At 33.2% G+C, this 60948-nt stretch overlaps 7 protein-coding genes across 7 annotated transcripts; 6 read left to right on the top strand and 1 right to left on the bottom strand.

Moving 5' to 3' along the window:
* The first annotated feature begins 1549 nt into the window (after window positions 1-1549).
* On the top strand, window positions 1550-4663 carry LOC107955020 (putative calcium-transporting ATPase 13, plasma membrane-type). The gene is made up of 2 exons (XM_016890722.2): window positions 1550-2057; window positions 2194-4663. The coding sequence occupies exons 1-2, from the start codon at window positions 1609-1611 to the stop codon at window positions 4526-4528; spliced, it is 2784 nt and encodes a 927-aa protein (XP_016746211.2). The 5' UTR covers window positions 1550-1608; the 3' UTR covers window positions 4529-4663.
* A 1636-nt stretch (window positions 4664-6299) lies between these two features.
* On the top strand, window positions 6300-7709 carry LOC107955021 (chlorophyll a-b binding protein 151, chloroplastic). Its single transcript, XM_041097816.1, has 2 exons — window positions 6300-6816; window positions 6907-7709. Exons 1-2 carry the CDS (start codon window positions 6671-6673, stop codon window positions 7556-7558), a joined length of 798 nt encoding a protein of 265 aa, XP_040953750.1. The 5' UTR covers window positions 6300-6670; the 3' UTR covers window positions 7559-7709.
* A 1479-nt stretch (window positions 7710-9188) lies between these two features.
* Window positions 9189-9781, top strand: LOC121219530 (uncharacterized). Its single transcript, XM_041097815.1, has one exon. The coding sequence runs from the start codon at window positions 9301-9303 to the stop codon at window positions 9658-9660; it is 360 nt and encodes a 119-aa protein (XP_040953749.1). The 5' UTR covers window positions 9189-9300; the 3' UTR covers window positions 9661-9781.
* A 13273-nt stretch (window positions 9782-23054) lies between these two features.
* On the top strand, window positions 23055-28596 carry LOC107956257 (heat shock protein 90-6, mitochondrial). Its single transcript, XM_041097814.1, has 20 exons — window positions 23055-23371; window positions 23712-23906; window positions 23998-24071; window positions 24508-24633; window positions 24713-24806; window positions 24888-24971; window positions 25054-25197; window positions 25289-25402; window positions 25493-25552; window positions 25653-25727; window positions 25815-25919; window positions 26137-26277; window positions 26372-26464; window positions 26569-26646; window positions 26855-27109; window positions 27201-27303; window positions 27434-27608; window positions 27692-27797; window positions 27877-27966; window positions 28212-28596. Exons 1-20 carry the CDS (start codon window positions 23258-23260, stop codon window positions 28377-28379), a joined length of 2394 nt encoding a protein of 797 aa, XP_040953748.1. The 5' UTR covers window positions 23055-23257; the 3' UTR covers window positions 28380-28596.
* A 5618-nt stretch (window positions 28597-34214) lies between these two features.
* LOC107956258 (OBERON-like protein) lies at window positions 34215-38770 on the top strand. Its single transcript, XM_041097813.1, has 3 exons — window positions 34215-34505; window positions 34925-36081; window positions 37950-38770. The coding sequence occupies exons 2-3, from the start codon at window positions 34944-34946 to the stop codon at window positions 38567-38569; spliced, it is 1758 nt and encodes a 585-aa protein (XP_040953747.1). The 5' UTR covers window positions 34215-34505; window positions 34925-34943; the 3' UTR covers window positions 38570-38770.
* An 11727-nt stretch (window positions 38771-50497) lies between these two features.
* On the top strand, window positions 50498-52880 carry LOC107955022 (BTB/POZ domain-containing protein At5g48130). Its single transcript, XM_016890724.2, has 3 exons — window positions 50498-50856; window positions 50950-52098; window positions 52176-52880. Exons 1-3 carry the CDS (start codon window positions 50734-50736, stop codon window positions 52854-52856), a joined length of 1953 nt encoding a protein of 650 aa, XP_016746213.1. The 5' UTR covers window positions 50498-50733; the 3' UTR covers window positions 52857-52880.
* A 2654-nt stretch (window positions 52881-55534) lies between these two features.
* On the bottom strand, window positions 55535-57479 carry LOC107955024 (cytochrome b561 and DOMON domain-containing protein At5g35735). The gene is made up of 3 exons (XM_016890725.2): window positions 56699-57479; window positions 56349-56603; window positions 55535-56060 (listed from the first exon to the last, which is right to left on the bottom strand). Exons 1-3 carry the CDS (start codon window positions 57311-57313, stop codon window positions 55761-55763), a joined length of 1170 nt encoding a protein of 389 aa, XP_016746214.1. The 5' UTR covers window positions 57314-57479; the 3' UTR covers window positions 55535-55760.
* Window positions 57480-60948: the final 3469 nt, after the last annotated feature.

Raw genomic sequence — 60948 nt, 5'->3', positions numbered from 1 at the left:
AGGATGTTAATTATTTAGACCAACTAATATCATTGAAAAAGTAGACGATTAAATTATGCCAAATTAATATGTGGACTAAATCCCAAGCTTTAGCAAAGTAAATGAATCAATACTAAAATTTTACCATTATCTTATAAGGCAAAAAAATGAAAAAGGGCACTTGTGGTGACAAAATCACTTAGAAACTTTTATATAAATAACTAATAAAATTATAGACATTGAGGTAACAAATTATGAAAAAAAATAAGTATGAAGACTGACTATTAAATTCAAGCATGGTATAGGGACTAATATTAAAATTTGGCCATTTTTTTACCTAATAAATAGAAGAGAGCTGAATTGAAATTAACCATTTATATTTAAATGAAAAGAAGAAGAAGAAAGAATAGCATTGGATCAAAGAAGAAAAGCCTTCCTTTTATATAATAACTAAGTTGGTGCCCACCACGCTTTGGTCAATTAATTTTTATGTTAAATTATAGACTAAATATTTAAATATTAAAATATATTTCAACTCTTTTTCTGTTTCAAATTTGACTTTCATATTTTTGTTAGTCTTTCTATTTTTTAGATTTAAAAATTTAAACCCAAGTATTAACACCATTCAATTCTTTTGTTAAATTGCTGGCGTAATATTTTGAAATTTAAAAAAAAAACTTAGTAGTCATTTAACAAATAATTTTAACAGTATTTACAACTCTTGAAAGTTACATAAACATTTTAACCAAAATAAAGAAGTTGGACTAGGACATTGTAAAAATTTGAGGTACTAAATTATATGATCTTAAATTTGAGCAAAACATAGGGACAAAAACTAAAATTTTAGCATTTTAATGCAAAAAGGAAAGAAAAGAAAAAAGGTAACTCGAGGGTTTTATATAGGTATATTAACATAAGGACCAAAATTGAAATATTACCCTTTTCCTATTAAATGCAAAAGAAAAAAGAAGGGAAATTGAAGACCCACATGTCAACGAGGAAGGACTTTTAGTTGTAGTATTCTTATATTTAGAATTTAGAATTTAATTTTTATATTTTTATTTTTAGGATTTTAGTTTATTTATTTTTTGAATTTAAAATTTTAAGTTTATTTATTAACACTGTAAGAATGTTTTTGAGTTGGTGTGAAATTTTAAAAGATAAAAAGAAAAACTTAATATCCATATAAGAAAAAAAACATTATGACATTTGAATTTAATAAAAAATTTTATTGATGCTAACAATTCTTAGAATTTTACAATATCATATTTATTTGAATAAAGTATTTAGATTAATCAATGACATTATAAAAATTAAAAAATTAAATTATGTCAAAATTAAAATATATAAATTAAATCTCAAATTTGAACAAATTATAAGTACCGAATTAAAATTTAACCATTTATATAATCTAAAAAAGTAGAGGAATCAGAATTGAAGTTACTTCTTACGTCAAAAAAGAGGGAAAAAAAATTAGAAATTGGAATGTTCGTACATTCTTCCTTTTGTATAACGCGTCGTAACCGTGGGATGTGAAGGAAGTTTCTTTGGTTCAAGGAGTGACCGTAGAAATCAGCCTGCTATTATTTAAGCGGTGAAATTCCTAGTTGTTGTTCAGCTTGATAAAACATGTCTGCTGGAGCAAGCAACATTGGAGGTTGTAATGAGCATCGTGATGAAGACACTCTTTCTGTCAGCTTGCTCAACACCACCGCCAATTCATCTCGGAAGAATTGGACTCGATTGTACAATTTGTTTTTAGTTGTTGGAAGTCGTATTAAACCCGAAAGGGAAGAGGTTTCCATTGAAGAAGATGGATCTGTTCCCAAATCGTCTTCAAATTCTGGCTCAGCTGACTGCTGTACGATTGATATGGTTCCAACCGAAATAGAGGAGTTTTTCATTGAAGAAGATGGATCTGTTCCCAAGTCGTCGTCAACCTCTGGCTCAGCTGACTGCAGTACGAATGATATGTTTGCACCCAAAATAGAGGTTTTCCCTAAAGAAGATGGATCTGTTCCCAGGTCAGCTGACGATATTAGAATTAACATTCCGGAAGGCGTCGATGGTAATGCAAAGTGAGTAACCACATTGGTTGAAAAAAAAATTATTAAGAGGGTTTAAATATTTTACTTTTATTGAGTAAATTGGGGTTAAACGTGCCATCACCCGATCCATGTCCGTGTTAACACGTATTTCATGTTGGTTTTGCAGTATTATATTTCTAAGAAAGGCTGCTCAAATTGTGAGAGACAAAGACTTGACCTCCCTGGAGGAAGAAGGTGGAGTAAGACGAGTTAAATCACGCCTTCAATCTATCTTGGCACAAGAAATTGATCGCAGCTTTGAAGAGCAAGCAACGGCCGTGATAGTTACAAGCACCACTTTTGACGCAAAGGTCTTTGTTGTTTCCTTCGTGGAAGCTTCCAAAACTCCTACTATTTTTCTTCTCTTGGTCTTCGCTGCCTTGTCCTTTACCATTGAGATGATGGAGGCCGAACCCAAACATGGGTGGCATGATGGGGTTGCAATACTTGTTGCTGTCTTTATGCTTCTCATATTTCGGTCAGTGGCTAATTATCGCCGAGCAAGACGGTTGCAGAAGAGGAACAAATTCCATGTTAGTGTTTTAAAAGATGGACAACCCAAAACCATCACCATATCTACCCTCGCGGTTGGTCACATCTTATGTCTGCAGAAGGGGGATTTTGTCCCTGCTGATGGTTTGTTTGTTAGCGAAAATGATTTGAAGTTGGATGACATATTGAATCCTAATATCAATCGTGATGACAACCCATTTCTCTTAGCTGGTTCAAAGATTATGGAGGGGGAAGGTCACATGCTTGTAACATCTGTGGGTGACAATACAGTTTTGGCTATAGTTGATCCCGATGAGAAGTCATTGATGGAAGGTCAGATTGATAAGACCAATGCTTGTATGGAATATGTTGGACTCTCTATATCTCTATTAGTATCTGCTTTGGTGCTAATTAACCTAGTAGTGAGGAAGATGGACAAAAACAGTAATACAATGCCAGAAATAAAGGGGGACGTTTCAGCTTACAGGGTGATAAAAATCTTTGCAAGGGTTTTCTTGAATCCTAGAGGAAAAGTTCAAATATTGACCGGTGTTCTTACTGTTATGGTAACTTCATTACAACATGGAATTCCGGTTGTGATTACGATTTCCCTTTGGTACTGGAAGAAGAAGATGTCATCAGGGGACGCAAATGTACAAAATTTATCATCTTGTGGCACGATTGGCATTGTTTCAGTTATGTGCTTCGATGAGAACACAGTGGTTGCATGTAAAGAAGTGATGGAATCCATAGTAGGAACTCTTAAAGAGGAAGAAGTAGGGTGCAAGCTGATGTCAAAGGATGAGCTCCCAACAGCGCAAGCGATGGCACGTGAAATAGGAATCCAGAATCCTGATTTACGTGATATGGCAATTGAAAACAAGGATCTTCATGAACTTGCTGCTACTGCAGAAGGAATGAATAAGATTGCTGTGATAGGAAGCTGCAAACTCGAGGACAAAATTCGTATTTTACAGCGTCTGAAACAGGAAGGTCATGTAGTGGCTTTCATTGGGGGAATGGCAACAAACGATGATCTAGCCTTGAAGGCAGCTGATGTAGGGATCACAATCTGTGAGTGTAGCACTAAAATGGCCAGAGAGAACTCTGAAATTGTAATTTCGTCAAGGAATTCGCTAAGGTCACTAATTCGCTGCTTAAAGATGGGCAAATGTGCTTATGGTAATGTTCAGACTTTCAACCAAATCCAACTGACTGCTATCCTTGCCAGCTTGCTTGTAACCCTTGTCACAACATCTATATTAGATGAATCCCCTATAACAGGAATCCATATGTTGTGGGTGAATTCCATTATTTGTATCTTAGGTGGCCTAATGATGGTGATGGAGTCATATGGCCACCAGGAACTGATGAACAATCAGACGGTGAGACGGATGAAGTCACTGCTAACCAAGACCATGTGGAGAAACGTTGCAATCCGAGCTGCATCAGATGCTTGTCATTTGTTGCTCTTACAGTTTATTGGTCAAGCTATACTCCAAATCAACAAAGATGTTGTTAAAACCATGGTGTTCAATGGTTTCGTACTATGCCAAGTCTTGGATTTATTTATCAGTACCATAATTATTTTTGCAAGGAATGAAGAAGTATCAGTATCAGTAGTGAGATTCATGTGCAGTAGACATTGGTTTCTTATGGCTTCGGGAGGTGTTATGGCTATGCAGGTTGTAGTGGTCGAGTTGTTGCAAAGTTTAGCAGAGTACGAGAGGCTAAATGTGATGCAATGGGGCTTCTGCTTCATTTACGCTGCTTGGATGTGCGGGACCGGTCTCACCGTAAAACTCATTGCAGATTCAGCTTCGGAAGTGTTATGGAGCTCGAGGTCATCTGGTTCTCAGTTTGGGTATCTGAGGCTAAGAAGGTCTAACATAAGGTTGTTTGTCATTCCATTTTCAGCGTGTGTTGTTGCTTCTTTTTCATATTATTATGTCAACCCTGACAATGCCTGAAGAGCCTATTAACTTCGTTTATTTTTTTCCTTTTTAGGAATTGTTTGTGTTAGCATTAACAAGTAGTGTCGTTGATCAGTTAAATTGTTAATCTAAATTAATCTTAATATCAATGTCAATTAAATTAAAATTTAATTATGTTAATCTATGAATTCCTTACAGTTATTAATTTATTTAGCAAATGTATCCTCTTCGTTGCATTACTCAGCAAAATTTAAAGTAATTGTTCATGTAAAATTTCTATTAACATTTTCCGTATCTTCAATTTAGATTAAGCTGGAGGTGAACTAATTAAGCTGAAGGTGAAATAAATGGTTAGAATTTTATTTTTCTAAACAATGAATCTATGGAAGTTGTTTCTTCTTTCTCTCTATTTACAACTTATATTTTTACAAATATTTAGAATTTCTCAAGGCGCGATTCATTCTAGTTACAATTAAAAGGGATTCCCAAATGGTTATCTATATGACATGATATTTTATCAATTATTCATTAAGAAAATAATAAACTATAATAGTAGTCACTTAATTATGATTTTTTTGTTGTTACAAAATTAAATGACTACTAATATAATTTACCCAAAAGAGTCCCCAATCTTAGACAATCCTTGAGCTTGGTTTTTTTTTTTTTTTTACAGAATTTTTAAATTTTAAATGACATATTTATAAATTATTCAATCAAGATGATTTCTTTAATATTCCTTTTTCGCAATGTTTGGAATTGAACTGTCTCATAGAATGTTGAATTCTCTACTTCCATGGGAATACTATTTCGGTGATAATATGGGGACTATGGAAGTGTCGAAATGATCATGTTTTTAAGGGAGAGGGTGATGTGCCGACGCAAGTTCTGGAATATGCGAGTGTTTCTGTAAATGAAATTAATTGAGCTTATCTGACTTTAGCCGCACAGATCCATCGTGGACCACGTTGGGTTTCATGGCGCAATATCCTCCGACAGATTGTTATATTTTGAACACAGATGGGGCGCTGCGGTCTCGTTCGAGCATGGTGACGACTGGTTGTTTGCTGCGTAATTTGGCGGATGATGAATCGGAAGAACGGACAGCTTGCAAGCGGAACTATGGGGGCTTAGAGAGGGATTGCGGATTGCTAAAGAGTTGAGGGTGTCTCATTTGATGGTTGAATTAGATGTATTGTGAATAATTCAGTTGTTGTCTTGACCATCCATTAAATATTTATATTGTTAACTGTTTATGCTTGATACGTGAAGGCTAGGTAATGGAGGTTCGCCATATCTTCTGTGAAGACGATGGTTGTACGAATTATTTAGCAAATTTAGCGTAGGATGGCACGGATGGACTAATCCGTTTACATAACCCGCCAAATAGTATTCTCCCTTTGCTGCAAGCTGATGTTCTTGGGCACCGGAGAACAAGATTTTAGATTTATTTTTTTATTCTCTTCTTTTTGTAAATATATATATATTCACTTGGCCATTTGAAAAATCTAGACTTTTTTAAATGTTTAATTTTTTAACAGTAAATATCTTTATTTTTAAATTATGTAATTAAAAAGTTGACTGTTGGAAACATTGATTCAAATTTTTTTTAAATTATTATATTATTTTTAAATAATATATTTAAAATAATTTCTGCTAAATAAATTTTTTTTATAAATTTATTTTTTATTGTTTAATTTAAAATTATTTATTATTAACTAATTAAAAAATAAAAAATAAAACCCGAAACGAAAGATGGGGAATTGATTTAGATATCCATCAAAAGAATCTTGGTAGCCTCATATCTGTTGAAAGAAAATCTAACATGGGGGAATCCACATCCAATAGATTGCTGCTGACATGTACATTTCCTGATTCACATAAATCGCCACAACGATCGGCAAACAAAACCAAGTCTAATCTAAAAGCTCTCAGGCATCACCATGGCCAGGGATTTAAATTGCGGTCGCGGTCGCGTTTTCGGTCGCATTGCGTTTATCGCGGTTGCGGGCATAACGGATGCTATTGCGATTATTGCGGGTATCGCGGTCGTGAATTTTACACTACTTATTGTGTATTGCGGGTATAGCGGGTTTCGACAGTAACGGTTTCGGACGGTGCCGCTACCGCTATATTAATGGCCGCTATTTCGATAACGGACCGCTATTTAAATCCCTGACCATGGCAACCTCTGCTATCCAACAATCTGCTTTCGCTGGCCAAACAGCTTTGAAGCAGTCCAATGAGCTCGTCTGCAAGGTCGGTGCCGTCGGTGGTGGTCGCGTTTCCATGCGTAGAACCGTCAAAAGTGCTCCAACCAGCATCTGGTACGTTACATTTTGTTGCATGCATTATTCTAATTTATGAGCAAAAAACATGAGAGTGAGGGAAATATTGTTCTGATTACTTATAAACAGGTATGGCCCTGACCGCCCAAAGTACTTGGGTCCATTCTCCGACCAAATCCCATCATACCTGACCGGTGAATTCCCTGGGGACTACGGGTGGGACACTGCTGGATTATCAGCTGACCCTGAGACATTTGCCAAGAACCGTGAGCTTGAGGTGATCCACTGTAGGTGGGCTATGCTTGGTGCCCTCGGCTGTGTTTTCCCTGAAATTCTTTCAAAGAATGGTGTCAAGTTCGGAGAGGCGGTTTGGTTCAAGGCTGGTTCCCAAATCTTCTCCGAGGGTGGCCTTGACTATCTTGGCAACCCAAACCTCATCCATGCTCAGAGTATTCTTGCTATCTGGGCTTGCCAAGTTGTGCTCATGGGATTTGTTGAAGGGTACAGAGTTGGTGGTGGACCACTCGGTGAAGGACTCGACCCAATTTACCCAGGTGGTGCTTTTGACCCGCTTGGATTGGCTGATGACCCTGATGCCTTCGCGGAATTGAAGGTTAAAGAGATCAAGAACGGCCGCCTGGCAATGTTCTCCATGTTTGGGTTCTTCGTCCAGGCTATTGTCACTGGAAAGGGTCCCATCGAGAACCTTTTCGATCACCTTGCTGATCCGGTGGCCAACAATGCTTGGGCTTATGCCACAAACTTTGTCCCCGGAAAATGAACAACTTAGATGGAGTCATAGTCATAGATGTTTCTTTGAAAGCTGTAATGTTAATCAGTGTTCACTATGATGTGGTTTCACTGCTTATCTTTGGAGCTTTTGTATCATTAATGCTTTGATCTTTTGTAATTGAAATAATATTTTCTTGATATCACTAAAACATCTGTGGCACATATCTATATTAATCATTTAATTTCCAAAAAAAATAAAATCCTAGTCATTTACCTTAACACACTGAAGTTATTACGAGGATCTAATTCTTACAGTTGGAACCAAGAGCTGAGGCAATTCATTTTTGAAATGAAGAAAGCAGCTATTATCTCTTGTAGAAATTTTCACGACCATAGATTCTAGAAAGCAGTTTAGTTTAATCCAATGCTTAACTCATGTTGGTTCATATACAATCACCTCCAATTTTACACCACCATTGTCATTGTTTTGGCAGATAAGTAGCATCGGCAGTATCTAAGGTTTAAAGTTTAACAGATGGTTCCACCAAAGATGAACCATCTACTTAGCAATGAAAGCTAATCTGGAATAGCCAGTGCTAGTAGGAAGCATAGATTGAATTTAAAATATCTCCTTGTATCGAGGCGGGACTTGAACTTAAATGAAAATCTAAATTAAAAATTTATATACAATATAGCTTAAATTTAAATACTCAAAAACTTCGATTTTTATTATCATTACCAAATTCTTGTTAACTATATTTGTTTATAAATTAGAACCTAAGTTTAGCCTTGAACTAATCATTCACCCCCGTTTTACCAATTGAACTAAACTCAGGATATAATTTATACCACAAGTTATATTGTATGGCACGGCATGCCGAAGGGATGTCGAAACAAAAGAGATCATAATACCATGAATTTGTCTTGACCCCTTTGTTTTCAATTGCGGGGTCTCCGGAGAAAGTGGTTCATCCTATGATAAAATGAATGGACATATGCATAGGACAATGTTTTATTATCCATACTTTTTGTGTTTTCATCATTGATTTTGGAAATGAAGTTCAATGTTTCTATTGCCCTTTACATATGGCAACATCAGATTTATTATTTACATTATCAATACGATCAGAGTCTGATTACATGATTACCATTAGACTTATGAAATTAAATGAAGTCTTTGATATAATTCCATAAATAAAAAGAAACTAAAGGACATAAAAAAAACTCCGAAATTTATTATTTTCCGATGCTCTGCCTTTTGCCCCTAAAATATAAATGAAATAAAACAAAGGTGTAAGTTGAAATCAAATAAAAAGAAACAATATGCATCCAAAACGTGCCAGTGAATGCACCGTCTTCTTCGAAGCTAACTTGGATTTTTCAAAGACAAGCCAACACTTGATTACCTAACCATTTATTCCCCAACAAAGCTTGCTTCCAAATACTACTCTCCAAACCCATTTGGACTCTCATCTCTCACGCTTTATCCTCCCTTAAACAAACTACATTTGCCTACATCCGTCAATCCACCCCTACCTACACTAGCCTCTTTACTTTTCTTCTTGTATTTTGCTGCACAGCAGTCGATTCTCCTTTAATATTACATCACCCACAATCATTTGGGATGCCAACAAATTAGTATACATTAATGCAGGGACTTAAATGCTGCCGTAGACCCATTTTCGGTTGTATCGTATCTATTATATTACAGAATGATCAACCATCTCCTATAAATACATCTATATACTCAAATGTGTTTGAGCCACAAAGGAAAAGATTTTTTTTCATATAATGGGTAGGCAAAGTGGGGATCCTACTATGGCTAGTTCCTCGATTGCACTTTTACAAGAAAGGTTTAGGCAGCTGCAGAAGGTTAGACAAAAGAGAGAAGCTAAAGAGCTTCTGAAACTATTCTCTGAACCCGATCGTGCTGGCTCGACCAAAAGCTACGAACCCGAGGTGCATTTACCATACAGGCACCCCCAGCAAGACTCGCTCACTCTTGGACTGAACTCACTGAGCAGGCAAACCGATTTCAGAGCCATGGGAATCCCTGCATCAACGAGCTTATGGACTAATAGTGCACCAACTTCAAGCAGTACTTCAAAATATTTGGAGAACTCTGATGTTGATACTTCTCTTCATCTGTAGATCGGAAAGCCTTAATATGTGTCATAATATCTTTGTTAACTTATCTACTCTCTCTTTCCTCTTGTGTTTTTTTGGTCTGTAAGATTGAAAGAGTAATATAACCATATATATTTACTGATAATATACATTGCTGGGTATATGTCTTCAATTTTTCTTTAAATTTTCCATCACATTTAGGGTTTCTGATCATCGAACCTCGGCATTCATCATAACTTAAAGTGAATTAGTGCCAAAATCATTCAGTATAAAGTATTGCTAAACCCAATCTGAAAAAAGGAACAACCAAAAAAAAAAGAACTGCAAATACAAGCAGATTCCTTTTCCTTATTTCTTTTCATAGGAAAGATGATTGGGTTGTTCAATAATATGGAGCTTGCTTGTACTGTAGTGGCATTGTTTATAACAGATATAGTTTGGTTATTCACTTACATTGTAAAGTTGGGTTGATGCGGTTTGTTGTGACTTTTATGTAATGAGATGCCACCGATCTTTGTATATGTTGCTTTCCCTTTTCTTGTTTGACTGTGTTTCTTCATTTGTCTTTGTTTTTTTTTTACATTGGAACTTGTATGTCTATTTGATCCATAGGTCGTCCGTGGTATAAAGTTGAAGTTGTTTTAGGGTGAGTTTGGATGGGCGGTGCGTTTACCTGCGGTTAGTGTAAAAATAGCGGTGGCGGTGAGATTAGATATTATAGCGTGAGACAAAAAGTAAACTAAACGCAACGCACCGCACCCAATCGCCCATCCAAACCCACCCTTAATCGCTGAAACATTTGCATTTGGAAACAAATAACATTTTGACCTTTCTACTCCACTTTTATATCTTTCCTACCACTATTATACAACCAGACCGGTCCATTGAATTAATGATTTGATTATTTTTCGGAAGTCCCTATAATACTATATAAAGTTCATTTTAGTCTTTAAATTAAAATTGTTCCGAATTAGATCTTGTAAATTTTATTCAAACCATGATACTATTACAATTTTTCAATAATTGCTGATTGTTGACACCATTTTTTTTTTGAATAAAACAGGGTCGACTTGGGTTTTGAAAAATGAAATCGGATGTGGGAGTCGCCACCAATCTTTTTTTAATGAGGTGTGATCGAGTCACCTCGTAAAAGTGGTTATTTTTAATAAACGATTTGATTTTATTAAAACAACGATTTTGGCCCACGAAATTCAAAAAAACGGGTTCGGGAGTCAGCTACGTACAAGGAAGGATTAGCACCCTTATAACGCCCAAAATTAGTACCTAGTTGATTAGTTAATGTCTTAATGTTGAAAATTGAAAATTTTGAAGAATTTTTAAAAATACGATCCTTAATTTTTTAAAAGAAAACTTATATAAATCAAATTACTCGTTAAGACTCTCTCATTTCAGAAAAAGAAAATGTCACACCCAATGCGTTAGGGCACGATATTTTACCTCTTCAGAAATGAGCTTGTCTAAAAACTTGCATAATAAAGTTTAAAAGGGTGTTCGATTGTTTAAGTCATGTGAAAAAATTGCAACCCAATACGTTAGGGTACAATTTCTTTAAATGTTAAACATTGAATATTGCATTTATTTTGGAAAATCTTCATCTCGAGAAATCAACGTGTCATATCCAATGCATTAGGACACAACGTATTGAATTCTCGATAATGAGCTTTTAATTGTGTTTTTGTTTTAAAGAGCACTCTCGGTTACTTAGATTCAAAGAAGAAAATTGGAACCCAATACGTTAGGGTTCAATTCTCTCGAAGATTCCAAATATCGAAAATTGCTTTTATTGTGAAATTTTAGTTTTTGATAAATCCGAGTAAAAATGGATGCAAAATAATGATAATGATGATAACGTAAGTAAAATAACATGAGCAAAACAAAATATAAATAAATAATAAGACTAATATAAAAACAATCGCACAGGCACTATAACAAATAATAAACAGATAAAAACTAAAGCAAGAAAAATAACAATAACAGACATATAAATAAATAAGTGAATAAAATTAATAAAATTATAAAAATATAAAGGATATATATATGCATATATATATAATTATGAAAATACGAAAGATCTATGTACGTAAATATATGTATGTGTACATTTATGTATATATATAAAGTTATGAGAAAATAAAAAAAAATAAAAAAGATAGGTATATGTATACTTAAAAAAAATAAAAAAAAATCGTATGTAGATATATATATTATGTGCATGTATGCATTGGAAAACATATAAAAACATATGTACACATGAATTATAAACTATAGAAAACACATAAGAAAATATAGATTTTTAAAATATAAGAGTATGTAAGTACGTATATACAAAAATTTAAGATGCAAATATAAATACATACATGTGTATAAATTATAAAATATAAAAAAGCGTATATATGCATGTAAATATTAAATATGTACATGTGAGTATATACATATAGAAGTAATTATATTAATATAATAATAGCAATAATAATAATAATGATAATAATAATAATAATAACATTAAAAAAATTAACTAAATAATAAAAGTGCTAAAACACGGACTAAATCGAAATAAAAATGAAATACTGGGTGAATTCAAAATAAAAAGGATTAAATTGCAACACGCGCCAAAAGGGGAGGGACCAAAACAGTAAATAAACCCAAGCCCCAAAACGCAGCGCTACAACGGACTAAAATGAAACAAAAATAAAACTATGTGGCTAAATTAAAAATAAAAGAAAATAACAAAAAAGGGACAAATTGCAACGCGTCGCAAAGGCGGAGGGACTGCGCGCACAAATATCCCATTAAAAAAACACGCGGATCCTCCTCCCAAGGTCGGGTCACCGTGCGGGTCAGGGCCAAAGCGGCGTCGTTTTGGCTCCTGACCCTTAATGGCAAAACAGCGCCGTTTCAATCAAGGTATTTAAACCCAATTTTCCCAAAAAAAAACTCATTTCAGATACCATTTTAAAATTTTTTTTCAAAAAACCCTTCCTTTTTCTCTCCACCATCCGGCCTTTGGGGTTCTAAGGCCCCTATCGCGCCGCCTCTTTTCTCGCCGCACCGCCACCATATCCGACGACCGACGAGGCGCCAGAACGGGCGTTCGAAGCCCTGTCCCGGTGAGTTTTTCCCCTTTTCTTCTTTATATTATATGCATATGCAAATAAATATACAAAAAAAAATAAAAAAAGGTTAAAATATCTAAAACAAACGAAATAAAAAGAACACCAGAAATCACCTTGAATCTGTGCTTTTTTTGTTTTTATTTCTTTCTGTTGATATCTATTTTTTGTTACAAAAATCCCTAGCCGAGATCCAAGTTACATTTTCGTTGGCTTTTATAGTCGATTTTGCTACTGTTTGTGTCATTTGCTTGCTTGTTTTCTTCTTTGCAGGTGACGGTGCAAGTGGCCGATGTGACAAAGGCGGCGGCGGCGGTGGCAGAAGACCAAAAGTCTTCAAATGCGGCGCTAGGGCTAAGGGGCAGAAGGCTGCGGCGCTAGGGTTTCAGAAAAGCTAAAACCCTAGTTTGACTTGGTTTGGGATTGGGCCTTGGTTTGGGTTAGGTTAGTTGGGCCTCGTTTTGGGCTCTGGGTTTAGGCCTGTTGGGTTGTTTTGTAATTGGGTTTGGTTGTTGGGCCTGAAATTTTGGGTAGTGGGCCCAGACAAATTGAGCTTGTACATTGATAATTTAGACAAAATATATCATATCTAACTGATTTACTCATGACCTGACTCAACCCATAGGAAAACACTTTTTTTTCAGTCACACGATAGTTCAAAATTACATGGATTTTTTTTTAGGAATAGTTGGGTTTTTTTATTAATCGAGTCAAGCAAATCAATTGTGTATGATATATTTTTGTCCAAATTATCAGTAACTTAACAAAAAAATTGTATCAGTGTCATGATTTGAATAAATTTGCAATGTATAAGGACTAATCTAGAGTAATTTTTAGTAGAGAGACTACAATGAACTTTACATGTAATTTTTAGCTACATGATAGTTAAAAGTACATGGCTCCAAAGTTAAATTAAAGAAAAAAAATTAAAGAAACATATTCGAGGTTTGCAATTGCCCTTCTCAATAATAGTGGCTCCAAAGTTCGAACATTATTTCTTCATTAAGAGTGCGATGTATCTTACCACTACACTCAATACTTGTTAGTAATTAAAACTAAAACTAAAATATTATATTATATTATATTATATTATATTATATTATATTATATTTAAAATATTATATTATATATTTAAAGTATATATTTGATGAACCCTTATCATATGATTATTTTGGGCTATATCTTACTTACATTTTCTTAGTTTCTTGAGTATTTTTATATATTTTAGATTCATTTTAGTTGATTTGACTTTTTTATGTTTGTATTGTAAATATTGTGTGTTTTTAGTATTTTTCACATATTTAGTTTCAATAAAATCTTCTATGTGGAAATTGCAAGTAAAATAGGTTTGGGAAAGAGAAGTCAATATATGGAACCATGAGATTAAATGCACTAAGTCTAAAGTTGATCCAAGATGATGAGTGAGTTGGATCTGGTGCCTTGAGTGTAGTATATTCTTTTGTAAACTTGTAACTTTTTCGAATAGATTTGTTACTAAAACAAATTCATTAATTACATTAATATACTTTGTATAATTGTCCTCGTGTGGTTTTTGCACGCAAAGTAAAATAGAAGCAAATGTTGCTCACTAGTTGTCTATTGTTTAAACTAATACTAAGTGGTATTACATGATTGGATCGTAATACAGAAAGACAACTTATATTAGTAGACAAACCTAAACATGCCCTTAGTATAAGTGAAAATGAGCAAACCGGTTGAAAGACTAATATGTCGTCTATAGTCCAATTGGGAAGATTTTTTGTCTTGGGTATTGGAGCGGATGACTTCCAAAAGATAATGTCACACCCTTATCACGTGCAGCTTTAATGTTTTTTACTAAGATAATATCTATTTTTTAGTGAGAAAAGAAATATGTCTGATAGTTCAAGGGAAGCAATAGGTGAAGAGATGGAAAGTCATGTTCCCACCTAGGAACAGGCTACAACTGCCAACAACAACAATGCTAAGATGCAGGAAATGCATTTAGAAACATGTTTTTCACTATGATAACCCAACTATTTGACCAGTTTATGAGGAATGAACAAGAACCCCAACCACAACAGCCTCAACACCCTCCTTAACCACAGCTTAAAGTGGTTCTCTTGGTTCAGCCCGCACCACCTACACTTGTGACGGCTCCTCCTAAAGTTGATCATGTTCGAGAGATTAGGAAAAGAGGCACCAAGGAAATCCTTAGTGATAGGGGAGATGACCCCATGTGGCTGGGTAGTGGTTGTCTCATCTGCGTAGGGTTATTAAGGAATTAAAGTGTAATCAAGAAGATAAACTTAGATGCGCCGTGTCCTTACTAGAAGGAGAAGCATACCAATGGTGGGAAACCTTGGTTAGTGTTACCCCTGAACACATCGTTGACTAGGAATTCTTCTTGGAAAAGTTCAAAGAGTGGTATATCAATTATATGTTTGTCGAACAAATAAATAAAGACTTTTTGTATTTGAAACAAGGCAGGATGTTCATTTTGGAGTACAAGCATGAATTCCTCCAACTCAGTAGATATGCCAAGAATATGTTTCCAACAGAGAATGAGATGTGTGACAAGTTCAAATGAGGACTCAGAGATGAAATTCATGCTTTTGTGGCAGTCTATGAATGCAAGACTTTGGTAGAGCAAACGGCCAAAGCTCATAAGATGGAATCCATTATTAAGGATAGGAGTAAGAACTTTGAAAAAGAAAGAATGAAAAGAGGCAGATCAAGTCCTCCACCTCTATTTGGTTTCAAGAGACCAAAAGACTAAAATTTTTCAGCTTTAAGGAAAGGCTCACAGTTCATTGGCTACAAATGTAAAGGATTCAGCAAGCTAACAACGTCTATGGCAAGTTATTGGGGTCCCAGAATGGAAAAAAGGAGAATGTAACTATTGTGGAAGTAGTCACGATGGTGAATGCAAAAAGAAATTAAGGGCTTTCTTCGGTTGTAGATCTAGAGACCACCTGCTTAAAGACTACCCATCTAAGCCTGATTTTAGTACAAAGCAATTTGTTAGAAGCCCACAAAAGTTCCAAAATGAGAGCAAATCAGATATGGCAACCAAGTCCAACTCAGTGCAAAGATCACAAAGAAAGAACTATACTCGCACCTATATGATGAAGGTCAAGGAGGAGGCAAACCTACCTGAGGTCATAACTGGTAATTTTCTTTCATTGGTAATAATTTTGATGCATTGTAAACCATCTATTTGATTAATAAAGTACATTCTCTATTGCTTTCATATTTTCTTTGTTTTTTATTCTCCTCATCTCTCTTTATTTTATAACATGTTATCAGCACGATAATTCTTTTTTTTTCTTTTAAAATCTTTCAAATTCGTCCCCCAAATCCAATTCCTCTTTCATCTTAAACTTTTACCCTTACAACTTCATCTCTAGGACGCTAAAAGATTCAATCTCATAATGGATCTTGGTGATGACGATGATGTTAAAGATCTTCAAGTATATTTTACTATCTTTTATTTATTACATCATGTTTATTATAATTAGAGACTAATCATGACAACATGAATGTGTTTTTTACTAAAATAATCCAAAAGAAATAAAAATATACCAAAATATACCCCAAAAAATTATTTACCAAAATATACCAAAAAAAAGAGGGCTGAAGATGGTGCCAATGAGAATGGCGGCACAGGACTAAAATGTAACTGTCTGCAGTTTCAAGGACCTGACATGCAAATTTACCATTTTGAATTTTAAAAGTGAATTGGTGGGTGTGTCAGCGCCAAAGCTGAAACTTGGCTAATTGCCTTCTAAGCCCTCCTTATTTATTATTTTCTTTTTATTCCCCTTCAACTCACTTTTTTATTTAATAAACAAGCCCTCAACCTATTTTTGTAGTTAAATAAGCTCTTAATCTATGATTTTTACTCATAAAAGCCCTTTATTTTATTATTGAAGTAAATATATTTTACCTAAAGTAAAGCTACTTAAAAAAGTATAAACTAATTCTCATTTTATGTATTATTTTGGTAATTTGATGAGGATAGTTTATTAAATAAAAAATTACTAAATTAGTTTATACTTTTTTATTAAATAAAAAAAGTATAATTTTTTTATTTAATAAACTATCCTCATCAAATTACCAAAATAATACATAAAATGAGAATTAGTTTATACTTTTTTAAGTAGCTTTACTTTAGGTAAAATATATTTACTTTAATAATAAAATAAAGGGCTTTTATGAGTAAAAATCATAGATTAAGAGCTTATTTAACTACAAAAATAGGTTGAGGGCTTGTTTATTAAATAAAAAAGTGAGTTGAGGGGGAATAAAAAGAAAATAATAAATAATGAGGGCTTAGAAGGCAATTAGCCAAGTTTCAGCTTTGGCGCTGACACACCCACCAATTCACTTTCAAATTCAAAATGGTAAATTTGCATGTCAGGTCCTTGAAACTACAAACAGTTACATTTTAGTCCTGTGCCGCCATTCTCATTGGCACCACTGGTGCCGCCATTCTCATTGGCACCACCTTCAGCCCTTTTTTTTTGGTATATTTTGGTAAATAATTTTTTGGGGGTATATTTTGGTATATTTTTATTTCTTTTGGATTGTTTTAGTAAAAAACCCCAACATGAATAGATAGATTTTAATTTAAAATTCACGCATGTTTGTGATGGTGATTATGAAATAAAGAATCTATTGGGACGTTTATAAATTCGTCCAAGTAAATTTATTGCATTCTCCAAAGTGAATGTAAACATAAAAATAAAATAAAAGATATACTCATGGACCACTAAAAGTGGAACGTAGTAATAAATAAGAGAATAATGAAAGTTCTCAAGATAAATTTTCAAAGGGTAAAGATAACTTTTGTTATCAATGTAATATGAAAAGATTATTAGCCACATATGTAAAGGAAAAACCGAAGATTTCACATAGTGCTTTTGATTGAAAAATCACTCTGATTTATTTCGTACCCCTTGCTCAATGAGAAAATGGGTCAGATTCTATAAGATCAAACCTATGGGACTTAGGGAATGATGGAAGGGAATAAAATAAAATAAAAAAGAAATCAAAAAAAGAGGGGAAAAATAATCAAAATAATAAATAAGTAAATAAAAATGAAGTAGAAGAACCCAGATTCCAAATGAACAAATTCAAACTTGAAAGGGATCTTTCTGATTCTCGAAGAATGAAGGGCAAAGGGATTGATCGAGAAAGATCTCTTGTTCTTATTATAAGATCGTGTGATTGGATCCGTAGATGTTTGGTAAAAAAAATCTTCTCTTTTGAGAATAATAAAAAATGGAAAGTGTTCAATTGGAACATGAGAACGTGACTTCTATCATTAGTATGCCCAAATATTCTTTGAGGAGTATGCCCAAATATTTTATTTCTGTTAATATTCTTTGAGGAAGATATGAAAATGTAGTAATGAATTCTATCATTACAGATATAAAATATTTAACTTATTTGGTACTGAAACAAACAAATATTATTCTAATATTTGATAGTACAAAATTAGTTGAAAGCTCTAAAAGAGCTAATATATCACTATCTAAAAAGCACAAAATTTGTGATGGTTAATGCATTACTTTTAAAATTTATTTGTAATGGATCTCAAATTAAGATTGTGAAAGAGGAAAATATTATATTTCATAATGAATAAAAAAAGGGGGATTGAGTTATTAATTTATATTTATTTTATAATCTTTGTGATATTCTTTTGTCATCATTCCTATTAAAGGGTTGAAAGCAAAATATTTAACTGTGAAAGATCTACTTATGAGCGATAGAATATGATAATTCTATCTAAAGCTTATTATGGTTGAATGCACCTAAAGTTGCAAGTTTTTTTAAAAACCGTGAGTATAACTCTACAGTATTCAGAATAAGTTCTCAATTAAAATTACGTGGTAAAATATTACTGATGAGAACTTGCAAGAGAGAAAACTTATGTATGAAAAGTCATTGGTTATGTTGTACACCTGGAAAATAAGATCCACTCTCAAAGTTTGCTATTAATAGATTTTTGGGCATTTGAAGATTTTGGCATATTTCCTAAAGTGAATATTGCATATAATTATTTGGAAATTATATTTATTGACTTGGTGGCATTATAGACTTCACATTGATTTAGATATTTCTAGTAGTAAATGTCACAATAGTACTTATATGTGGATACAAATTAAAAGGAATGATAATAAAATTATCAATTTGTTACAATTTAGTACAATTGAAACACATGTTAAAGTAAACCAGAAGTTTACTAATACAAATGTGTTTGCTACTTGGCGTGACCAGTTAGACCATCGTAGATCGTATATGATGCGAAAATTAATTGAGAATTCATATGGACATCCATTAAAGAACCAAAAGATTCTTTAATTTAAAAGAATTTTCATATGTTGCTTGTTCTCAATGAAAATTGATTATTAGAAACTCACTAGCTAAAGTTGAGATTTAATGTCTTGCATGTCTGAAACAAATATGGGTCCATTCATCCACCATGTAGATAGTTTTGATATTATATAATTTTGGTAGATGCATCCACAAAATAATCACATATGTGTTATCAATTTGCAACCTATCGTTTGCAAGATTGCTTGTTTAAATGATTAATTTCAAATTATGCAATTAAAACAATTCATCTTGCTAATGTTGATGAGTTTACATCCCAAGCTTTCAATGATTATTGCATGTCAATTGGGATAAAAGTTGAACATCATATAGCTCATGTTCACACACAAAATGATTTAGTTGAATTGTTTATCAAATGCCTCCAACTAATAGCTAAATCATTACTTATGAGAACTAAACTTTCTATTTCAACATGAGATTATGTTGATTTATATGTTGTACGCATCAAGCCAATAAGTTATAAATACTTCCATTACAATTGGTTTTTGATCAAGAGATAAATATTTCTCATCTTTGAATTTTTGTAAGTGTGTATATGTTCCAATTGCTCCACCACAACGCGCAAAGATAAGTGAATCCTCAAAGAAAGTTGGGAATATATATTAATTACAAGTTTCTTTATATTATTAGATGTTTTGAATGTATTCGAGATTCAATTATGACATGATATGTGATTACAATTTTGATTTGATAGTTTTCTTGACATTAGAGGGAGAGAAATGATAACTTGTAATGAGTTACGGGGAGAATAATTTGAACCAGAAGTTCAATAAGGATAACTCATTACAAGTTAACTGTTAGATGTATTTACAAACTTAATGAGAATAACCAATTGTTATATATCATCTAATATTTTAATTTGAATCAAAGTCCCAGAGGACAATCAGTTAGAATAAATAATAGATTGATCGGTTCCAAAGATTAAAATTCTTCTAGATGGTCATGTACTGGAGGCGGGTGCTCCAGAAGAGACCCAAGACATAACTAATAAATAAAACTTTAGAAGAGATTCAGGTACCTGAAACTGAATTTTAAAATAATAAAAACAAGAAATCTCGATAAGTTATGTCAATTCGAGAAAATATAGAACCGAATAATAAAAGTGGTCGACAATGATTTTGCATGCAATATTATTATTGAAATAATGAAATAAAAGGAGGATCTTGAATAAATCTATTGAGAAATATAAATATGGAATAAATTGATCAAAATAAAAATATGCAACTCAAGTATAATTAAATTCGTGAAATTTTTGGACCAGTAGTCCAAATATCTAAAGGCATAAAGCCAGTGAAGGTGCAATTGAAGTAGTTTTGCAAAAGCGAAATATGAAGCTTTTCAATAAGTCCTGGTATTAATTATGAAAAGATATAATATTTTTTTATGGTGGATGCAATAACCTTTAGATGTATTATTAAACTGACAATTAATAAAATATTTTACTTGCGTCTAATGGTTATTGTTACAAACTTTTATGAATCACTATAGAGTAAAGTTTATATTAAAATCCTTGAAGGATTTAGAATGCTAGAAGCATATTGAAATCCTTGAGAAATTATTCATTTATATGAATTGAAATAATTTTAACATATGTGGTAAATTTAACTTAGCGAATAGTAGTTGAAGGAAGATTATAAAGTGATTCAAAATGCCTATTTCTGTTTTTATAAAAGAATTGTGATTAAAGTTTGTTATGATTATTGTTGAATCTCCTAAAGATATCAAAATATATTTCTTCAAATTTCCCTCAGTCGTGACTTTTAAAAGAATGATAATATAAATGTTTAGCAAATACATTCAAATAGTCATTTGAAAAACTAGTTTTTAAGATTGAATACATAGAATATAAGAAAATGTGTGATGTTTTCATAAGGGAGAGTAAATACGCATTGCACTCTTTTTCCCTTAATCGAGGTTTTGTCCTATTGGATTTTCCTGGTAAGGTTTTTAATGAGGCAGTATTACGTATTATAGATTGTGTACTCTTTTTCTTTCATTAGGTTTTTATCCCACAGGGTTTTTCCTTATAAAGTTTTAACGAGACACATTATCTACCAATGGACATCCAATGGGGAGTGTTATGAATATCTTGTTAAGTGGATGTCCATCATGATTAAAATAAAGTGTTGGTGTACTTTAAATTCTAATAGTTATTAGAATTAGATCTCAACTTCTTTTATACTTCTTATGCTTATAAATAGAGACTCTGATGAAATATTGTAAATCATCCCTTTGGTTAATAAAGTACATGCTCTATTGCTTTCATATTTGCTTTGTTATTTATTCTCCTTATCTCTCTTTATTTTATAACAATCAGTAAGATTTATAGTTATTATTAAGAAAATAAAAAGTTACTCGCCGACATAATTATTTACATTTTTTATTATCTTATTAATAATTATTAATATATTTTTTTAAAATGGCATTGATTAAATATTTTTATATTATTTTTTACTCATATATGAATATACCATAAGGTTATTATTTAATATATATTATATATTAAAAAATAATAAATTATTTATATCAGTCGAATCGATTATAAATTTTAGTAAATGATAATCTATTGACTTAATCATTCTAACTCAACTCTTAACTTATTTAATTAATACAACTAATTAAATCAAAATTGATAAAATCGAACATGGCTCCGGTCCATCTAATGATATTGGCGTGAGCTTTAAGCTGCTTGCTAAACAATCATTATCAAACATATTTCATTCATGTTACAAGTTTCCAAATTAATCATGCAACAAAAGACCACAAGTATTTTTAATTGATTAACACTCATCTATAAACAAATCTAATATGTAAGATGTAACAAAACGAGAGATTAAAATGGGTAATTATTTGATATATTGTTTGTGGAGTTTTTAAAATTTTATAAGTGAGTTAAGTGTGTGATAAGTGTCACATTTATTTATGTAATTAATTTTTTTTTATTTTTCTCTTACATCTTATAACACACTTGTTAAACCCTTAATTCGTTCATAGAGTCTAAAAAATTTCACTGACGGTGTATCAAATAAATTTTTGATTAAAATTTCAATTTTCGTTTACGAGATCTGACCACTTTATGAACTTGGATAAAATGTTTTTTTTTTAAATTAAAATTTGGGTAACTACACCATTAGTCACTAAACTATGGATAAGTTTTCGTTTTGATCACTTAACTAAAAAAGTTACAATTTGATTACTGAACTATTCAAAAGTTTTCATTTAAGTCATTTGACTATTCAAAAGTTTTTATTTAAGTTATTGAGCTATTGAGTATTTTTTTTAAGCAAAGTTCCACTCTAGAGCTCCAAGCAACGATTCAACGATCAATACTGTGGATCAATATCTATTAGCGAGTAGAAGAACATACCTTAAATCCAAGTCAATTTGACGATCAATTTCGGAGATTAGAGAAAAAAGTAATTTGAATTTTGGTTCACAAATTCTTGACGTTCAAAGTTATTTTATGAAAAAAAACTAAATTGTAGTAAGGAAGGTGAAAGAGAGCTTTCGATTAGTGCAGTCAGTACAAATAAAAAATTTATACAGTAACAATTTTAACAATTCAATAACTTAAATGAAAATTTTTGACTAATTCAAAAATAAAATTATAATATTTTTAATTAAATAACCAAAATGAAAATTTACCCATAATTTGATATTGACGTAATGTTAAATGGCCGTGTATAGGCTTTGTAAGTGGAGAAGCATGGGCTTGGTTTATGGATATAAGGTTTGGGTTTTCTGTTTGTTTCCGCTTAAAAGGTTCAGTGCTTCTGATTGGGCCTTTTATTTTATGTGATAAATATTCAACATATAATCTATTTTTGATAATTTTTCTTAAAATTGATGACGTGGCATAACGAGAGCCGGATTTGTATAAACGACGCCCAGCGTAGACCCTAACGTACCGAATTTCCACCCTCAATCTAAAGTCCTAAGTTATTAACTCCAGAAGCTTCCGAAAGGGGAAAAACCCTACTAAAACCTTCGCCCTATAATATATTAATTTTACTTCTCCCCTAATCGCACCCAAAGGAACCAAACTCACTGAGTTACCATTTCTCAACTTTCCTGAAACTCGCTCGCTTGCATCTCTTCTCCATTACTCAATGATGCATCGCCTCTCCCGGCGCTCGGTATCCGCCGCCCTTCGCGCCCCCGCTACTCGTTACCGGATCGCTGCGGCTGCTCCAATCTCCTTCTCCACTCCCATCCCTGTCTCGGTACTCTCTTTCTCATTTCTCAGCATTTAAATCTTGCTTTCGTTTCACTGAAACTTAGGAAAAGTCTTTATTTTGTTTTATTCTAAATAATTATATTTTTGTGCTTAGTTTGTAAGAGAGAATTAATGAGAACTAATGGAGAAGGTTTTTTTTTTTTTTTACTTTAGTAATCTTTTCTTTTTTTCATTTCATATCTGCATCTTCTTTCTTGATAATGATTAACGAAAAGGATTTATGAAATCACTTCGATTATGACACTTTTCAATCGGTTATTCTATTGTAGTATGATTTGCGATTTTATTAGTTTTAGTTAATTAATACTTTGTTTCACTGTGACCAGGCAGTGGAGAGTGATAATAGTACCAGGTGGTACTCAGCAATAACTGGAGGGAAATGTAACACGACCAGACATTCCTCTCAATTGAACTTGAAAAATGATTTGTTTTTGGGAAGCCGATACGAGTCAACCGCGGCAGCATCTGATTCAGGAAATCCACCTCCACCTCCAGCTGAGAAATATGAGTATCAAGCTGAGGTATGTTAAGGCCCCGACGTGTATAAAAGTTCTTATGCTACTGCTTTCCTGAGTTTTATTTATAATGCTACTGTTTCATACATGTTGGCAGGTTAGTCGTCTCATGGATCTTATTGTCAATAGCTTGTACAGCAACAAAGAGGTGTTCCTTCGGGAGCTTATCAGGCATGTTTCGAGAATTCGTTCTTCCATCCCTGGATTATTAAAATATAATGATTTTTACAATAAAAACAAGCTCGCCAATTATGTTTTAATATTATTGTTAGGTTGTTTAGGCATAACGAACAATTTGAAGTTTTAACCTTTTCCATTCTAGTTGGGTCAATTTGTTCATGCTCTTAGCATTTAACGATCTCTGCTTTCTGCATGAAATACAATAGAACTATGTATGGTTATTTTATTTCCTCTCTGATCTGGTATAATATTTGTGGTGATGTCATTTTTTTTATTTTGTAATTTGAAAAGATGTCAGTAATGCTTAGATACAACAGAGTACAGACTACAGAGTTGTCTTTTCAATAATTGATCTTTAATCTAAAGTTATATAAGGGCCTGCGTAATTGGTATCATTAAATCTAACTTTTTTTTTTTGTTTCAACAGCAATGCAAGTGATGCCTTGGACAAGTTACGGTATCTAAGTGTTACTGATCCTCAGCTTTCGAAGGATGCTGTTAATCTTGACATTCGTATTCAAACTGACAAAGACAATGGAATAATAACAATTACGTAAGAATATGAGCTGTAAGATGCTTTGGTTGTGGATTTGCTTTTAGCAATACTTATATTCTTACTTTGCTTGCTACAGGGACTCAGGCATTGGTATGACACGACAAGAACTTGTAGATTGTCTTGGAACAATTGCACAGAGTGGAACTGCAAAGTTCTTGAAGGCTGTGAAGGTCTAATAATGAAGATAACATTTTCTTTCCTGATTCCAGGTTTACATGTTATGTGCTTTAATAAAATGTACAATTTTGCAGGAAAGCAAAGATGCTGGTACTGACAACAACTTGATCGGTCAGTTTGGTGTTGGCTTCTATTCGGCATTTCTGGTTTCTGATAAGGTAAGAAGTACTTGTCATTTTAGCACGTGAATTCAGAAGTTCTTGTGGTGGCAGTTGCTAATGTATTTTATTGTAATTGTAGGTAGTTGTTTCAACAAAAAGTCCAAAATCTGATAAACAATATGTATGGGAAGGAGAGGCAAATGCTAGCTCCTATACTATTTGGGAGGAGACAAACCCAGAGAATCTCATTCCACGAGGAACACGCCTTACATTGTATCTTAAGGTCTCTTAAATAATGAAGAATATTTTAGTACCTTCATTTATTATAGTATCTTGAACTAATCTCTTGTTTCATTTTGTCTGTGTGCTTTCAGCGTGATGACAAAGGTTTTGCCCATCCAGAACGGGTTCAAAAGCTTGTGAAGAATTATTCACAGTTTGTTTCTTTCCCGATTTACACATGGCAGGAGAAGGGAATCACTAAAGAGGTGCTTTCAACATGATATCAACATTTGCATTTTTCTTGACAAAAGTCATCAACTAGTATTAGGGATAACTAACCTGTTGGCTTATCACAGGTTGAAGTTGATGAGGACCCAGCTGAAGCCAAAGAGGCTGATCAAGATGAAAAGATTGAGGTGGTTACCTTGTTTTATTTATGTAGTTTTATCATCATCTACAGGCTCATTAGCAACATGCAATTGATTATTTTTCGACTTTTCGACTTTGATGTAACAGAAGAAGAAGAAAACAAAGAAAGTTGTTGAGAGGTATTGGGATTGGGAGCTTACAAATGAGACTCAGCCAATTTGGGTGAGGTTTTAGGTCTCAGTTTAGAATTGCTCAAGTTTTAATTTTGTATTTCTAAAATGTTTTATGTAACTAATTTTATCTTTACAGCTCCGTAATCCTAAGGAGGTGACAACAGAGGAATACAACGAGTTCTACAAAAAAACTTTTAATGAGTACTCAGATCCGTTAGCATCATCTCACTTCACAACTGAGGTAATTACATTGTTTAGTGGGAAGCTATTCTGAATTAGCTTTGAAAAGTTTGTGGGGGTCTCTTTGGATTCAATTATCTTGAATTAATAGAAGCGGGCTGTCGCTTTAATGTCCTAAGATAATATTGTTGAAATTTTATGCAATTTTAACATGGCTAGAGCGTCACTCCTCCAATGTTTCTTATTTCATTTTTAAGTTATAAGCATTGGTTTTGCAGGGTGAGGTGGAGTTCCGTTCTGTACTCTATGTCCCAGCCGCTTCTCCTATGGGAAGGGATGACATAACCAATCCCAAAACGAAGAATATAAGACTCTATGTTAAAAGAGTTTTCATTTCGGATGATTTTGATGGCGAATTGGTAATAAAATGTCTTTCCTTTATTCATGAGAGGAATATGATTGATTCAAATGTAGTCTGACTTGTGCTCGCTTCGTATTCTTTTGGTTGTATAGTTCCCTCGATATCTAAGCTTTGTCAAGGGTGTTGTGGACTCAAATGACCTTCCGCTCAATGTCTCACGTGAGATTCTTCAAGAAAGTCGCATTGTACAGCCTAAATCTTTTTCCAGAGTTCTTGTTAGATACTGAAAAAGTGACTTACTTTTCTTATTTAACATTCTTCTAACTATAAGTTTGTGCTTTTCTTGAAGGTACGAATCATGAGGAAACGTTTGGTTCGAAAAACCTTCGACATGATTCTTGGAATATCCATGAGTGAAAATAAAGGAGTATGCATTATATTTTCTCCTTTCTCCTATCTTCTGCCTCTGTTTTCCCTTCCAACTCTTATGTGACTTTGTAAATATATTTACTGTAAAAAAAAAACTTAAACAAAGCTTGGCTAATGGTGTAATTCTTACTTTTGTGCGCTAATAAGAATTGATCAGTATCTTCTGCCATTTTGCTTTTGTATGCTAACATGTGGTTACATTGTAGGACTATGAGACATTTTGGGAGAATTTTGGAAAACATTTGAAATTGGGATGCATAGAAGATCGTGAAAATCACAAGCGTCTTGCATCGTTGCTTAGATTCTTCTCTTCCCAGAGTGAGGATGAGATGATAAGTTTGGATGAGTATGTTGAAAACATGAAAGCTGAACAGAAGGATATCTATTACCTTGCTGCTGACAGTGTGAGCAGTGCTCGGAATACACCTTTCCTAGAGAGACTTCTTGAGAAGGATCTTGAAGTATGTCTCTTTCTTCATTATATATTGAAATATATACCGATTATTTATTGTGCATCACCTTGAATGAATTTTTTTGGTTCCAATCTCCTAGGTGCTCTATTTGGTAGATCCCATTGATGAGGTTGCCATTCAAAGTCTGAAATCTTACAAGGAGAAGAACTTTGTAGACATTAGCAAAGAAGATTTGGATTTAGGTTAGTCTGTGTGTTCTTGTTCTGGCCTGTACCAGCTTATTCTTGTGAGTTAGTAGTTAGATCAACAATTAGGTTAATGCTAGTCATGGTTTACACATTTTTAATATTTTTTATGGTCTCAATTCTGTAGGTGATAAGAATGAGGAGAAGGAAAAAGTAACAAAAGAAGAATTTAGCAGAACTTGTGATTGGATTAAGAAACGATTGGGTGAAAAAGTTGCCAATGTTCAAATCTCAAATCGTCTGAGTTCATCACCCTGTGTTTTGGTATCTGGGAAGTTTGGTTGGTCTGCCAACATGGAGAGGTGAATATCCTCTTGTTTGATCTGCTGCCTTTTATAGAAAATTTCTTTAGCATCAGTTTTTAACATGATTGATTCTTTTGCAGACTCATGAAGGCACAAACTGTCGGTGATACCTCTACTTTGGAGTTTATGAAAGGGAGAAGGGTGTTTGAGATCAACCCTGAGCATCCAATTATTAGAGAATTAAACGTACGATGACGAACATTAAACTTAATCTCTACCTTCATTCTTTATCACTTTATGGAACTTATTATACTTGTCTCTGCAGGCTGCATTCAAGAGTAACCCAGATGATGAAGATGCCTTGAGAGCAATAGATCTTTTGTATGATGCAGCACTTGTTTCTAGTGGTTACACTGTAAGTTCTTTCTCATTATTTTCTCTGAGAAGAATACATACCTTAGAATATAGTTTTTTATTTTCATGTTGCACCTATCTTATGATACTTCATATCGTATACTGAGGTTTACCTTGCGATTTGAGCTTTGTAGAATTGATGTTAAATATCCGAAAAGTGTTTGAAGTCATTGATTGTTGACAACATGCCGCTCATAATGTGTAAGTGTTGATTCTCATACGTGTTACTTGATGTCAATTATGCAGCCTGACAATCCAGCACAGCTGAGTGGTAAGATATATGAGATGATGGGAATGGCTATTTCGGGTAAATGGTCAACGTTTGACAGTCAGCAGTCAGCATCACAGCCTCCCCAAACAGAGACATTGGAAGCTGAGGTAGTTGAGCCAGTTGAAGCTGGTAGCCAGAAATGAAAAGTGCATGGTTGGTTTTGAAGTAGGTTCCGTTTGCACATACCTTATATATTCAGCAAATTCTGAAATGGGTTCCTTAGCAAGTGGCGGATGCATGTTGGATGTAATGCTAGGGTTTCTCGTTTAGATATACAAATGTAGTGATAAAGTTGAATGCCATTGAGAGTTGAGAGTATAACTGGTTGGACAAATTGCGAATCATTATTCTCTTTTGGTACTTTACAGCTGCTCAACTTTACCTTTTATTATCATATCGCAAAACAAAAGGTATTTTGAAATCACTCAGAACTGCGATAATGACAGTGGACTTTACTCATTTATCAGTAACGTCATACACCAGCAGTCTTCCCATGGCTCCACGATAATAAACTGGAAGAGCATGAAGTCCTTAAACAAAGTCAACATCAAGCTTAAATATACTTCTTCTAATAGAATGAAAAGAAAACAAAAATGAAAGGTTGTTAGCAAGTAAGAACGCCTTTGCAAGCCTTCCAAAAATGATTAAAAAGAACAAAGTAGAGAAAGTCGGCACCTAGAGGTGCTGCTGACTTCCATGAAAGTCGGTTCAACTTGAAAATCGATTTCACTGTACTGTAGAATTTGATATAGTTTGCTACATAATTTTGAAGTCTATCTATTTTCATAAAATTTGTTTATATTTGGTCAATACAAAAAAAAAAAAAAAACCCACCAAACCAAATATTCATCATCAATTAAATTGTGTTCGAGCTTAATTTATATATTTTTATAAATAAGAGTTGTATATGTCTTGGTATATTAATTTATTTGTTTATTTATTTTTATATAATTTTTAGGGTAATTATTTGATATCTGTAGAGTTTTTAGACTCTTAAGAGTGTAACAAATGTCATATTTATTTATATATTTAATATTTTTATTTTTATTACATCTTATAATATACTTGTTAATCTCTTAATTCCAAAAAAAACATGTATAGAGCAATTTTCTTATTTCATATTGTATTAGAGAATTTTAAATGTAAAATAGATAAGAAATTTTTAAAAGTTGCCCAAAATAATGAATGTAAACTTGACGGTATCATTTAATTTTCAATAAAAAAAGTTCCATAATTAAGAAACTAAAACGCCACATGTTACTCGACATAACTTGCTGTTTACTTTAAAATATGTTTTACAATTATAATCTATATATAATATAAAATAGAGAGCCTTCTGAATAAATAGAGTTAAAATGGTCTTTTTAATACATTTCTTTTAAAATAAGGTTGTTATAGTCCTTTTTAATATACTTTTATTTAGATTAATAGAGTTAAATTAGTGATTACCATTAGCATTAATTAAGAATATTAAAACAGTAATTTCTATTTCTATCTGGATAAATTTCCAATTCTTTATTATCTTCTATATATTTCTAAGTAATGGTTAGACCTGTACCCAGCCTGAAGGTTCGTTCGAAAAGTGAGAGCGTTTGGATAAAAATAAGGCTCGAAAAATTAATTTGGGTAAAAATTAAAGCCCGTTTAAAAAATAAGTTAAGCCTCGAGTAAGATTTTTTTTGCTCGGCTTGAATTTGCAAAAAAAGAAAAACAAAAATCTTATAGTTTTGCTATTATTTTATGATTATTCCATATTCACACGTTTTACTATTCCTAACGTTTTAAGTATTTTTTTTAGTTAAATCCGCAGCAACACCTCACAAATTCTTTTGTATTTTAGGTGTGGGCATCCAACCTAAGATTTTTGATCTACCTATGAATCCTGTTAAGTTGTATTTATGTTTTTTTTTATTTTGATAAAATGGATCACATAAATTTGATGCAATTACATTATATCGGAGATATATATTTTTTAAATGTACTAAAATCATATTTAGGTTTTTATGTTTCAATTTATATAATTTCTCAAGCTTTTGAATTTCTACCAAAGGCAAATGTTTTAGTATGATACAATAAAATAAGGGTCAAAAATCAAGATATTTAAGTATGGACCAAGTATCATGGGCATCCATGACAATCCTAAGTGCACCAAAGATATTCTATTTATAAATGTTTATATAAAAAAATTTTAAATTTCTATAAATATTTGGCAATATATATAAATGTTTTGCTATATTATATTATTAGTCAGCATGTCATTGTTGTTGGAGATTGACCCGTATAAACGATAAGTTAGTAAAAGTGGAAAGGAACGAACACAAATATTTTACGTGAAAAACCCTCAAAGAAGAAAAAATCATAGACAAATGAGGCTTCGATTTTTCACAAAATGAGTAAACAAACAAGAGTACAATGTGGAGAAAATAAACCTAAAAGTACTAAATGTGCAATACCCAAAACCTCGAATACAAAGCTCAAAATTCCAAAGAGCAAATTGGTAAACAAAACCTTAAATCTTATAGGGCACTCACAAAAGAGGTATAAAATACTCTCTATCATTACCACGAAGCTCCCACTAAAACTCATATGTGACTATATTTTGTCGCCTTCAAGAAAAAGCCCTTAGTGATTGACATATCAAAACAATGATACAATGCCCCTTTAAATAGATTAAGATTAGAGTTCTAATCATACTAAAATATCCGTAGAATGATCAAAATCTAACTGGGAGAAGAAGTCCTACTTGAAGTCTAAAATCAAATAGGAGAACACGTCGTGACGTCGCAATGTCCCATTCGCCTCGTCACAATGTCGTTCATCGCATCGTTTCGATGAGCCGGTGCTCCTCATCCCGACGTCAGGCCTATTTTGGCCCTTTTTTGGTTGCTTGTTAATTCTTTTCTAAGATGCTTGCAACATGTCCAATAAATACGAGGCACACCCCACAATTATCAATTTCACTAATTTGTTTTTATCCTTATTTACATCTGATTGTAGTATTTATGGGAAAGTATTCATACTTTTTCTATTTTCTCTCACTAATTCTTTATAAATTACATTAATTTTTTGGAAAAGTTTGTTTTATTATACAAAAACAATTTACATTGTCTTACAAAATTGAAAATTCTTTTGTAATACATACTTTCTATTACCAAAACTTTTTCAAGAATCATTTGTAATTTGTTGCATATTTTATGAGATTGATCTAAACCTTGCATAATCTATTAATAAATATGCAACTAAAATTTACCATCCGACCCTTATAAAGGAGGATGACAAAATGTGTTTAAGTGCACTAACATCTATTCGAACTCATATTTTATTTTTGAAATTTTAAATCAACTTTAATGTATCATTTATCATTATTGAGATTTTATTCTATGGAAATTAATTAATTATATCCATTATGAGTGATTTGGTAATTTTACATATATATCTTTTTTAGTTCTAAAAGTACTTCAAATCGTGAGGTGGTTTAATTTTTTTTTAGTATAATCATGAACCCTGAATAACAATCCGCAATTGATGTATTAATTTAAATAACAAAAATTCATTTGATATTTTTTTAGTAGCAAACGTAATAAAAAATAAAATCATGCTCACACTTGCTATTCTCTATTTTTAATTTGGATAAATTACTATTTTACTCCTTGCCTTTGTTTAATTTTTTTCTTTATAATTTTTATATGTTTTGATTTTAAATAAATTTTTTATTTTAAGATTTTACTTACTTAAATTAGGTTTTCTTGTTATAATAGCTTAACATATTTATAAAATTATATTTATATTTTTTAAATATAATAAAATTTAATTACATTCATTGATTAAAATAAAGTAAAGATAAATATAATTTTTTTAAAAAAAAAATCAAATTTGAACAATTTTAACATTAAAATAAGTTAACTTAACAATATATATAATAAATAACCTATAAAAAATTACTAATAATATTATTTAAATTATAATATATTAATATTCAAATAAAATATTGATTTTTAATGTTAAAATATACATGATGTCTTGATACAATTAAAGTGTTAACTAAATTCCAACAATTTGAGTTTTATCAATCATTTTTTTATATTTACATATTTATATAAGCTAATAAAAATTAATCTTGAAAAAGAAATTGAATTTTATCAATCATTTTTATTTTCTTAAATTCATTTAGATAATTGAATTTGATAATTTTTGTTGAGATAACCAATTTTTATATTATATTAAAACTCTAAATTTTATGAAATTGTTACTTTTAATAATATTATTTTTTTAATTTAACTATACACACGTGTATATATTTAGATAAATTAAATCATTTTTATATAAAAATGTAACATGTTGTATACAATTCAGCTTTTAATGACTTTTCTTTTTTTTTTTTTTATATAATCAACTTACCTTCCATGGTACATAATAATAATATAATCACTTTAATTTTTATATTATTTGAAAACTTTTAATCTATAATTTTAAATTTCAAAATTTTATGAAAAAATAAAATCAATAAAAAATAAATTTATTTTTAAATATTAAAAAATCAATCCCACCATGCGAGATCATATTCCTAATTTAATTTAAAAATAGAGTGAGAATCTTATCACTTCTACCTTTTAAATAATAAATTCCTTTTTAACTTCTTCACAAACTCTTTTCAAATTCTCTAAACAAAATATTTATTTTCAAAAACCAAAATCTAATATTTATTATTCTTGATATATTCTGACTATATTGAGACTCCTGCATTTATTATACGAGGCAAGTTTTATCTCTTAACTTTGTCAAAAAATTTAATGGTTTTATAAAATAAATACATTTCGGAGAGCTTGGACAAATAAAACCATTACAATTTGAAGAGTGTATGGTAGGACTTGTTTCTGTAGCCTATAGCACATATGTCATTTATGAGAGAGGATGCTACTATAGGTTACAGAAACAAGTCCTACCATACACTCTTCAAATTGTAATGGTTTTATTTGTCCAAGTCTCACCGTGTACAAACTCTTCAACTTGTCAAGGGTTTTATATATTCAAGCACTCTAAGATGTTCTCTCTTTGAATTAACCAGGTCTCTCGACAGAGTTGGAAGACAACCCTGACCGAAAACAATACTTAACTTTTGTGATGTACTCCTTGACCTTACGTCAACAAAAAAAAAAAAGTTACCCTCAACATCTTTGATATTATTTTTGGTCAAGTGTAAGTCATTTAGAATGATTAGATATGGAAAACCCAGAATGTACATTTTAAAATTCGACTTTTATTATTACATATATGGAAAATAAGTTGAATTTGTCACTATTTTACATGTTTTACCTGTTAAAAAAAATAAAATTTCGGCTAAATACAATATAGAGGTGCTCATGGGCCGGGCGGCCCGGCCCGGCCCGACGGCCCACCCGAAATATGGGAGGGTTTGGGTAAAAATATAGGCCCGAAATATGGGCTTGGGCAAAAAAAGAGGCCCGATTAAAAAACGGGCCGGGCCTTGGGCACCACTTTTTTGGCCCGGGCCCGGCCCGGGCCGGCCCGAATACAATAATTTTTTATTTTTTTTTATTTTTATAAATTTTAAAATACTTTTAAAATACTTTTTTTAAATTTTTTTAATTTTAAAAATATTTTTAAAATACTTTTAATTTTTTTTAATTTTAAAATATTTTTAAAATAAATTTTTTTATTTTTGTTTTAATTTTTAAAATAAATTTTTGGTATTTATTTAAAAAAGGGGCTGGGCCGGGCCCGGGCTTATGATTTTTTTTCGGGTCGGGCTTGGGCAAAATTCTAGGCCCATATTTCGGGCCAGGCCAGGCCGGGGCCTAGGACCCGGGCCGAAATTTTTTCCGGGTCCGGCCCAGCCCGAACCCGCCCCTCCCCGGCCCATGAGCACCTCTAATACAATATCCAACATGTGGAATATATTTAAGAAAAAAAAGAAGAAATTATGTTGGCACTTTCTTTTTAGTATACTTTTTTCTTTTAATTTTATTTTGACCCTTTCTTTCTATTATCAGAAAAAGTAAAGGTTTTTCATTCAAAAAAAGAAAAGGTAGAAGAGGCAGCCAGAACTTTTAAAAATTACATTTTTATCCCAAAACGGCATCACCGTTGCGTATCCTGGAAACAATGTGAGCCTTCGGATTAAAAAGCTATATAATTTAAAGAAAAAAAGCATCCCCATTTTCTCGAGCGGCTTTCTGACTCCGGTCATTGGTCAATCCCTTCTTCTCCCAGTCTCCGTTCTGACCGTTTCGATCCAATCTTCGTTAAAGGTATTTTCTTTTCTTTTACTTATAGTTTATCAAATTTAGGGTTTTCTCTCTTGATTTTCTTTTCATTTTGAGTTTTGGACCTCGTTCGATTAGCAAAATGTGCTACTTTCTGGTTTTAGGGTTTCTCGCTTTATAAAAGATTTCTTACTTGGTTGAATTTCGATTTGGGGGAGTTTCATTGCTGGGTTTCGAACTGGGGGACTTCACGAGATCTGAAGAATTATTGTTTGAAAGGAACGAATTTAAGGATAATGATTTGGTTCTTACCATTTGCTTCTAATTTTAAGCAACTTTTATGAAGGAAAAATGAAAATCGCAAAAATCAAGCATGAACTTCAATATAAAGAGCTTTAAATTTATGTTGTTTTGTATTCTATGTTGTGCTAGACCATGACTCTTTGAATTGCTTTTATTTGCAGAGTAATCAAGATTTTATTTATGGGAACATCATCTGGTTCTAATATTAACCACCAGCATTCATCGAAGATGTTGCCCCCACGGCAACAACCACGACCAGGGAGCTTACAAACTTCGTTGTCCTTAGTCTCCTCTGAACATCGCTTGTCGCCTGATGCTCAAGAACCTAGATCGAACTCAGATAACGTTCACGAATCCCCAACTGAGAGTGCTAGCTCACAAGAGACTTGGCCTACTGCTGATGCTGTCACAGCAAAGAAGATGGAAAATGGGAAAATAGAAAATGACTGCCCTGAGCAATCTGTCATTCGTCGTGTTTCTAGTGCTGATAAGATAACTCTTAGAGACATCGCAAGAGAAAGAGTTGATGTGATCTCTGAAAAGATGCATCGCCTACCTGATGAACTTCTAGATGAGCTAAAGAATCAACTCAAGGCTATTCTGGAAGGCAATGGAGGGTCACAAAACAGGGAAGAGTTTTTGATTCTGCAGAAGCTTGTTCAAAGTAGATCTGATTTGACAGCAAAGACATTGATTAGAGCACAACGGGCACAGCTCGAAATCCTCGTTGCAATAAATACAGGAATTCAGGCATTCCTGCATCCAAACATCAGTTTATCCCAAACTTCCCTCATTGAGGTTTTTGTGTACAAAAGATGCAGAAACATTGCATGTCAAAACCAGCTACCTGCAGATGACTGCACCTGTGAACTGTGCGCCAATAGGAATGGTTTTTGCAATCTATGCATGTGTGTCATCTGCAACAAGTTTGATTTTGAAGTAAATACCTGCCGCTGGATTGGTTGTGATTTATGCTCCCATTGGACTCATACTGATTGTGCTATTCGTGATGGGCAAATTTGTATGGGCCCTTCTGTTAAAAGTGGATCAGGTCCTACTGAAATGCTTTTTCGCTGCCGTGCTTGCAATCGAACGTCTGAGCTGTTTGGTTGGGTCAAAGATGTCTTCCAACATTGTGCTCCAGCCTGGGATAGGGAGGCTCTTATGAGGGAACTTGATTTTGTTAGTAGGATTTTTCGCGGAAGTGATGACCCTAGAGGGAAGAAACTCTTCTGGAAGTGTGAGGATCTTTTGGAAAAAATGAGGGGTGGACAAGCAGAATCCACTGCTTGCAGATCGATATTAATATTTTTCCAAGGTACAATGTGACTGATTTTTTAATTATCTTTTGAAATATCATGTGGAATTTTGTTTGTTATGCAGTGAAAATGTATTGGGGGGTGAAAAATATAGCTCAGTTATGTAGGTGTTCTTCTTTCAATTTATTCAACTTTCTGATGATCCTTCCCAACAGGTGAATCATGTCATGCGGTATAATTGCCATCCTGCTTTGGTTACAACACAAATTTTATCTGGTGCTTGTTGTTTGGGATCTTAAGGCTCCCTTTTTCATTTTTCTTGGAAAATAAAAAATACTGAAGAAAATGTGTTTGGGTTGAAAGTGATAAAAATGATTTTTGGAAATAAAAATGAAATAAAATAAAAAATTAGAGAACAATCAAAAGTTGTTTTCTTTGTTTTTACTAAAAAAATGGGTTTAACCACAGTGGTTCAAACCCCCATATAAACACAAAATTATTATTATTTCTAATAAATTTTAAACATCATATCTGTTATCCTAGTTCAAATCTTAAAATTGTTTCTATTATAGGGAAGTAGATAATGTTTTCATGTTTTCATTATTGAAAACAAATTTTTGCTTCTATTTACCAATGAGTTTTCATGTTTCTATTTTAGAAAAATAGGTACCTAACATGTTTTCATTATTGAAAAGAAATTATTCTTTCTATTTACTAAACATGTTTTTCAATTTTTAGAAAATAGAAAATGAAAACTATTGTCAAGAAATGAAAATAAAAAATGATTTCAGAAACCAAACAGAGCCTAAACTTTTTAGGACATGAAGTTATTTGGAACGTTTGATTTATAAATATTAACTTAATATTGCATGTGGCTTTTCTGGTTTTGTGTTGCCTATCAGTTTCAATTTGTTTTTTTTTTAGATTCAACGTGTAAGTTGACTGATGTTTTGATATGTGTGATAGTCTTGCTGAAATTCTCCATGCCCTTTTGGAGAAATCTGCATTACTGTTTGTGACTCAAACTGCTACTCAGTTTCTGATTGAGACAATTTTTTGACTCTAGCATTGACATAACAAGGGTGGGGTGGGGGTATACAGTAGAAGTTGATCATGAGCTAGGTGTTGTGGTTTTTGGACTTGGATTAGAAACTAGAAATTGGGATTTAGGGTTTGTTTTTTTGGATTGGAAAAGATTCAATCTTGATAGCTGCAAGCAAATGGAAAGGAACAAACCTGTTCACTGCTCTGGTTGTGAATGGTCTGTGTCAAAAGTAACTTGTGGTTGGGTTGCAATGGTGATGTTAATTTTGTTGTGGTTCATGTCTACTTGAGAGTTACAAGTTTGTTTTAGGACTGCTTATTATGTTTGGCTGATGTGGCTATCTGCATGACCATTTCAAGGAAGATTTACGAGTGCTTATTAGGCTTGGCTGATGTGGATATATGCTTGAGAGTTTCAAGTAAGATTTAGGACTGCTTATTGGTTTGGCTGACCTTGGTATCTGCTGGGTGTTTCAAATAAGATTTAAGATGGCCTATTTTAGGAAAACACTGGAAATCGGTGAAAAAAGAAAGTAAAGATCAAAACTTCAATTCAGACGGCACAAAGAGCGAATCCCCAAGAATTGTTAGACTTGGAATAAGAAAAGACTCGCATTGGACAATTCTAGGAAAATCTGCTTTGATTGAGGGGGCTTTTCTCGTGTTAAAATACCTGCCACGAGAATAACCTACAATCAAGAAGAGTTCCTAACCTTGGACTAGTTATAAAATAGTCTTAAACAGGGGTCCTTGATGGGTTATATTAAAGAAATATCATGAATTCAGCTATTCCTGACATTTCATCTCGCATCTAAAACCTTTTTGTTCTCTGAATAGTAAGATTTTATTGCTTGAATTTAAATAATTGTTATTCCTTGTATAGAGCTTGATATGGATTCTCCGACAAGTCTGGAAAATGGGGAAGGTGGACGTCTGATAGCACCACAAGAGGCGTGCAATCGAATTGCAGATGTAGTCCAGGAGGCCATAAGAAAGATGGAAATGGTGGCTGATGAGAAGATGAGGATGTTCAAGAAAGCTCGCTTGGCTCTTGATGCTTGTGATCGGGAGCTTGAGGATAAGGCCAAGGAAGTAGCAGAACTGAAGCTGGAGAGACAAAAAAAGAAGCTGCAAGTAGAAGAGCTGGAGAGGATTGTCAGGCTTAAACAGGCAGAGGCTGATATGTTCCAGCTTAAGGCCAATGAGGCAAAACGAGAGGCTGAGAGGCTTCAAAGGATTGCACTTGCAAAATCTGATAAATCGGAAGAAGAGTATGCTAGCAGTTACCTGAAACTACGGTTGAGTGAGGCAGAGGCTGAGAAGCAATATTTGTTTGAAAAACTAAAGCTGCAGGAGTCCTCACGGGCATCGCAGAGTAGTAGTGGAGGTGACCCTTCACTTATGTATTCCAAAATCCGTGATCTGCTCCATGGGTACAATATCATCCCCGCTAAAACAGAGTCTCAGCCAAATGAGCGCCATGGTTTTAGAGCAAATCCCTGACTGTCTGATGTGCGAGTTAGAATATGTTGCTTTGTTGGTAAATTAGTGTGTTAAGGTTTGCTGTTTCATTTTAATGTATGAAACCTTCAATGAATTGTCAGTTAATAGTTTATTATTTGTCGTATGATATGTTGTCTTCATGTACGAACTTCCATTCTGTGGCTTCGAATGTGCAATGAGAAATCTCCAATATCATGTAAATGTGTTTTTAGCAGGAACTACGTTTTATTACTCATCTGGAGTGTACTTTGTGAAGAACATATTAGGATCTTATTTTATATTTTTTCGTAACACTTCAAAAATCAAATACTTAATCAGTATGCCCTACTTCTAGTATGAATTTAGACGCGATAAAAGTGAGTTAAATTCCAAAGCTTACTTCAGTTAGTTCATCAATTAATTTTGAAGTAGAATGTAGCAGACATTTTCGTGGCATGATCAGGAGTCATGTGAGTGGTGAAGAATGGTTGAATGTTCATACCATGATGTCTAAATTCTCGACCCCAATTTCAACTTTTTGTTGTTTTTAAGTAGTCGACTCGGGGTCCTTTTTGAGAATGCAAGGCTAAGGCTCAATTTGGTTTCAGAAAGTTTTTCAAACTTAAAATTGAAAAAAGATTGAAAATAAAGGTTTAAATGAATTGGTCGTAATTTAAACTATATGAAAGAAAAAAGAATATATTATTGGTATTCAAGTTTGACATTTGTTTTAATGTGGTACTCGAGTTATAGTTATATATTTTAGTATCTAAAAATAACAATATTAATTTTTTTAGTGTTTAATTTGGTTTTGAGTTTGATTTGATGAAAATTAATATCATTATTGTAAGAACCCTAGTTTGTTCCTCTATTCAATTCAATGTTCAGATAATGTGTTTAGACATCATTGTTCAAACAGATGTTTGAATATAAATTCAAACAGAAATAGGCAATAAGCAAAAAAGAAAAGGAGGGAAGTAAACACGAGATTTGTTAACGCAGTTCGATTTCACCAATATTATGAAGCCTCGCTCAGTAAATGATTTTATTCAATAATTGATCTAGTAGCCTATAGGCTAAAACCCTATCTACCCTTATATAAAGAAATAATCACAACTTCAATAAATAACTCCAACTTGTTACAGATCACGCACCAAAAACCTCACAATACAACCATTAAAACTCTCTAATAAAGCCTAAGAAACAGGTGCATAATCCAAGTAAAAGTCGACAACAAGTAAACTAGCAAAAAAAAAAAAAAAGCACTCTTCAAAAAATGCATCTTCACATTCGAAATAGCTACCTATTTATAGGTCAAATGAGGATGCATATCAAATCAATTTTTTTAGAGATAATATTTTAATTTTGTGCATAATAATCTAGAATAGAAGCCTCAAAAAATTATCCCAAAATATAACCTTATTATCCAATTAAATACACACCATAAATCACCAAATAAATAGCTTAAAGGATAAGGATGAACCTTATGTGATAATGCATGTTGATCTCCAACTTCCTTAAGCAACCATACCTGATCACCAAGTTGTAAGATGAAAAGAAATAAACCCTGGAGTCCATATGCTTTTGGTAAAAACATATATGTAGGCCCAAGTCAAATTGCCGACATCTCATGGTACTTGGGCTATCCTAAAGGTATTGTCTGAAGAAGTGTTTAAACAAGTTGTGTTCAAGAGTCGAGTTATTAGTCTTGGGCAACTTTAGTCCTAACAGTTATCTTCATGTATTAAAATGCATAAATTTTGTCAAATACAAGTACCATATTAGACCTAAAAAACACAAATACCATGTCAAATTTATGTACCAAACTAAGTATTAAGCCTTTTTCGTCAGCAATTTTTCATATATTAAATCAGATATACATGTTCAAATTCATATAATTTATTTTAATTTATTTCTTATGTTTCTATTATATAAAAATAATAATTACCAAACATGTTTTCATTATTGAAGACAAATTTTTATTTATATTTATCAAACATGTTTTTCAATTTTCAAAAAATAAAAAAATAAAACTATTTTCTAGAATTAAAAAATAAAAATAAAATATATTTTCAAAAACTAAATGGAACCTAAGATTATATGTAACATAAGTTTTTGTAACATTGTCGTTCATGTCTTGATTGCATCATGCACGTTCAGTGAAAGAAATCTACTCATTCAGTATCTAAAGTTTTATTCTTTACTAAAGAGAAATATGATAATTATATTATTATTAATATGAATTAAGAGGATTATAGATTGAACAAGAGAGAAGAATTAAAAAAAAATCAACTTTCACTTAGAATACAATAAGCTTACATATGCCCTCAATTTATAGGGCTTCAAGTACCATAAGTTACAAAGCAACATTAATGACCAATATTAAGGTATCTACAAATGATTTAGGGTTTACAAGATAATAAATTTAGGGGTTATGAACATTCATCCTTTAAGTGTTACAATAGGATAAATTTGAGGGGGTTATGAACATCTATTTATCAATGAATTTACAACACTCCCCCTTGGATGTCCATCAATGAAAATGTGTCTCGCTAAAACCTTATTAGAAAAAGCCTTTTGAGATAAAAACCTAATGAAGAAAAAAAAGTAAGCAATCTATTATTACAAGCTGCCTCGTTAAAACCTTTACCAAGAAAATCTAATGGGACAAAACCTTGGTTAAAGGAAAAGAGTACAATATATTTTTGACTCCCCTGGTGGCAGCACATTACATCTTTGAGTCGACGCATTCCAATCTTATGTAGTAGTCTTTCACACGTTGAAGTTGGCAATGCCTTGGTAAATAGATATGCTAAATTATCACTAGAACAAATTTGTTGAACTCCTATATCACCTTTCTTCTCAAAATCATGAGTGAAGAATAATTTTGGTGAAATATGTTTCGTTCTATCACATTTGATGTAACCACCATTCAATTGAGCTATACACGTTGCATTATTTTCGTGTAAGATAGTTGATATTTTTTCTTGTAAAAGCAAGTTACACCTCTTCTGAATATGTTGGGTCAATGACCTTATTCAAACACATTCTCGGCTTGCCTCGCATTGCAATTATTTTTGCATGATTTGAAGAGGCGACAACTAATGTCTACTTTGTTGAACGCCGTGATATGACAGTACCTCGATATGTAAATAAATATCCTGTTTAAGATTGACCTTTATGTGGATCTGATAAATATTTAACATTAGTATAGCTAACTAATAGGGATTTTGAACCATTTGAATAAAAAAAATCCTATATCAATGGTCAATTTGAGATATCTAAATACATGTTTAATTCTATTCCAATGTCAACGTGTTGGAGAAGAACTAAATCTTGCTAACAAGTTTATGGCAAAAGTTATATCAGGTCGTGTTATTTGCAAGATACATCAATACCCTTATGGCACTTAGATATGATACTTTAGGACGAAGAAATTCTTCATCATCCCCACAAGAACGAAATTGATGTTTATTCACATCTAACGATCGTACAACCATTGAGGCACTCAATGGAAGTACTTTATCCATGTGATTTAAAAAAAAAATCTTTTACCTCAAATTCCTTTTTAAACAATTTACTACATTTTGTTTTTTTGTCAAGTTTTGAAGTTTAGTTTGGTCATGTACATGGTGTTTAGGTGCTGGTTGAGCTAATTAGTCAGCTTATTAGCTTGTGCAAGTAATGTTTTACAAGTTTCAAGTTTACTTAGTGGTAGTAGTTAGTGTTTGGTAAGTTGATTGAATTAAAAACTTGTGATGCTTTGTTGAATGAAATGAAATATGTTTTTTTTTCTTTGATGCTCGTTTTTGTTTCTTAAGTTCTCTAATTTCTTCTTTGATAAACATCAAAAGATTTGCACAAGGCATATGGCAATGTTAATTGGGACTTTCTAGAGAGGGTACTGTTAGATTTTGAGTTACTGATGAGTCTTGTGCAATTGATATTTTTTTGTGTTCTTGTTCAGTTACTCTTTAGAATGACTATATGTGTGAAGAGATTATACATTAGAGGTGTCTCCAACAAGATATCCTTTACCTCCATATCTTTTTATTTTGGTCATGAAAAATTTATCCCATATGATTCTTGAATGGGAAGAATCTGGGATTTAGAAACCATATAAGTTGTCGCGACATGGATCTATGATTTCTCTTTTATTTTTTTTTGCCAATAACCTATTGTTGTTTGCACAAGCGAAAGAGGACCAGATAGTTATGATTCGAGATTTCTTAAGGGATTTTGGTGAAGCCTTGAGTTTGACTGTGAATTTGGATAAAGTTAAGCTCTTTGTTTCGTCTAATATTCAGAGGGATATGGCTCATTATCTCAGTACGGTGGGGGCATACCTCTAGTTATGAATTTGGGAAGTTGTCTTGAGGTGTCTCTTGTGCATGGGAAGGCTTCGAAGGAGATGTATGATAAGCTTGTAGACAATATGATGAACTAGTTAGCTAATTGGAAAGGTAAAGTGTTTTCGCTAGTAGGTCAAGTGGTGCTTATACAATCTACCATTAGTGTCATTCCTTTGCAAATTAAACAAACAACTATTAAGCTGATTCTAACTTGTGAAAAATTATATTGATTGAATCGTTATGAGGTGGCTTGATGAATTACATGCATAGTCATATTGTAAATCGAGATCAAGTTTGTCGTTTTAAAATATATGGTGGTCTAGGTTTAAGGAAGGCATGATTGAGCAATTTGGCGATGCTTGCTAAAGTTGGGTGGTGTTTACACTCATGACAAGACTTGTTTAGGTGCGATGCTTTTCGTCAGAACTATCTTCGAGAAGTTTCATTTTTAGAGGTAATGCCCAAGGTGAACGCATCTTTGTTGAGTTTAAATCAGTATCCAAAGATCAAAACAACAAAAACTTGTGTTTGAAAGATGAAAAACAGAAGGAAAAACGGATGTTGGATTATAGAAAAGAGTTGACTAATCTCATTACTTGTACAAGCAACATTACATATACATATGTAGTTCTATTACATTGGAAGAAAACAAACATAACTTGTGCTAGTATCCAAGCTGTAAAATCAACATAATGATAACTTAAGAAGCTACTAAATCATCTAAGTACTTGACTAGTCCTTAGCAAAACAAAAGTTACAATCAAACCAACAAAAATTCACATGTGACAAAAGTTTAATGACCAAAAATACACAATGGGTAGTTGCTTGCTGCTACATTATTGACAACTTTCAACACTCCACTTTGGCTACAAAGTAATAGAATTCAATTTCTTTCCTCAAATACTCAAATCTTGTAGTAGCCAATGGCTTGGTCAGAATGTTTGCGAGCCGAACCTCCGAGCAGCAATGAATCAAATTGAACTCTTTTGACAATTCTGCCTCCCTTACAAAATGATACTTGATCTTGAAGTGTTTGGTATTGCCATGAAATACAAGATTCTTGGTAATAGCAACAGCTGATTGGTTATCCACTTTGATCTCTGTTGCTTCCTCTTGATCAACATTCAAGTCACTCAAAAGCTTCCTAAGCCAAATGGCTTGATTAACAGCAGTAGTAGCTACAATGTACTCTACCTCTACAGTAGATTGAGCTACTGTTTGTTTCTTCTTAGAACTCTAAAAAAAAACCCTTGAACCTAGAGTGAAAACATATCCCGAAGTGCTCTTCATGTCATCAACTGAGCCTGCCCAGTCACTATCTGAATAACTAATCAGTTTCAGCTCTTCAGCCTTTACAAACTTCACTCCATGACTTAAGGTCCCTTTGACATACCTTAAGACTCTTTTAGCAACTTTGAAATGAGCAACATTTCTGCAATGCATAAACCTCAATAGAAGGCTGATTACATACATGATATTTTGCCTTGTTGCTGCCAAGTAGAGCAGGCAACCAACTAGACTTCTATAGATCATCTCATCCACTCATTCATGGTCACTATTGCTAGAGAGTTTTTATCCTTGAGCCACAAGAGTGCTAGCAGGTTTGCTGTTTGCCATGCAAAACTTACTTAAAATTTTTGAAGCAAAAGCCTGTTGGCTTATGAAAATGCCATGTTCATTCTGTTTTACTTCCATACCAAGAAAGTAGGTCATCAATCCTAGATCAGTCATCTTAAAAACATCTTGCATCTATTTCTTGAATTCTTCAATCAATTCACTCTTACAATCAGTAACCAACAAATTATCCACATATAATGACACAATAGTAAGGTTTCTTTCTCAAGTTTCTTCACATAGAGTGTAGGCTCATTAATACTTTTTTCGAATCCCAGCTTTGACAAGTAGGAATCAAGATTGTCATACCAAGCCCTTGGAGCCTATTTTAGGCCATACAAAGCTTTTTTGAGCTATAAACCTTGTGCTCTTCATCGAGAACTTTGAATCCATCTGGCTGCTCAACAAAGATCTCTTTCTTGAGAAATCTATTCAAGAAAGCTGATTTAACATCCAGCTGGTGTACTTTTCACAATTTTTGAGCAACTAAGGCAAATAATAGCCTTATGGTGTCCAACCTTACAATTGGTGCAAAGGTTTCATAGAAACCAATACCATGTTGTTGACTATACCCTTCACAACCAGCCTTACTTTGTGCTTGTTCAGTGACCCATCTGCATTGTGCTTGGTCCTGAACACCTATTTCACACCAATAGCTTTTCTGTTTGCTGGCCTATCAACCAGCTCCCATGTGTTATTTTGTGAATCATTTTCATTTCTGCCTCCATTGCTTCTTTCCAACAGCCATCCTTTATAGCCTCATCAAAGTTGGAAGACTCAACAATGGTCATATCACATCTTTCATAGATGTTCATAATAGTCATTGTATCTCTGACAGGTACATCATCATATTCATCTTTAATTTTAGCTTCATTCTCAACATGCTGCAGGTCAAGATCTTGCTGGTCTTGCTCAGACGGACTTGTATATGTTCCATCCCATTTCCAACAGCTGCCCTCATTGAATTTCACATCCCTGCTCACAACAATCCTTTTAGTGGATGGATCAAAGACCCTGTAGCCTTTCTTTATGCTGTTATAGCTAACAAAGACTCTAGGCTTGGACATTTTTTTAGCTTGGTTCTCTTTTCAGTTGGCACATGTGTGTAGCATATGTAGTCAAACACCTTCAAGTGTGAGACAGTTGGTTTGTGTCCAAACCAAGCTTCAAATGGTGTTTTTCATTTGACTGCATTTGTTGGCAATCTATTGAGCAAATACACAGAGGTATTTACTACTTCAACACAAAAAAATGTTAGGAATTTTCTTTTCAGTTAGCAAACATCTGGCCATATCGAGAACAGTTTTGTTCTTTCTCTCACAAACACCATTCTATTGTGGTGTGTAAATGGTGGTTAATTAATGCTGAATTCCAGCTTCATCATAGATCTTTTGAAACTTTTGAGACACATGCTCAGTCCCATTATCTGACCTCAATACCTTCAGCTTACAACCTGTTTGATTCTCAGCTAAGGCCTTAAAATTGCAGAAGAAATCAACCATATCTGACTTTTGTTTCAAGAAACTGACCCAACAAAATCTGGTGCAATCATAAATAAACAACACAAAATATCTGCTGCCATTTAAAAAGGAGGTCTTCATGGGTCCACAAATATCAGTATGGACCAGTTGGAGCCTCTCTTAAGCTCTCCAAGCTTTGTTAACAGGAAAATGTAATCTGGTTTGCTGGCCAAGCTGACAGACTTCACATACATCAGTTTTAGGTTCGATCTTGGACATGTCTTCAACTAGGCTCATTTTATGCAGTAAACTAAGTGACTTATAGTTCACATGCCCCAACCTCTTGTGCCATAAACATGATTCATCAATTAGAGCAGCATGTGCCTTTACTTTTAATTGATTCACATCTAAAGTGAATAATTTGTCCTGCATAGCTACTGTCATTAGCTCTCGGCCAAAGAGATCCTTAACCACACAAGTTTTTCTTTCAAAAACAAGAGAATAACCCTTCTTTAACAACTGACCAACATTAAGTAAATTCTAGACAATATCAGGTACAAAAAGAACTTCTGAAATTGTTTTGTTACCTGATTGAGTGCAGATCACAGCCTTGCCTTTGCCTTTGGCCTCAATGAACTCACCATTCCCAATTCTGAATTTGGACACAAAACTGGTGTCTAACTCCCTAAACATGCCTTTATCTGATGCCATGTGATGAGTGCAGCGACTGTCAATCAACCAATTCTTTCTAACTTTGCTCGAACTTGCAAAACAAGAAGTAGTAAAAACATGCTCCTCCTCAGCTTGAACATCATCAGTAACTTGAGCTTGATTCTACTGCTATGGTTGTATTTTTTCCTTGTTTTCACAAACTTTTTTAATATGGCCAAGTTGATTGTAGCTTCTACATTGAATGTCAGGCCTGTACCAGCAATACTTTTCTAAATGAGAGGATTTCTTGCAGTGAGTGCATGGTGGAAACTTATTTTTAGCAGCATCATTTTTTCCTTTTTCTTTCTTTTCTGACCAAGGCTTCTTGCCCTTGTAGCTTGAGCTCGAGTTTGAGCTTTCTTTACTTCTGGCCTGAAAGGCTCATTCAGAATGCTTCTCCATCCTGTTTACTATTCTTTGCTCTTGTGCGTAGAGAACATTTATCAACTCTGTCAAGGATAAAGTTGATAGGTCCCTAGAGCCCTCCAAGGAAGAAATTTTTGACTTATACTTCTTTGGAAGAGTTGTAATAACCTTTTTAACTATTCTTTTATCACTGAAATCATCCCCAAGAAGCCTGATATTGTTGACTATAGCCATAATCCTGTCAGAATACTGCTTGATGGTTTCAGACTCCTTCATATTCAGATTTTCAAAGTCCCTCCTTAGGTTGATCAACTGCTGCTGCCTGTTTTTATCTGACCCCTGAAACTCTTCATTGAGTTTGTCCGAGGCCTGCTTTGGAGTGTCACAAGCCATTATCCTTGTGAAGATCACATCTGAAACTCCATTTTGAAGGCATGACATGGCCTTATACTTTTTGGCACAGTCCTCATTATGCTGCCTAATTTGAGCTATGGTTAGATTAGCTCTCAAGGTGGTGGCTCTGTGTCAACTTGAACAACACTCCATAGATCATGAGCCTGTAGATATGTTTTCATTTTCACAGTCCAAATGTTGTAGTTTTCTCTAGCAAAAACAGGTGGTGGTGGTGGTGGTAGTGAGAAACTCATTCTTTTGCAGCAACTAAACAAACCAACAAAGACAACTTTTGTTTCTTTTCTTTCAAGCACGAATCACTCAAAGAACAACACACAACAAAGGCTCTCAAAGATGACAGGCTCTTGATACCATTTGTTGAGTTCAATTCAGTATCCAAAGATCAAAACAACAAAAACTTGTGTTTGAAAGATGAAAAACAGAAGCAAAAACGGATGTTGGATGATAGAAAAGAGTTGACTGATCTCATTACTTGAATAATCAACATTACATGTACATAAGTAGTTCTATTACATTGGAAGAAAACAAACATAACTTGTGCTAGTATCCAAGCTGTAAAATCAGCATAATGATAACCTAAGAAACTACTAAATCAGCTAAGTACTTGACTAATCCTTAGCAAAACAAAAGTTACAATCAAACTAACAAAAAGTCACATGTTACAAAAGTTTAATGACCAAAAATACACAATGGACATTTGCTTGCTGTTGTATTGTTGACAACTTTCAACAATCTTCGGTTTGAAAGGGGTTGCTCGAGACAAGGAATATTATATAGAGGGGTATTAGATGGCGAGTTGTCGATGGTACTTAGATAAGATTGTAGGACGATTGGTGGGTGGTTACGTCGCCACTTAATAGAACTATGCAATGGGTGGATGGGTTATGCCCTAATGCTATGGTTGCTTCAATTATGGGGTTTGAAGGTATTTGAATTATTGGCACGGTTCTCCCTGAGCTATCAGAGGATGTTAGGTTGGCCATTAGAGTTATCCCTTTTTCGTATTTTCTTGGCTCGAAGGTTCATGATACTTGCTATTAGGGATTGTATAGTTTTGGTAAGTTCTCTGTTTCATCTATTTATTCCATGCTGGAGAATGAAGCAAATACGCATCTTCGCTCTTAGAATTTGGGATGGATTTGGCAATTGCAATGCCCGAAACGAGTTCGTTTCTTCATAGCTTGTGGCTTTGGATCGATTGAATTCCAATAAGGTATGATATAAGAAGAATATGAAAACAAGTGCATCTTGTACTGAGTGTAAGTTTGATGTTGAGTCCACGGAACATATTTTACGAACTTTTTGTTTTGCCAAAGAGGTATGAAAAGCTTTGCAAATAGAAATTGTCCAAGATGGTTTCTTTAATATCCTTGCTTGATAATGGTTGGAACTGAATTGCCACTCCATAAAATTTTTGAATTTTTTACTTCCATGAGGAACACTCTTTTCGATGACAATATAGAGACTGTGGAAACGTCGAAATAATCGTATTTTTAAAGGAGTAGGGAATGCAACGTTGCGAGTTCTGGAATATGCAAGGGTCTTTGCAAATGATATTAATGGAACCCATCTGACTTTGGCTACAAGGACCCATCGTAGACAACATTGGGTTGCATGGTAATGTCCTTCGATTGATTGTTTTATTTTGAACATAGATTGGGCGATGCGATCTTGTTCGAGCATGGCGACGGCTTGTGGGCTGTTACGTAACTCGGTTGGTGATTGGATACATGATTTCATGTTAAGAATCGAAAGAATGAACAACTTGTAAGCGAAATTATGGGTGGTTCGAGAAGGATTGCAGATTGTTAAGGAGTTGAGGGTGCCTCGTTTGACCGTTGAGTTAGATACGTCGTGGGTAGTTCAACTATTGTCTTGACCTTATGATTGTAAGAATTTGTTAAATACTTATATTGTTGACTGTTTAGACTTGATATGAGAGGGCTGGGTATTGAAGATTCGACATATCTTGCTTGAAGGTAATCGTTGTACAAATCATTTAGCTAATTTGGCACAGGACGACACGGATGGACTTGTCTATTTGAATAACCTACCGAATAGTATTTCCTCTTTTGCAGCGGATGTTCTTAGGCATAAGAGGATTAGATTTTAGTTTTCTTTTTTTATTCTATTTTTCTTTTTGTACCAAAAGAATCAATTTTCCGAAAAAAAACTCGATATAAAATACAATAAATTAATAATAAAAATATATCTAAATTTAAATAAAAATAAATCTAAACTAAATTATTACTTAAATACAAATTCGGTCCTACACAATTACCTATAAAATGTGAAGAAAGTATTAATTATGTGAAATAAATAAAAATAGAAAAGTATGGGGATTGAGATATGCTGGAAGAAAGCAAGCAAAAAACCTCACAAATCTAAATTCAAAGCACCACCCCCTTTTTAGAAGCCGTGCCGTCTTAGTTGTTACCATACGCTACTTTCAATTCAAACCTCTCTCCTTACTTCATCCGCACTTCATCTCCACTACTTTCACTGCTCTCCTTTTAATTTACTTCTTCTCCCTCATTTATCCCTAGGTTAACTAAACCCCATCCACCAAATCTATTTACTAATTCAAGGTTAACAAATTTTTGTGTAAACCCAGTTGAATAAACCAGACTAGCGAAATTCAATTAATTATTAAAAGGTCAATCACATGTGGTTGTACACAAATAAGTAAAGGCTCAAACTTTGTTAAATGGGAAGCTTATATGAGAAGGGAGGAAGATGAGCTAGAAAATTTGCACCATATTCTATTGGCGGAGGCTAAGAAAGCGGTACAAGAATTCAACCTTCTCACTACTCGAGGAACTTTACGTTTTTGAAGCCTTAAAATTGGGATTTTGAGCTCCACTCGTGTGCATATCATCTCACGACTATATCTATTATATAGCAAAATGGTTTATTAAAACTCATTTGGTTTATAGTATTGTTGTTCCAAGGTGATACTATTCGTATTAACTTTTTCTTTACTTCGATGCTTGAGTCATATCTCAATCATTTATTTGTACCATTTGATAGAGATAAATGGGACTGACAAGTGACAGTGCATGTTTGTGTTTGCAGTGATATTGACCTCGGTTGGTTTTACAAAGTTTTCATCTCAGTTCCTTTAGTTTCCTATGAACAATTGACAATGGAAGGTTCAAGTTCTAAGGATAGTTCAGTAGCTTCGAGTCCTTTTTCTTCACCCAATGTCAGTGCCCTGCTCAAGATTAAGATCATTTCATGGTAAGAACATAAATGGCTTTCCAGTTCCATGTTTGTATTTCTGCTGAAAGCACTTATGTTTTCGGTTTTTGACCATTTCAGGTGCCAAGAAACTGGACTTCCTCTTTCAATTCGTGTTCGAGTAGGCGAAAGAACCTTCAGCCTGCATAAGGTATAGCCCAAAACCATAGATGCAATCAAAATTTCAAATTCAATTAGTTTCTATACAACTTATATTGATGCTGTTTGCTATGTGTTTTGCCAGCATCCATTGTTTTCAAAGAGTGGATACTTTCAGAAGAGATTGACTGAATCGAATGAGCTTGAGTTGCCACAAGATTTCCCTGGAGGACCTGAAACATTCGAGATGATTATATTGTTCATCTACGGCTCCACCACATTGGTTGACCCTTTTAATGTGGCGGCCCTGAGGTGTGCAGCCGAGTTTCTTGAAATGACAGAAGCGTACTGCACCGGCAACCTCTGCGAGCGGTTCGATCTCTATTTGAACCAAGTGGTGTTGCAGAGTTGGGATGACACATTGATTGTTCTCCAGAAATGTCAAATGTTGCTCCCCTGGTCCGAGGAGCTGTTAATCGTGAGCCGGTGCATCGAGTCCTTGGCCTTTATGGCCTGCATGGAGATTCTTGATCCAGAGAGAAGGGACAAACCAGTTGTTACATTGGAAGCATTGACTGGTGAGGCTTGGAACAGTGAAACAGTGAAAGCAATAGCGAGCAAGGACTTATGGATCAAGGATCTCATAGCCCTACCATTTGGATTCTTCAAAAGGATAATTGGGTCCTTAAGAAGGCAAGGAATGAAAGAAAAATATGTGACTCCCATCATTGTTTTCTATGCAAATAAATGGGTACTCTCCGAGAAGACTCACCAATACTGGGAGAACTCAGGTGAGAAAACTGCTGACAGTGACTCAGACAACAATGTTTCTGCCATTTTACAAAGGATTCTTGATTTACTGCCAATTGGGGAGAAGGCCAGTAGGGCCATTCCTGTTGGATTCTACTTTGCAATGCTTTCTAGATCCTTAGAATTTGGTTTAACAAGTGACAGACAAGTGAAATTGCAAGACCAGATAGCAACTATGTTACACTTTGCCCAAGTGGAAGATTTCCTCCTCCCACAGATTGGAACAGAGTCCATTTCATCAAGCAAGGAATTGGCTACTATGAAGACCATATTTTCAACTTTTGCATCGTTTAACATGGAGACTAACCCTTCTCCTTCAGCAAGCAACTCCATTGTTGCAGAATTATGGGACACATACCTCTCCCATATGGCTTCTGATCCACAAATGGAGCCTAATAAGTTCATGGAACTCATCGAGTTATTACCCATATCTTACCGTCAGACACATGATCAGCTTTATAGAGCAATGAATAGCTACCTACAGGTAAGTTTTTTAAACAATTTTCGTTTATTCATGTCGTGTTTAAAATCGAGCTAAACCTCCCTCCAACTGTTGGTCAGGCACATAGAGATATAACACAAGAAGAGAAGGGATCAGTCTGCAAATACCTAAACTGCCAAAAACTTTCACAAGAGGCATGCATTGAAGCAGTTCAAAATGAGTTGATGCCACTGCGACTGATAGTCCAGGCTCTCTTCGTTCAACAGCTAAACACCCACCAAGCATTTAAAGAATGCTCCGACTCATTGAGGTTCACAGGTCAGTTCTCCGGCAGCCTGTCGAGCTCAAGATGTCCGAACTCAAGACCCTTAGACCCGGAAGAAAGTCCATACAAGGACGCAGTAGAGTCGCCAAACAGCAAACCTTTGAGCTTGTTCCTACAAGATGACCTTCCAGCAATGGGGAGGAACTATGAATCAACGAGCTTTAGACTACAGAACCTTGAACAAGAGTTAATGTCATTGAAAAAGAGCCTTCAATGGCATGAAATGTCGAAGAAAACAAATTCCAATCCCAACAAATCGCAGTGTATCAAACCGTATGCATTAGAAAGAAGATCGGGGAGCAAGAGAAAGAATACTCTGGGAGAAGTAACGAGTTGCATAGGCTCTGTAAATTTTTCTTCGCAAAGGAAATATGCTAGTAGGTTGATTAAGATCTTTCGTAGATTGTCGTTGTTTGGGATTAGAAAATCAAAGAGAAAGACAGGAGCTAGCGGCCTGTGGGCTAAGTCAATCTAGCAGATTAAAATGTATGAAAAACAAAAAATCCACAAATGCAATGAAAAACGTTTTAAGGCAGGGCCAGTAGATTGTAGTGTTAATCTGATGGTAAGCACAAAATTGACCCACGGTTGATTTGTCATTGGTAAAAGATTTTAGGAAAGTATTATTTATATTTTCATGTTTTTTTTACAGAAAAATAATTTAGTCAACCGAAATTGACTTACAGATCAACGTAAAATAAGTCATTTTTTGGTAAAACGACTTACTCTTTATAAAGTGTAAGTCATTTTAAGGAAAATAGCTCTAAGTCATTTTTTGAAAAATAACTCCTATTTTATTTTTATATAAAAATTAACTTAAAAGCAAACTTAATATTATTATATTGATAATACATTTTATTTTTAAAAATATTAAAAATATTAAAATAAAATATTATAATTATTCATATAATAAATTATTAATATAATTTATTATTTAATAAATTATTTAATATTCTAAATTTATTTTAATAATAAATTTTAAAAATAATAATTTTAAATAATATTCTTCACATATTATTGAAAATATACAATATTAATATTTTAATAATAAATATTTATTACGATTATAAATATATTAACAATAAATATTTTGTAGTATAAAGGTTACAATATGTCATAAGTCTATGTACTCTTCACAAATTTACAATTTAGTCTCTGTACTTTTATTTTCAAGAATTTAGTCTCTTCACTTTTCAGATTTGAAAATCAAGTTTAATTGTTGACATTGTTAAATTTTTTTGTCAGTTTTGTTGATGTCACATTTTTAAATAAAAAATACTCACTTGGTAGTCGTGTAACTAAAAAATGACGTTGTAATGAACCTAAATCTAACATATTTTTAATATATAGAAAAACAATGTAAAATATAAATTTATAGATATAAAATAAACTCAATTAAACAATGAAAAGATAAGAAAATATCAATTATATGTTTGTTTCATTGAAAACAACTTTTATAAAATATTTTTAAGAAATCTGTTAAAAAACAGAAAATATTTTACATAAATTCATCTAAATACCAGAAAATATTAACTTTTCCAAGGAAGTAAGTCATTTTCTAGAAATTATTTTTTGGAAGCCATTTTCAGTGAAACAAACAGGCCCTACATTATATTCTTATTAGAACTAAACTTACAAATTTTGTAAATGTTGAGGTTTAAATTTATTAATTTTTTAAAAGAATTAGAATTAGAATTATAGATGTTGAAGGCTAAATTTATTGATTTTTTTAATATTTAGGATCAAATTGATAAAATGTGTAAACATTAGAGGGTTAAAATTTTATTAGGCCAATTAAAAGAGCCCACGTCAACTTTTTGCCTATTTAATTTTGAAAAGTTGAATTACTAAATCGAAAAGAACTAATAATTTGGTGACAAAAATAGAACTAAAGGTATAGTTGGATGATTATTCTTGTAGTTTTAAGATTTTTTAAAATTTTCTTAGAATTATTATTAAGAAAAAATTTAAAAATCAAAATAACATTTTAATTATAGTTCAGGGCCCAAAATATTATTAATCCTTTGAATTAATCTGCCATGTTATCTTTTTAATGTAAGTTAATAGATGAGTGACTAAAATATAACAATTCAATACTATTAGTGATTATTACGTAATTTTTAAAAATTGATAAACGAAATGTAATTTTAAATAAAGTTTAAGGATTGTTGGTGTAGCATATTCTATAATCAAATCTAATCGAGTTATCTTGTTTAGGTGGATTGCCTTGTAAATTGAGTTGAAACTTGTAAGATATAAAATATTTTTTTTAAAAATTTGGGTCGGAAGCTTGCAAGTGCATTGCTCGGATTAATTTGGATTAGTAGTGAGATTAGCATTGATGATATTAAAAATGGTGATAGTTGTGAGATTAGTTACCGTAGCGGTGAGATTTGTTAATGTAACAGTGAGATTAAAATCAATGCTGAATTTTGCATTTGGATTCAATTGTAGTAGTGGCAGTGAGATGAATTTTAATGAAAAGAGAGAATAATCATTTAAGGACATTAGCATAATATTTATATGTAGTGAAACTTATAAAATATTAAAATTTTAATAAATGATTAAAAATGTTATAATTACTAAAATATAGGTACATTGTTTTATATATTTGTTTAAATATTTATTATATTAAATAAAAATATTGGAAACCTTTTAAATCAAAATAATTAAAAACAAAACTAATAAATAATTTAAAAATATTTTTTTAACAATCTTATTATAGGTTTTGATTATATCTGCTCTTTTTAACACGATGCTTAGAACTGCCCGTAATCCCTCTTCAACCCATAAATAGAAAGATAATGCGTTTCAACACACTTGAACCCACATCTTCTTACCTTGGCAACAATACTATGCCAATTAAATTAAAACTCAATCAATATAATTTAAAATAGTAAAAAATATGTTGATATTTGATAATAGTATACAAATATTGAATTAATAAAGTTAATTTAAAATATTATGAAGTTAAGCTTAGGTTAAACCGCCGTCTCTCTTGACTAATTAAGAAGTAAGTGGTTGGAAATTGATTGTTTGTCACACACTTGGCAAATTGCCAATTCACCTACACAACATTTATTTTAATTAATGTTCCAATGGAATGGGTCATACTTCAACTTATGTGCTGCCCAACATGTATCTCTACTATAGTAGAATTAAAAGAACGCTAGTATATATAAAAAAATGGAGTCAATACAGAAAAGATAAGAGATCAATCACCTATACATACCAAAGCAAACTGTGTATAACTCAAGATAACCCAATCACTAGGACAACGAAAAAGCAAAGCTCTAATAAATAACAAATGAGGGTCACATCTAAAACATCCTAAGCACACATGGTGCAATAGACTAAGACTGACCAAAATTGAATTTTACTACACGCCCTGTCCATGTCCATTGGCTCCATTCATGGCGAGAGGGTGCTTGTTAGTCCTTTTCCTCCTGATAACAACGTACCAAGTGAAAGCTTCCAACAATGTGGCCACAGCTCCCAGAAATATGAGGATTCCAATGTAAATTCTCTCCCATTTGTCTTCAGGGTTAAGGATGTCGAAACCCTCGAAAATGTTGACGATGCTTAGGATGATCACGCTGTAACCAATGGAATGATGGTAGATGTTCCAATACAATCTGTATTTGTGATTCTTGTTTGGCCTCAGAAGCAAAGCAAAGACCTGTCAATAATATAACAATCTAAAGTAATTAATAGCTTGAAATTGGAGTAGTCTTGAAGCCAACTATTTAGAAAGGCCATCCCCATGACGGCAAGATGAAGAAAAAGACTAAAAGCACACTTTAACAAGTCTCCCTGTCATCAGGACGGCACTAGAGGGGCCAAAGTAGGTCCCTGCCATAAAACTTTATAATTTAATTTCGGCCTCCAAAAAATGTTAAGGTTCATTAAGGTATGCATAATCCTGATACTAGCGTCGCATATGAATATGTATTCGAGAAGAAATTACCTGAAGAGTTCCGAAGCAGAAGAGGATAATGCCAATGGTCCTATGGGGATTGTGCGTGATTCCAGGAGAGTCACTGCCGAGCTTAATACCTGTCGCCCACCCTGCCACACCAACAACATAGGCCGATGATTGGCAAGCAACGTGGAGATAAAACCATGCCGGGTCTGCAGATTTGAACACCTTTATGTACCTAGCTGTTATGGCTCCCAACGGCATCAATATTCCCCAGCTCACAGTGTTCAATACTCCATGAACCTGGATAATTCAAACAATCCAACTTAAAAAATCTGGAAAGGAATCTTTTTTTTTCTATGGCAATTCTAGCTCTAGGGAAGATTCGAACCGCTTACATTTCTTCTTCTTGTCCTTGAACCAGATGAAGCCCCTGCAGATTGTCCTGTAAGGAAATTGATACTTCCCCTGGATTGAAGGTTGGCTCCATCAGTAGTATGAGGCTGTAATTGGTCGTTACTCACAGGACCTTCCTGCCAAACCTGACTGGTTGACAACATGTTTTCGGGGATTCTCAAAACACCAAATATCGTCATCTCGTCATTCTCGAACGTTGCTGACAGACTTGGAACCTGGAAGCTCAAATCTGTGGGTTGCAGCGTAGGGAATAGGCTATCAATCGACGTTGTGAACGCCTGAGTCACGCCACTGGAGTTGACAAAGGCAACCAAAGCCTGGGTACCCACCATACTCGGTCCACTAGGATTGATACCCCACGCCGACCACCGTGACGAGGTGGTGCCGGTGTGTCGAAAAGCCATCTCAACAGTTCCATTTGATTGATGATATGTCCAATGGAGATAACTGCTCAAGGCTCTAAGATCGGTGCAGTTGACATATTGCTTGTTGTCGGGAAATGTTTGGCTAACACAGGTCTGGGCAGATGAGGGTGAAGCCAATAAAGAAAGCAGCAGGCACGAGAACAGGACAAGGTTCCAGGCTTTGATCTCCATGTCGAAACTGTGTGAAACAAAATCCAGAAAATTTGTTTCACAAGGCAGATTGTTGTCTTAAGTCCTTGGGGAACTCAACAACATACATATATAGAGAGAGGGAGAGAACTCAATTTCGTAATAAAGTAGAGAGCATTAAGCATAGAAGGGGAAAAAGTTGGACTTTAAAAGACTGTAAAAAGAGCTTGTATTTTTTGACTTATTCTACATTCACCTCTTGATTTACTTTAATGTATACTTATACTTGGTCCTGATTTTGGTTTATAAAATGTGTTTTATTTGCGTAATTGAGATGACTTTTAGAATTAAGGAGGAAGCATGGAAGAAAATGTACCTATATTGGCACTATATTTTTTTGTTCTCTCTCTTCCAATCACCTTTTTTTTAATCTTAGTTTGGTAATATCGAAATGGTAAAATGAAAATTTTTTAAAGTACAATAAAATAAAAAAATAAAAAAATAAAATTGTTTTAAAGTTTATATAATATTTTTTTATAAATTATAGATTTTTGGTATATTTTTATAAAATACAAATAGTATAAAATATTAACATATTATATAAATATAAAATATTTAAATACGATTATAACGAAATAAAACACATTAACAAGATTAGAAATGCACATAAAAAAACCTATTATTAATGACGGCAAAAGCTGCATTTGGCAACCAAACTCAATAATAATAAAGGGCTGCAAGTCTATGTTCACATTTGATTAAAGGCTTCAAAGAGTATAAATTTATGTAATAAATAATTACTCTTTAGCAATTCGCTGATAATTGTAGTGACTAGTTTAATTAATTGATTCTATTAATTAATTTGATCAGTTGATTTTATTAATTATTTATTTAAAAGTATTTGGTAAAACTTAATTAATAGTTGAAAGTTGATATGTGTAAAATAACATATAAGAGCATGATACATTTTATTATTAAGTATTTATTTGTTTATAATACTTTAGTCTTTATTGGGTGAAATTATTGAAATAAAATACTATTACTAAGGGATTAAAAACATCCATTATGAAAATTAATTAGTGAATATTTTTGAAATTTTAAATAAACAAATTTCTTAAGTTATTTGTAAATATTAACCTTGTGGAAATTGATAAATATTAATAGTGTATGAATATAATTGTAAACTATATTCTTAGTGATAATTATGTCATGTTCCTAGTATTAAAATTAGTGATAATTATGTCATACTCTGAATAAATTTGTCAAGTATCATATTTCAATTAATATAAAGTTGTATAAGAAATTATTTTGCACAAGTAAAATGAAAATAAATTAAGGGTGCATAAATATTCAAGGATGAATGGGCTCGATTGAAAATTTCTCGCGACAATGTTGATTTTTGTAGATTCACAGTGGAGTTTTTTTTTTTTAGATTTACTTTAGACTTTGGAGGTGAAAGTGAAAATGGGAGAATAGACGCTATTGATATCTTGGCATCCTTATTAGATTCGAGAGCATGTGACAAATAGAGTAATTTTTTAGCAAGCATGGTCAGATATGTCATTCCACATATCTCATTCCCAATCAACTACTGAAAAAAGTTGCTCATCCTTGCGTTTTTTGTTTTGGAGGTTTTAGCTCAACAAGCTTTTACAAACCTCCATTCACCAAACACTACAATTAGAGGGTTTGACTACCCAATCCTCCATTTCTGCCCAAATCAGCTAAAAGATATCCAAAATTTTGTTTACCATACATTCTCATAATTTTTTATTCTAATAATTCAAGAAAACACAATTGTAAATAATTAAGTTTTTGGATTCTTTTAGTCATACTACCCTAGTGAGATTAAAAATAATAATATTGATAAGATTAAATTATTGTAGTGGTGAGATTGTATATTGTAAAAATAAAATTAAAATCAACTATTTGATGTGTGTTGGAATTCAAATGTAATTGTAATGGTAAAATAAAAATAGAAAAGAACTATTAAAGGCACTGCATAAGTTCTTATATACGTAAAATAAATAATAAATAATATATTTTATATTAAATAATAAAATATATATTAAATTTTCATTATGTTAAATAATAATTGTAGTAATAAATAATTAAAATTCTATAAAGATATTAATTATATTTGTATCATTTTACCAGTCATATAATTACTTATTTATGATTAACTAGGCTAAATAAGGTGAAGGTCAATTTTTTAAATTAGGCGTCGTTTTTAAATTTAATTAGGGAAATAGGCCGTTTTTAGGAGAAAGAAAGTGAAAACGCGTCCAGTTGAGTGCGTTTTCTGCACATATGGCAGGAAAGTGCGCCTAGTTGAACGTGTTTTAACTTTCTCTCTCCAGGGTTAGGGTTTTTTTATTTTTCAAGGTTAGGGCTTTTAGTGTTTTAGGGTTAGGGTTTAAGGTTTAGGGTATTTTGAAAGTGTTCAAGGTTTTCGACTAAAACGGCGAAAGTTCTTAAATAGTTTTGAGGGGTCGAAGATGTGATAACGCACCTCAGCACACATACATTTCATATGCCATGGTGGGATAGAACCATTACCTTAGGAACCCATTGTTGGGAAATCCAATTTTGGGGTAATAATGCTTGATACGATCAAGGGTCGAAGTCTAGATAGAGATCTCAGTCAGCGGCTGTGATGCGATCACGGGTTCGAGTATAACCGGGGGGCTAGGTGACGGTCATTATGCAGTCAGGAGTTCAAGCTTTTTGGATTCCTGCAAACAATGCCCTATATATACCATACATAAGATTGATGTCATAATTATACGGAAAAACTCTGGAAACTTCTAGTGTAATCAATGTAATTTTTTCTCTATTTCCAAGTAGTCAGTATCTTTAATCTTTCATTCTTGTCTGAGTGCTGACACCGAGGTGGACACAAGAGGGCCCTCAGGTGGAGAGAAAATGTTCCTGCACAGTAGAGGTCAAACTCGATTCGGCGTGACAGCGGTTGTAGTTATTAATGGATTGTGTAATAACGACAACCATTGTTGCCCCAAAAGGAGCATCACCTTTATTGCACCGCAACAGTTTCTCCCCGTCTGAGAATCCTTTTACATCTATGACGGTGTCGACCTTCAAATAAGAAGGAAGGTTAAAGGTACCGATTGCCTGAAAATGGAGAAAAAAATTACATCAATTCTAGCGGGAATCCCTAGAGATTTTCCGTATAAATATGCCATCAAACTTCTGTATGGTATTTATAGGGCATCATTTTCGAGTGTTCAAAAAGATTGAACTCGTGGTCACGTAACGACCATCAACTGACTCCCCTATTATACCTCGATCTATTACCGCATAACGGTCGTCGATTGAGACCTCTACATCAACTTTCATCCTTGACCGTAGAAAGTAAAATCACCCCATAATCGACTTTCCTAGGATAGGCTTCAGAGACAATGATCCCATCTCTGCATGATATATGGAATACGTACGGATCAGAGCGATATTACATTACCGACAAATCAAGAATACCTCAAACGTAAACCAAATATTTTTAGTGATCGAAAATTTTAAGATCGGGAAATGATTTATAGTGGAGAATGGAGAAGATTGGGGAGAAATTATATGACTGAGGGATGATAAAGCTTGGTGCGTAAGAGCCTTTTTATAGCCGCGGAGAAGGGTCGTTTACAAAGAAAAACCTTGAAAGTGCG

The sequence above is a fragment of the Gossypium hirsutum genome, chromosome D07, assembly GCF_007990345.1.
Source record: "Gossypium hirsutum isolate 1008001.06 chromosome D07, Gossypium_hirsutum_v2.1, whole genome shotgun sequence".
NCBI lineage: Eukaryota > Viridiplantae > Streptophyta > Magnoliopsida > Malvales > Malvaceae > Gossypium > Gossypium hirsutum.
The sequence above is the reverse complement of the archived record's forward strand: the minus strand, read 5'-3'. Positions and strand labels throughout refer to the sequence as shown.

Bases quoted from the DNA above. Each gene is read 5' to 3' on its own strand.
- LOC107956257 (XM_041097814.1), top strand. From the start codon at position 23,258: ATGATGCATCGCCTCTCCCGGCGCTCGGTATCCGCCGCCCTTCGCGCC. The intron at 25,728-25,814 runs GTGAGGTTTTAG...TTATCTTTACAG, and splicing joins ATGAGACTCAGCCAATTTGG to CTCCGTAATCCTAAGGAGGT. The intron at 27,967-28,211 runs GTAAGTTCTTTC...TCAATTATGCAG, and splicing joins TTGTTTCTAGTGGTTACACT to CCTGACAATCCAGCACAGCT.
- LOC107955024 (XM_016890725.2), bottom strand. From the start codon at position 57,313: ATGGAGATCAAAGCCTGGAACCTTGTCCTGTTCTCGTGCCTGCTGCTT. The intron at 56,604-56,698 runs GTAAGCGGTTCG...TGAATTATCCAG, and splicing joins CAAGGACAAGAAGAAGAAAT to GTTCATGGAGTATTGAACAC. The intron at 56,061-56,348 runs GTAATTTCTTCT...TATTATTGACAG, and splicing joins TCTGCTTCGGAACTCTTCAG to GTCTTTGCTTTGCTTCTGAG.
- LOC107956258 (XM_041097813.1), top strand. From the start codon at position 34,944: ATGGGAACATCATCTGGTTCTAATATTAACCACCAGCATTCATCGAAG. The intron at 36,082-37,949 runs GTACAATGTGAC...TTCCTTGTATAG, and splicing joins GATATTAATATTTTTCCAAG to AGCTTGATATGGATTCTCCG.
- LOC121219530 (XM_041097815.1), top strand. From the start codon at position 9,301: ATGGGTAGGCAAAGTGGGGATCCTACTATGGCTAGTTCCTCGATTGCA.
- LOC107955021 (XM_041097816.1), top strand. From the start codon at position 6,671: ATGGCAACCTCTGCTATCCAACAATCTGCTTTCGCTGGCCAAACAGCT. The intron at 6,817-6,906 runs GTACGTTACATT...ACTTATAAACAG, and splicing joins AGTGCTCCAACCAGCATCTG to GTATGGCCCTGACCGCCCAA.
- LOC107955020 (XM_016890722.2), top strand. From the start codon at position 1,609: ATGTCTGCTGGAGCAAGCAACATTGGAGGTTGTAATGAGCATCGTGAT. The intron at 2,058-2,193 runs GTGAGTAACCAC...TTGGTTTTGCAG, and splicing joins GGCGTCGATGGTAATGCAAA to TATTATATTTCTAAGAAAGG.
- LOC107955022 (XM_016890724.2), top strand. From the start codon at position 50,734: ATGTTTGTATTTCTGCTGAAAGCACTTATGTTTTCGGTTTTTGACCAT. The intron at 50,857-50,949 runs GTATAGCCCAAA...GTGTTTTGCCAG, and splicing joins GAACCTTCAGCCTGCATAAG to CATCCATTGTTTTCAAAGAG. The intron at 52,099-52,175 runs GTAAGTTTTTTA...ACTGTTGGTCAG, and splicing joins CAATGAATAGCTACCTACAG to GCACATAGAGATATAACACA.